Consider the following 72,089-nt stretch of genomic DNA (forward strand, 5'->3'; position numbering starts at 1 on the left):
TCCTCTCCACATGAACATTTATCTGGATGCTTTGTGAAAAATGCAAAGGAGTGAACTGAGGTCTATCGTGATTATCCATTTAAAGCCATCCATGTAGCTCCCAACAAAGCACACTTGACTAATTATCCTCTGATTTTGCCAAAATTTCAGCAGCATGATAACATAAATGGCTCAAAAGACCAAAAAACCAGCCATCGCAACTTGGAATTTTTTTGGCAGAGTTTCCCCTGAAGTAGAGTAGTAAGAACCCAAAATATAGACTATATATGTATGCATAACCTATCAACAATGAAACCCAAGCATCAAGTAGGGATCACTAGTACATAGCCTATGACGAGGTCACAAAAAGGGTGCTCGAGCCACATGTATCACCGAAAGGATATCAGATTTGAGAATCCCTCAACTCAATAAAACCTCACCATGACCCTCTCATGAAGGTTTATGCAAATATCATATAGTCAAGTCTCAAAAATAACTATTTTCCAGTCCAAGTCTCAGAAATGGCTAGGACTTCCAAATAAAACCAAGTATGGTTCCACAAAGGCATACAATGGCAGTATCCACAAGTAACATACAATACTAGACAATGCGCTCAAACAGGCGCCAAATGATGCATACCCACGGCAACTGCAAGTGACTTCCACTCTACTCCAGCTACTTGTATCTGTGTGAATCACCTATAACCTGTGAATCACCTATTCCTCCTCTTCTCTCCAAACTTTGATGGTTTTTTTCTCGGGTTCTTCAGTGTCGACACTTCACTTTATCCCTTGGGCACCTTTGGAATTTTGATTGACCTTAAACAAACCCCAAACATGCCAAAAAATGGCCACGCAGTGTGTTTTTGTTACCCTTTTACATCCATTCAATGTACGATGCATGCGTATGTACATATGCGCAATCACTTCTTCCAAAAAACTCGTAACACCATGAGGCATCTTGCTAACCGCCAGGCATCCTGTCAATCGCACATCATCTTACTAACCGCCAGGCATCTCGCTAACCGCATGAAACAAAAGAGAGCCAATAACCTCTAGGTAAACTCTGCTAACCGTAGAATCATGTCGCTAACCTCAAGGCATCTCGCTACCTGCGAGGAACAAATATATTCTTTCAACAATTCTTCTCTTTAAATGATTTTTCAAACATGATCAACCAGCTCTTCATATCAACCAGTAACAACTTATCAAATAATAACAAGTTATCAAGCAACAAACAATGATAATTTATCAAATAGTTCTTTCACTAATATATGAAAACATATGCTTGTTTCTTGTGATAGAATCATGTTTCTTAGACGGTTTAAGAGATTCCCTATGCTTGACTTCCCAAGTCAACATGAATAACAATGAAGAATTATAAATTTGTCTTGCAAGATTAATGACATGTTTGATTACCTCCCGTGTTGGAGGTTGGACGACTTCAACTTCTTCTGGAGTCAATACCTCCGCTAGAATTATGATTGGAGTAGATGATACCTTCTTTTGCACCTTGCTTGGAGGTGGAACAACATGAGCGTCTTTCGAGATTTAAGTCACTCTCTTCAGGTCCATCGTATTGCAAAAGAGGAGGGGGAGAGACAGAAAGAGAGCTCAAGAATTTGAGGGACAGCACGCCGACACTAGAGAACCAGTTTGAGATGGAGATGGGTCGAGGGTGAGAGGTTGAGGGAGAGAATGTAACTCCGGTGTTATGGCAAGAGAGCTTCCACTTCTGATAACTTTTGTGTGTGTGATTGTGTGTGTGTGTGTGTGTCTGAAAGTTAGGGAAGAGGGGCCTTTATATAGGTTCTCAAGAGCCAAAAGCACAAGCTAAGAATAGCAAAAAGCAGAAGATAAAATCACATACATTTGTGACTACCAATCTTATTTTATTTTTTTGGTGGACATGCATTTCGATGCACAATTTTGAGTCTCTAATTTTAGAAGAACTATCGCTTCCAAGAAAAGAAGCTCCAAACTTGACTCACTCCTCTTTCTTTTCTAAAAATAGTCTTTCTTTCCTCAAAGTACTCCTACTCCTTCTCTTCTAAAAATACTCCTCCTTCTTATAATTACTCTCTCTTTCCTAAAATTACTCCTTCTTTATTAAGGGTCAAATCTTATCTTTAGATACAGTCTTGAGTCTTAAGTTTTCAATATCAACCTATTGTTTTCAAGTGAATAAGGGTCATAATTAATAGTTCCAAAGTCCAATTTTTTATCCGATCAATCTATTGAAATGCTCTATGGTTTAACAAGATGCAAACCTTAAACATTTTTTCAAAGTAAATGAAATAGTTTTTATTGAAAAATATTGGGTACATTACAATCTCCCCAACTTAGGATTCAAGATGTCCTCATCTCGAGAGAAAGTGAGGTAGTCCTTCTTTAGGGTGGCTTCATCTTCCCATGTTGCATCTTCTTCAGGACAGTCCTTCCACTGAACAAGGTATTCTCTGAGAACTCTATTTCAAAGAATTTTCTCTCAAGACTCCAAAATTCTAGAAGGTTGGAGCTCCAAGATATTTTGAGTAGGCATGACAATTTGTTCATCATTGAGGAGTTGAACATCACTAGGAATATAGGGTTTTAATAAGCTTACATGAAATACATCCTGGACTTTGATGTGAGTTGGCAACTTCAACTTGTAAGCTTGGGTTCCCATATCTTCCTCCAGATCAACAGACTGATCATGAGATAGAGATTCTTCTAGGAAGTGAGCTAGTGTCAAAGAGACCTTATAAAATGGTGCTACTAGAGGCCATTGAATTGAAGGAATAACTTTGTCAACTTATAGAGCAGGGATTTATTAGATCGAGTAAATCAAGTTGAGGAGCTCCAGTACTCATTCAAAAGAAGAAATATGGAAGTCTACGACTCTGCATTGATTACAGAGGACTAAATTAGGTAACAGTTAACAACAACTATCCTATCCCACGGATCAATGAATTGATAGATAGACTACATAGTTCCTAGGTCTTCCCAAAGATAGATCTAAGATCTACTTATTATCAAATCAAAATAAAGGAGTCAAATATTCCAAAGACAGCTTTCAACACTCGATATGGACATTTTGAGTTTATAATAATGTCATTTGGTTTGACTAATGCTCCAGCTACATTGAGTAGATTGATGCAAGATATTTAAGCCTTGGAAAAGACAGACCTATTTAACTATTTTCATTTTACCCCATGTGGAGTCAATATCAAGGGAGCCCATGAGCTCTACACTAGCATCACAAAGGAGGGGACAAAATAATTTTCCACTCTCAACAATGACAAAGTCCACGCTAAGATCACATCTGAAACTATTTTGGAAGCCCTGAAGCTATCAAACAAAGGATCCATTACGAGATGAAAGAACGAAATGGGGATGAAAGTGTTTGCAAAAAAGGGAGTTTTTGCCACCTGTGCAGACATGGCATGCCGGGAAACGGAGCTACCCACCCACATGTTCATGTAATTCTGTCATATCCGACGGCGACAGTCATGAAGGTATACCACACCTAACCTTACAATAGCAACAACCTACACTTGGGCCTACTAACAACCAACTCTAGTGGCCATCAACCACTCTCAGTACCTACTTGAGTATTTCACAAAGAAAAAGAAACATTTCAAGCTCACATACCTATCAGCCCCATAAATTTTGACAAGACTTGCATATCAAGCTATTAAAGCAGCTATGGACCTCCCAGAAGCTCCCACACAGAAAAAATGGATTCGGCTTCAAGACGAAGAGAGTGAGAGGAAATGACCAAATTCGGGTTAACTGAGACCACTACCCAAACAGGCTCCAAACAAAAAGAACGAGATTCCGAATCCTTTGAAGAAGAGCAAGATGACAGAAAGGGAAAAAACCAATGCCAATTGCAAAACAACGAAAAGAAGAGAAAGCTTAGAAGTAGGCCCAAGAGGAAAGTCTAGCAGAAAAGTCTCTCTCTCTCTCTCTCTCTCTCTCTCTTTCTTTTATAGAGTCCTGAATGTAGACATGCCATGAAAATGAGAGAAACTCCTTGTAGCTCGATGGCACTTTTGAGAAAAGGTAAATTTCTTACCAAAAGAAGTGTCTTTGTTGCTGGTAGACATGAGTATTACAATAATCCTCACTCATGAAGGCCTAGGCTAGATTGCATCGATCAGTCAAGAACCCATATCCTCTGCGAGTAGTGTTATGCCTATGATGGGATTAACATCCATGGGACGTGCAAGGTGCTAGCTTGAAGATCTCTAGATTAACCTTGTGGTAGATTCACTAGTTCTTGCAGAGTTGTGCTTAGCTATTGGCTTGAAGATATAATCTCACATACCTATCAATCGCTTTGCAAACAACAGGTTGAGAGAAGGTTTTGCAAGCAAAGATTGCTGCAAAGATCACACACTAGGTAGCAAACAAGCAGAAATTAACTCGTGATCTGTAAACTCTTCTACAACTGGTTTTTATAGTTCATTGTTTCCAAAATTATATTGGTTATGTTTTTGTATAAGCCAATGTCCTTCAAAAGTGCACTTAATCATTAAATAAGAAAATTGTGCAAATAATCCACACCAGTACATTAACATAGGAGGTGATGCACTCATATGCACAATCATGTAAGTCACACTGTATGGAAGAAAGGTCGTTTCTCTTCAATTTCTATATATCATAATGTCATCTTAGATCTTTGATAGCTTCCTAATTTGTGGATGTGGGAGATTCTTCCTCATATATTCCAATGGAGGAGGAAGAATTGGAGTCCTTTGACTTTCAAGCTCCCATGGATTAGTATGTTGTCAATAAGCTATGATGGTTGTCTTTTCAACTAAAAATTTGTGACATTTCCAATCTATAGTCTTAAAAATAGGTCATTTCCATGCTATGCTGCAAAAATGGCAAGTTTAATGTGTAGTAGAGATGGTTGCTTTGGTGGAAAAGCGAAGGTCACGATTGGTTTTTGTAGATGCATCACCTTGTTGGGCGTAGCGATGATACTAAAAGTAAGTCTTGATACTATTAATATTTTGGTATTGGACATTATGGGTTGACAATGACATTCTATTGGCAACATTTTTTGTGCCAAATTTGGATGTAGTACCTTTGCTTGATTGCATGTTTATATTTTGGTATTGGACATAAAGTTTCTTTTGGCTATATAATTAGTGAAATATTTTCTTATTAGATTTTGATATTTAAATACTCATGTTTGGGTAAATGATTGTGTGGTTTCATTAGGATTTGGTTCTTGTGTTTTGCATTATGATTGGAATGTTTAAGTTTGGTATAAATATTCTCAATTTTTGGTATTGGACAATGTAGCTTTGTTTTGTTTGCACATGGTTGAAGCGTTATTTGCACATATTATCTTAAATTACCTAGAGGGTCATGTTTTTATCATGAACATTGTAGGGGCATTTGGAATTTAGTATTTCTACTTAGCATAATGACAAGTATATGATTGGTGCAATGTCTTCATATATTGGCTTTTAAAATACACATATTCAGGTTTTGGTAATTTACATTTTTATTTTCTTTGGCCTTTCTACACATATTTCACTTTATTGTTAGTGTGTATTAATTTCACATGTTAAATTTGATTGCAAAAATGGTATTGTTTTTGTATTGAGCATTGTAGTTTATCAGGCATCATGGCTAATTTGATACTTTATTAGTTTGATTAGATGGCCATAATTTGTGCTGGATATTATAATTAGTGTGTGAAATTTGGACATTGCATGGAATATCATGATTTTTGACATGCATCATTGTATACTTTCTTATGTTAGTTGCTGAAGTTATGCAGTTATGCAACAAATCCATGTACACAATCTTGCAAACAATTTCCAACATGTATATTTCTAATGGAAATATATAAATAGATAACATCATTATATGGAAGCTCCTCATTAGTAGCTTGGGTGTTTTGGCTCGTTGAACTATCATACCTGTGATGCATGTATGGCTAGTGGAAGTAACCAGAAAAACCATCAATGGCAAAGAGTTTTTGGTTGTAATTGCAATTTTTCTCAGTATCAAAAGAATTCAGGTAGCAAGAACCGTGGATGTGATACAAAAACATTGAATGCTACCATTGTCACAAGGAAAGACACATAAAGAGAGATTGTCATTTATTTCAAAGAGAAAAGGGTAAATCCATTGTTGTAAGTCATGCACCTCTTAGAATCAATGTGAAGATAGAGGAGCTCAATGTCATTCATTAACCTCCACATGATGATATTGTTCATGATATGCCATAGCCACCAAATGTACTAGTATTCATTGTTGGTTTGAATCCAAAGGAGTTATTAGCTATTGATGAATTATATGCACAGAATTGGATCATTGACTTAAGTGCTAGTTTTCATGCTACTTCTCACAAAAAGTGGGTTTCCAGGTATGCTTCTATGTATGGTTCAATAAAGTTGGATGGTCCTCGTTAGCTTGAGATATGTGTCATTCGAGATGTGAAGTTATGTATGTGTAATGGTATTGAGTTCATGATTTGAGTTGTTAATTTTCCAAAGCTAGCTAAGAGATTGGTTTTAGTCAGACTTCATCTTTCCCTATTGCCCATCCAATTCATGTAGGGCTAGTGTCTACTATCACAACTACTAGCCTATTACACTCACAATCTACCTTTCTCAAAGTTGGTGCTGATTGGAGAACTCCTTTAGCTTTTTCATGGCTTTTACATGTGAATTTGTCCATTTAAACCTTTGATTCTTTCTAAGAAATTGATAGAGAGGATTAGCTACATGTGCATAATGTGGAATCCAAATAACATAAAAGAAACATGCTCCCAAAAACCTTCTAACCTTAGTGGAATTGGAGCTGATCTCTTGAGATATCTAATTCCAGTGTTAGAAGCTTACAGCCACTGGTATGTATTAGTTCAGACAGTAGACCGGACAAAGGAACAGAAACTGAGTTGGAATACATCTACTGGAATAAGAACCAGACTAAGTACTGAGAATGATATTCAGATTCAGATTCAGAGTATTGAGTACAGAGTAGGTATAACTGGAATATATTGCTGTAATTGGAATTACAGATGAAGGATTACAATGGAGATGATGTGGCTTATGAACAAAAGGATGAACAGAATATAGCCGACAACAACTGCCAACGATTGACAACCCGAGTACAATTGCCAACAAATGCCAACCAAAACACTAACCCGATTACAATGTTATGGGCCCTATTTATATGCCTTTGGTTTACCATGGTAATTACCGTAGTAATTATTGACTGATTCACTGCCCGTCTCATAGGAAACGGTTCACACCTAGTGAGACTGTCTCAACTGTCTACATCCTTCCCTCCTTTCTTGAATTTTGGCAAGATTCCAAAATTTCTAAAAAAAATTTCCCCCGTCTGATTCTGGTTTGAAGATAAAAAATCCACCGTCTGATTCTGATTCTAGAGACCGTACTTGACCATTGATAGAGAGCCAGCTAAAAAGGTCAATGTAGAGCTCTCGTCATCTACACAGACTAATATCAACCTTCCAGCTGAGAAACAAAAAGCCTCCGACTGAATTCTGAGATGGAACTACCCATTATCCTTCCACTGAACCAGCTTCCGTTTACCCTTTGGCCTAGATGGCGTCTGAGAAGTCCCAATGCCAGCATTCTCCTTCTGAATGAGTCAGTAAATGGCCTCCTGCTCAAGCTGATCCCGCCTTTCCGTGGTCATCTCCACTTCATAAGGCGTAAGAGAATGACAAGTTTTGGTGTCAGGATCATAGAGCGTGCGTCTGCCTTTGGTGATCTTAGTTCTGGCCAGTTTGTGACAATGCGAAGCTGTATGGATCCATCCTTCTGGGACAGGATGATTGGTTTTGATCCGAGATTCAAAAAGAATCTCCGCCATCTCTCTATACTATGGTCCTAGGCCTAGCTTAGCTGCAATATCCTTTTCAGGCAGTTTAGAGGACTCAACAATAAGTTACAGCAATTGATTGGTGATCTTGGTGAGGCATCTGATCCAAATCTTCCATTGACCAATACACAGCCTAATCCTCTGCACCTCCTCTTTTAGCTCTTGAATATCATTGCGTGTGTTTGCCAAGTTTTCCATTCCATAGTTGGTCGCTCATACCAATCCTCGAGCTCATCAATAATCTTGAAATATGTAAGGCGATCGACTAGTCCTGGACGTTGAGGGTAAAGTGTTGGAAAAAATCTTGGCAATTCTGTCTCTCTTGCTAGTAAATCATACAAGAGAACTGGGGAATCAAGCACAAATTCTAAGAAATTGAGAACAATCTGGTTCTCTTGCTGCATCATTTTTCTAGTTACTCTCACCAGCTGAAACAGTTTTCGGAGAGTAGTTGCCTCTTCTCCAACTGACATTTTAGTCTGAGGTCCTTTATTGGTGGCTGTTTGATCTTCAAGAATGGCCCGCACCCTTTGATCCAAGACTCCTCTAGCAATTTGCATCTGTACCAAAACCTCTTTCAACTGAATTCTGACATCCTTCATACATTTGTAGGTTGGCTTGTTTCCCAGCAAAAGTTCTAATTCTATGGCAGAGATTGATAATCTACATTAGACTGTCGTTGCTAGTGTAGATTGCCAGTTGCAAGTCTCTTGATCATGGAAAGAAAATGATTTCCAATGCTCCACCATTTCCTTGGCTCCGACATACAATCTCGTTGAAAGCGTTCTAGATCAGATATGAGATCATCATCCGCCAAATATTGTCTGGTTATGGGAGCCTGCTAATGTCTCAATCTCCTGTTAAGTGTGATAAGCTATAATGAGTTCAGCTCATCAGCTCTGCTGGTCCTTCAGCCATAACTTTACTTTTCCCTTTATCCTCCCTACTGTGCTGGGACTGGTTTGCTGGCTGATTCCCAGTGTGACTGGGTTGTTATTCTTCTGGCTGCTGCTGATTTCCTGACTTCTGCCCTTCATTCTGATCTCGCTGGTCTGGCTCTGACTGACTTCCTTCAGTTGGCCTTGTGCCACTAGTACCAAGTCCTGGAGATGGAGGAGAGGTATCATCATCATCATCATTAGTATGCCCTTCGTCTTGGTCATCCTCTTCCTTATCAGCTTCTTATTCCTTATCTTCTTCTTCTTCGTTATCTTCTTCTTCTTCCTTATCTTCTTTTGATTCTTCGAGGGAATTCTGCTGTTCAATATAATCCAGAATTGCTTGATTTTCCAGAGCATTATTGTATTCAGCAACTTTGTCCTGCAAGTCACTTTGCATGGTCTCCATGAGAGACTTGAAATTCTCCAGATCAAAGACAGCATTGCCTGCTGAATTTAAAATCTCAGCCAAATTATTATAAATATATCTTTCAGTGAGGGTAGTCTTCATAGCTTTATGACGAAGTAGCAAGGAGTTGAAGTCATCTCTCTTCATTCTCAGCATTGTTTCAGCCCGATCTTCATATCTCTATGCTTCATCCTTTTCTTCCTTCATAATCTGCATAGCAGACTCCGCCCTAGCTAGCTTTCTTTCCAGTAGCTTAATAGACCTCTCTGAATGATCTTCAAGTAGCTTGTGGTGCAGATTTTGGTTTTCTCTTGCTTCCTTCATCTTCTCAATCTGGTCTTCAGTCCCCTTCAATTCAGCTTTAACCTTATTTAGTTTATCTTCTGACCCTGCAGCCTCCAGCATCTATCCCATATAGTTGACAATAGTGTTCCATGAGGATTGAACATCCATCATTGACTGTTGCTAGGTCAGAATCAGTCGGCTCATACACTGTAATAACAGGAGCCATATAGGGTAAGGCAGCATAATCAGATTTTTGTAGGAAGAGACGCCCTTTAAGTGGATGGGTCTGCAGCTGCTGCAACCTGTCCCTCTTCATCAGATGCAGAGCTTCTTGATTTTTTGGGATGGAGATGTCACCCAGTAGGGTTGGAGATGTTGGACCTTTGCCCTTATTTAACTGTTTTTCTCCCTTTTTAGAGGTAGTTGCTTTTGCCTGGTCTTTGCCAGTACTAGTAGTGACTGTAATCTGTCTTAATGACTGGTTGACTTTAGTGGTCTGAGTAGGTTGTTTTTCAGCTGACTAGAGTTTTTTCAGTAGTCACTGTCTTGACTTGACTCTCTTTCTGCTTCAAAAAAGCATTGCTCTTTGTCATTGTCGTCCTCGGTTTCTTCGAGCTGCCAGATTCATCCTGGGTAGCCTTCCTTTTTAGACCAGTCCGAGTGGTCTGACTGTCCGTAGCTTCTTCATCCAAAGACAATTCAATATTTTTTGACACTGGAAATGGCTTCTCACTCCAAGCCATTCTTACCTTGTCATGAGCATCCGGAGCAGTTGCCCAATATAAAAACTTCCAAAAATACCAAGCTTTAAATACACTCTGGGATTTCAACTTGGCAGTTTGTTGAAGCACATTGTGTGACAAGATCTGACAAAGGTTGATAGAAACCTTTGAATCCAATGTCTTTGCTAGCAGCATAGCGTAAACCTTTTCTAACACATATGTTGGATTATTCTTAAGGCTGACAACTTCAACTACAAACCTATAAGCAGTAGAAGCTTCCAGTCTGGCCACTAGAATCCCTTGGCCACTGGATTTTCTTTTTCGCTTGGAAGCATCATCCTCCTTCAAGACTGTGTTGATCTGCTGTGGAGTTGCCACAGACGACTTGGGCTCATTTGGCATACGAAATGCAAAAGCTATGTCATCTAGTGTGGCAGACACCTTTTTGCCATATACCATAGCACTGCCATCTTTAGCATTGAAAGAGTCAAGAACCTTCTTGATGATGGTGGCTGTGTCAAAAGAAATTCTTGTGGCTTGCAGAACCACCCGTAAATCCCACAGTTACAGCAAAGCCATAGCTTGGTCAGTGAACACGTAACCGTGAATCTGTAAGGGATGAGGGGAAGGCTTGTTATTGCAACAATGACAATAGCTTGGTTTTCACTGAGAGATTCATTCATTTTGTTTGAATGCTTCCTCCTAACCCATACACTGTGAAGATGATGAAACAGGTGAGGAAGTGGAAGACTTACTTGATGCTTCAAAGCCGTACCCAGGTGTTGCTGGAAAAGCTAGACAACAGTTGACTGTCTCCTCAGAAGACAAAGTCTGTGGCTGTAGCGAAGATACTTGAGAGCTTAGCGATGGCGAATGGACAACAGGAGGGAATCGTTGCGCAGGATATTCGTGAGAAAAAATGCTGACTCTCCTTATTGTTATACGCGTTCGTGCCATAAAAGCTCCACCACTCGCCGTTCCTAGACTTTTGTGCATCGCTGGTGTCGTGACAGACATGCATTGGACAAGACTTCTACCCATCCTTGAAATGATTACTACTGGAGTGCCATCTGACTGTTGGGTGCTTAAAAATTGAAAACTATGTTCCCACTAATACTAGGCTGGTGGCTTGATCACACTAGTACTGGTCTTGGTACCCATCTGGCTTGGTCCTACTGGTACTGGTTCTGAAACTGGAACTGGCTGCACATGAAAAAGCCCAAAAATATCTGATTCGGGTATCTCTTGATCTTTAGTTCCTAGCTCCCTAGTACCCTGTTCCTGGACAGGCCCTCTAGCTTCGGAATAGTAGATCTTGATCTTTGCACCCCGCACCCCTGGCAACAGTAATCCAGATAAATCTTTAAATCTTACCGTGCCATTGGAGAAAACCCTGTCTACCTCAAATGGTCCTGCCCAGGTAATCTTCAGGTTTGGCTTCTTAAGACCTAGTCTAGACTGATAGAGAAGCACCAGATCCCCTTTCTGAAATTCCCGGACCTTAATTCTGCAATCATGCCAGTGCTTCCTTCGTTGCTGAACAATCTCTTGTTCTAGCATAGCCCGTTTCCTGAGTTCATCTAACTGCATAAGCTCATCCAGGCGCTTTTTCAGATTGTGGTTGAAGTCTAGCCCATATTTCACAGCCATTCTCAGACTTGGGATAACAAAATCTATAGAAACAACAGCTTCAGTTCCATACACCATTCTGAATGGTGTCAACCCAGTAGTGACCTTGTAAGCTGTCCTATACGCCCATAAAGCAGTCTGGAGCTTCAAATCCCACTAGTCTGGCTTCTTTTGAACAACCTTAGTGAGAATAGTCTTAATTGTCTTGTTACTACTTTCAGCCGGTCCATTGCATCTGGGATAATAAGGGTCAGATTTTCGATGCTTGATTGAAAGCATATCCAATAGAATGTCCATGATATCATTAATAAAACCTGTCCCTTGGTTTGACACAATCTCTATAGGACATCCATAGCGATAGACAATATTCTCAAATAGAAACCTTGCAGTTGACTTGGCTGTGTTGTCAGGAAGAGCCTTAGCTTCAACCCACTTAGTGACATAACAAGTAGCCATCACTATGTACTTGTTCTTCTTGGGGTTAATCTTCTTAAAAGGTCCATAATATCTAAGCCCCATTTCATGAAAACACCCAATGGTTGTATAGGCGTTAAAGGAGTCATATCTACAGCTGTAGGTCTACCCATTCTTTGGCATATGTCACAAGTTTTACAAAAACTTCTAACATCATCTATCAATGTTTGCCAACATAAACCAGCTTGCAGAATCTTCTTGTAGGTAACTTCATTGGAAAAATGTCCACCCGATTCACCATTATGTGCCTCTGAGATAACTTGGATTCTACCTTCCATAGGCACACAACGCCAAAGAATACCATCAACACCTAATCGATAGAGTGAACCCCCGATGATGGTAAACTTCAAGCTCTTGATGACCAAATCCTTCTTCTGGTTCTGCTTCCAGTCATCTGGGAAAGCACCCTGAGAAAGAAATTGATAAGCGTCATACCATTCAGGGTCAACTGATTCCCTTGCTTCCAGGTGAAATAAGTCAGCATCCACTGGTTCGTCCCTCAAGGATGCTTCTGAATAACCCTCTGTACTTTTGGATAGAAAATCAGCTCCATAGTGATTTTGGCCAGGCTTATGAAAAATTCAAAATTAAAACTCCATGAGGAACATCATCCACCGTATTAGCCTGCCTTGAATAATGACTTTATTAATCAAGAACAAAAGAGATTGATGATCCACATAGAAAACAAATAGTTGGCCTAGCACGTAATGTCTGAACTTTGTGAAAACCATTCCTAGGGCTTCTCGTTCAGTGGTCGTATAACCTTGTTCAGCCTGACTGAATCTGCGACTCGCAAAATAAACAGGATAATCAGTTCTTCCATCTGGCTGAGCCAATATCACCCCCATTGCCAGTCCCGAAGCGCCCACATGTACATAGAAAATAACATCCGAGTTTGGTTACTTGAGGACTTGTTTACTGATAATGGCCTTTTTCAGATTCTGAAAGCTTTCCTCACACTCATCAGTCCAATTGAACTTACTGGTCTTCTTTGTGAGTGTAAGGTCCCTGACCCCGATCAAAAAGAGCACCCTTGTACCATGAACTGAATATAATGGAACAAGTTACTATTTTTAGCAGTTTTCCAGATTCTGTCAATGCCATGATGTTTAGAATGTTTTAAAGCTCCGAAATGTGAATTAAAATAATTTTTGTAAAAAATTTCCAAAAATAGTAAGTTTTTGGTCACCCGACCCATCCAGTCTTGATCGTCTCGAAAAACTACACGCGTACCCCGAATTTCAAAAAACTTCTTCCATGAAACTCGGGATAAGAGAAAGCCATGGCTACCCAAATTATGATGCTTTCAGAACCCCTTCGAACACACGTGCAAGAACCCAAAACTTTTCACTTCCCAATCCCTAGAAACTTCAATGGAGCTCAACTTTAGATAAGGACAAACACATGCACATCAAATGAGTTTTCATAGTTGATCATCGGAATGACAACAGGCAAAGGACATTCCAGGATCTCTCTCAATCTTCTTGGCCCAAACATAAAGACTATGCGCTGCTGGAAAAAGATCTTCCTGGACACATGAACATTAATCTGAATTCTTTGCGTTAAATGAAAAGGAGTGAACTGAGGGCCATTTTGATCATCCATTAAAGCCAACCATGAAGCTCCCAAGAAGGCACACCTGACTCAACCTCTGATTTTGCCAAAATTTCAGCAGCATAACAGCATAAATGGCTCAAAATACCAAAAAACCAGCCATCATAACTTGGGAAAATTTCGACAGAGTTTCCCCAGAAGTAGAGCAGTAGGAACCCAAAATATAGACTGTCTATGTATGCATAAACTGTCAACAATAGAACCCGAGCATCAAGTAGGACTCACTAGTACATAGCCTATGGCGAGGTCACGAAAAGGGTGCTCCAGCTACCTGTATCACCGAAAGGATCTCCACATTTGAGAATCCCCCAGCTCAATAAAAACCTCACGCTATCGACCCTCACACGAAAGCTAATGCAAATCGCGTATAGTCAAGTCTCAGAAATGACTATCTTCCAGACCAAGTCTCAGAAATGGCTGGGACTGCCAAATAAAACCATATATGGCTCCACAAAGGCGTACAATGGCAGTTTCCACAAGTAACGTACAATCCAACAGACAATGCGCTCAAATAGGCGCCAAGTGATGCATTCCCACAACAACTGCAAGTGACATCACTGCTAGTATATCACTGTACTCCAGCTACCTGTACCTGTGTGAATCACCTGTACTTGTACCTGTACCTGTACCTGTACCTATAACCGTAACCTGTAACCTGTAACCTGTAACCCCGAATCTCGAAGCTTGAAGCTCGAAGCAGAAGGTACTCGAAGAAGATCCTCCGTGAGGGCGCCAAAAGAATGTGGGCGGGATGAAAACACACACAGCGCCTCTATAACGACCCGACACACACTCTTGGGAAGATACACACACACACTATGGGGCACCACTCGGCTTAGACAACACACCTGGCCGAGACAGGGAACACACCTCTGGAGTGAGAGGAGAGAGACTATCCACCACACAGACACACACACACACACACACACACCCAAAAAACTCAGCTCAAAAGAGGAGAATTTCTGATGTTTAGATACAATTGAGCTTGGGCCAACACCAATGGGGCAAATAGCTCACACACTATGGGTGAAAGAAGCCAGATACAATCACAAACTGGAGCAGAAACTTCGCTCATAGGAGGAACTTACACAGAAAAACAGCAGGAAAAGAGTGAGGAATTTGGCAAAATGGACAGCGCCATCGCGTCCGGAACGGCCCAAAACCCCAGTCTACAATGTCAAAGTGCTCAAATCCGACCTCGGATGAGCAGTTTACGGCCAAAACATGCTCCAAAATGGGCAAAAAACACACCTGCGGCTGTTCCTCCTCTCTTCTCCACGTTTTTTCTGGTCTTCTCTCAGTTTTTTCAGTTCCCACACTTAGATTTTTTAGTTGGGCACCCTTGGCCTTTCAGATGACCTCAAACGGACCCCGAACAGGCCAAAAACTGACCTCGCAGTGCATAGTTGTCACCTTTTTGCGTCATCCGCACACCTGGCACTCAGCTTTTTTCCAATAATGCATCTCGCCACCACGTGAAGTGGCCCCAAAAAAAGGTCCTCATGATGACCTTCCTGCATAATTCTCACAAGCAAACACCCACGTTGTGTCCGTCCTCATCTGTGTGCAAGTATTGACCCCGTTCGCCCTCCTGACGCCACTAGATGCCATCTGACGCACCTGCTGACCTCACGTCGTCGGCCCGCGGATAGCTTCCTCGAGAAGTTTTACGCGCTACCAACTCCTCCTTATTGTAGAAAAACACAATGGTACTAGTAACGATGAAAATCGATGCACTATGTACATGGTGTCCTACCTGTACACATGTGGGCCCCACGTAACCACTTGGCTCTGGAAAATGGGAAATCCTTTATTTGATGCACCATGCATAGGTATGTACATATGCGCAATCCCTTGCTCCAAAAAACTCCTGACATAATTTGCCCACCCCCTAGCCTGCTAGATCATTTATGATCAGCAGCAGCAAAGAGAGATATGAGACTCGCCGCATCACAGGTCTCCTCATCCCTCACAGACATCACTCGCTCTTCAGACAGTTCATCTTGCTCCACCATCATCAATCTAGCATGATACAATTTAAGACGCAATCCATTTACCCTTGACTTATGTAGAACACCATTCAGGTTAGCCAGCTGATATGTGCCATTTGGAAAACACTCTACTACCTTGAAAGGGCCTTCCCACTTAATTTGAAACTTCTTTTGGAAGGTGCTGTCCAGCTTACTGTTGTAGCGCAAAACCAAGTCATGTTTCTTAATACCCTTACTTTTGACCTTTTCATTTATCTTTGCCAAAGCCTTATCCTGCATCTGCCCATAATGTTCCAATGCGCTCATCCTATCCAACTGGACCTCTTGTAGCTGCAAGAGCCTTTCTTTGAATGCATCACTAGGCGGCCCAAGCAACTTCTCTAACATCTTGACCGCAGGCAACTCTACCTCCACAGGCAATAGTGCTTCCTTTCCATACACCAAATGAAATGGAGTAAACCCTGTACCTGTCTTCACCGAAGTACGGTAAGCCCATAATGCACTAGGCAATTCCAAATCCCAATTCTTTCCTTGGTGCTCTGTCACTTTCGAAAGAATCTGTACCAACTCACCATTGAATCTTTCATTCAAGCCATTACACTGCGGGTAATAAGGAGTGGTATGCTGGTGCCTAATCTTCATCTTTGTGCATAAGAAGTCTAGCAGTTTAGCTCTAAATCCTGGCCCCTTATCTGAAAGTAGCTCTAATGGCACCCCAAACTTGCAACATATTTCATCATACACAAATTTTTCCACATCCTTTGCAGTGATCTGTTTTACTGTTGTAGCCTCTGCCCATCTAGAAAGATAGTCCACTGCCGTCAAAATATAGCTTTTGCCCCTGCTTGTGATAGGTAACGGGCCTATTGCATCAATCCCCCACTTTTCAAACACATCAAACGCCATAATGGTTTTTCGTAGCTCTGGCTTCAACACTCTCTTCCCAAATGCTTGACACCTATTGCAAGACCTACACCAATGGTGAACATCCTTGTGCAAACTAGGCCATACATACCCCTCTTGCAAAATCTTATGCAAGGTGATCTTTAGAGCAAAATGGCCACCACATGCGCCTTCGTGATTCTCTTCCAACACTCTGTAAAGCTCCTCCCGCCAAGGTACACGTCTCAACACGAGATCAGCCCCTTTCATGTATAAGACATCACCAATCAATTTGTACCTGTATGCTCTACGCACAAAGCCATACTTTTTAGACTTCTGAATCTCCTTTGGAATGATTCCTGTTAGCAAAAACTCCTCTTCTTGAGCCAAACTTTCCCGGCCATGATAAAGAGGTAAAGTGGTCCTCAACACAAATAGCTCCCCAATCATGCCTTGAGCTGCTTCATGTGCCTCTCCATTTAGAGCACGTTCAATGTGTCTGATACTCCATGCTTCAAACTTTTTTAACAGGCCTTTAATTCTGAAGCACATTTCCTTCAATGAGGTGTTCTTGCTCTTCCACACACCCAACACTTGCTTCACCACTAACAAGGTATCACCTTTTATGCTCAACCTTCGAACCCCATGCTTCAAACAAATGTGTAATCCGGCTTCCAATGTAGCATATTCAGCCTCATTGTTACTATGAGCATCCAATTTGAACCCTCTCTTGCATACTAGCTTCCCCTCTGGATCATAAAGTGCTATACCCCCTGAAGCTGCATCATGGCTCTTTCTGTATGAACCATCAAAGAACAACACATGTGCATTGCTGATCTGTGGCACTTCTTCAACTACCTTTCTCACCACCTCTTCTTTAACAATAAGGGGATTCTCCTTGTAGGTCAACAAATCAGCTAGGGTAGCCCTTGTACTATCTTCCACTAGAAAAGAGAACTCAAACTCTTGCAGCTCAATTACCCATTTCTTCACCACATTTGACATGTTAATACCATTAATTAACTGTGGCAAAAAGGCATAACTCGTCAAGAAAACAAAAGGCCGTGGTAGCAAGTAATGACGAAATCGTCGACAAGCAAATATTACACTAGCCATCACTAGCTCTACTTCCGATAACTTTCTCTCCGCTACCAACTTCACTCGGCTTGCACAATACACTGGCCTCATATAATGGCTGCCCTTCCCCTTTTGCAATAGCATGGCTCCAATGGCATCATCCCCTACTGATGGATTTACATAAAAAACTTTCTCCCAATCAGGAGCCTGCATGGCTGACAACCCCCCTAACACCTCTTTCACCTCTTGAAACACTTCTTCACACTTGTCATCCCATTGCAATGGATCATGCTTTGCCACTTGTTGTAATGGATAAAGAAGCTGCGAAGACAATGGAATAAACCGTGCCATGTACTTCACTTTGTGTATAAAGGTTGCCAATTGCTTCGTACTCATAGGTGATGGAAGAAGAATAATAGACTTCACCTTATCTGGATCAGCCTCAATGCCATTTTCTGACACCATATGGCCCAATAACTTCACCCTTGGCTGTGCTAGATGACATTTCTTTGGATTTAGTTGTCCTCCACATTCATCATATCGAGCCAATACCATCTGCAACTTCTCATGATGCTCAGCCCTACTGCTATAGACACAGAAGTCGTCCATAAAAGCCTTAACACAACTACCAATGAATGGTTCCAACACCCAATTTGCTCTTTCTTGATAGAAAGATGGTCCATTTGACAACCCAAATGGCAACACTGTGTAGCAATAGCAGCCCCATGGCGTAATAAATGTTGTCTTTGTGCGGTCTTTAAGAGCAATCTTCAATTGAAAATAGCCTGAAAAACCATCACACACACTGTACCTCTCATAACCTGCCACTGAATCCAAGATCTGATCGATGAATGGAAGAGGATATGGGTTCTTCTTAGTGGCTGCGTTTAAGGGTTTAAAATCTACACAAATTCTCCACTTCCCATCCTTCTTTGGACTGACTACAATTGGACTCACCCATTCTGTGGTCTCCACTGGAACTATGAACCCTGCCTTCAATAACTTGTCCACCTCTACCCGCAAGGCTTCCATTTGCTCTTGACCCATCCTTCTTAGCCTTTGCCGCACTGGCTTAGCACCTTCTTTCAGCTCTATATGCATCTCTTCACCCTTGAACCCTCTGATCTCTTCATATGAAGTAATGAACAAATCAGGAAAACTAGCCAGCATATGCAAATATATATCCTTCTCCATAGCTGAGAGGTCTCCACTGATCATTTGTGTCATCAATTCCTGCTTCTTTGACAACTCAACTTTGGTTTGCATCAGCCCTTCAATCACTTCATAAGGCCCTTCACTTTCATCTTCAACTTCCTTCGCAAATGCGACTAAACCAATCTCCTGGATTTCTTTGTCCATCAAAAGAAATGCAACATCAACATCCTCATCACTGCTGGTAGTGCTATCACTATCCTCATCTGTCACTGTGGAAGAGTCTTCATCACTAGACTCATCCTCATCTTCATAAAGCTCCTCTAATCGTTTCCTTGTGTCCATATTATAAAGCTTCTTGGTACCTGTCTTTCCATAGAGGCTAATCGTACCATGTCGCCAATCTTGAACAGCTCCCACTGCACGTAACCATGGTCTGCCCAGTATAATAGGATATGCTCCCAACCCTGCTGGCATCACATGAAAATCAACCACTGCCTTTGCATCATATGCCTCCACTTCTAAGCTCTTTACAACACCCAAGCATTTTACTTTTTGATGGTTTGCCAATCTGATCCGAAAACCTGACACCCCAGCCACTGTGAGACCCATCTTCTCAACGCATGAGTGTGTTATGACGCATATTTGGGCTCCGCCATCCACATAACCTTGTCCCAAATTTTTCCTTTTATGCCACACATCTACTATTGGACAAATGTCTGGTAGCTCGTCCATTGCCAACACCTTCACTGAACCTCTCTCTGGCTCTTTCTCTATTGGGTTAACCATCCTCTTCCACTGTCGCTTTAGTTTAGGAACCATTTCTATGAGCTGCCCAAAAGTAACATCTGCCTTCCTGCTCGTCAGATCCTCCTTCAAGTCATAGTTTAATTGCCCATCCCCTAGTGGAAAATCTGAAACATGAAACTTTCGACGAGCTCTCCTTTTCCTCTTGGCCTTGACATCCTCGCCTTCATGGCTCTTTCCTTTCTTCTTACTAGGACCTGGGGCACTTCTCCCTTCCTTTTCCTCTGTGGTCCTCTTCCCAATAGGCATCACTAATGTATCCTCTAGCTTTGATGCCTTCTCCAAGGTGACTACACTTAGCACTTTTGTCTTCCCTTTTTCCTCCTGGGTCAGTCCACTGGTTCCTTCGTCTCCCTTAATTTCGATGCCATAATCATTTGACCTAGTTAGCACTTGTCTTGGCAATGGATACATGTCTCCCCCCATCCTTGGTGGCTTATCACATTGCGGGCTGATGTGACCCAACTCTCCACAATTATAACATGTGGGCGTCTGCCTCCAAAACCTACTATTACTTTGTCCAGCACCATTCCTAGGTCTTTCTTCACCTCCTGGCTGATTTGCAAACCGCCCTCGACCTCGATTATTTCCCACTTGACCTAGCATGTTTAGGCTGAGATTCTTCATCAGATCAACCACTTGCCTCATGTCTTGCCTTAGGCCATCATCTTGCACTGCTGTAGTGACCACTGCTGGCATAACCTGAGTAGTAACAGGAACCACTGGTTCATGATGAACCCCTGACATGCGCCCTTGTAAAGACTCTATAGGCTGAAATTCAGACCTCATTGGCAAAGACTCCACCCCTAACTGGCTCATTTTCCTCAGCTTCCACTCTTTGTTCCTTGCTACCTCTAGTGCATCTTCATATGTCCTAGGCTTCTTTAGCTCCACTCTCCAACGTATATTCTCCCAAAGACCAGCCAAGAACCTGTCCTTCTTCATCATGTCAGGCGGGGGTACCTGTGGTGCTAAAGCCTTGCACATTCGCTCCCATGCCAATGAAAACTTACGTATGTACGCATCTACTGGCTCACCTTCCTTTTGCACCAAAGCCTGTACTTCTTGCCACACTTTGTCAGGGTCTTCTATCTTCACAAACTCCACTTCCAATCCATGCCTTAGATTGTCCCAACTCAATCTTATAGGTGGATCAGCCATACGCAACTCCTCTTCAAATGCTTTGGACCAAGCTCGTGCATCACTCTTCAAACAAATTTGGAGAAGGCGTAACATTTGCGTAGGGTCATGAATCTGGTTGCTAATGCAGGCAACCTCCATCTTTTCCAAAAATTCTTCCACATCTTCATCACTTCTTCCATGAAACTCGGGATAAGAGAAAGCCATGGCTACCCAAATTATGATGCTTTCAGAACCCCTTCGAACACACGTGCAAGAACCCAAAACTTTTCACTTCCCAATCCCTAGAAACTTCAATGGAGCTCAACTTTAGATAAGGACAAACACATGCACATCAAATGAGTTTTCATAGTTGATCATCGGAATGACAACAGGCAAAGGACATTCCAGGATCTCTCTCAATCTTCTTGGCCCAAACATAAAGACTATGCGCTGCTGGAAAAAGATCTTCCTGGACACATGAACATTAATCTGAATTCTTTGCGTTAAATGAAAAGGAGTGAACTGAGGGCCATTTTGATCATCCATTAAAGCCAACCATGAAGCTCCCAAGAAGGCACACCTGACTCAACCTCTGATTTTGCCAAAATTTCAGCAGCATAACAGCATAAATGGCTCAAAATACCAAAAAACCAGCCATCATAACTTGGGAAAATTTCGACAGAGTTTCCCCAGAAGTAGAGCAGTAGGAACCCAAAATATAGACTGTCTATGTATGCATAAACTGTCAACAATAGAACCCGAGCATCAAGTAGGACTCACTAGTACATAGCCTATGGCGAGGTCACGAAAAGGGTGCTCCAGCTACCTGTATCACCGAAAGGATCTCCACATTTGAGAATCCCCCAGCTCAATAAAAACCTCACGCTATCGACCCTCACACGAAAGCTAATGCAAATCGCGTATAGTCAAGTCTCAGAAATGACTATCTTCCAGACCAAGTCTCAGAAATGGCTGGGACTGCCAAATAAAACCATATATGGCTCCACAAAGGCGTACAATGGCAGTTTCCACAAGTAACGTACAATCCAACAGACAATGCACTCAAATAGGCGCCAAGTGATGCATTCCCACAACAACTGCAAGTGACATCACTGCTAGTATATCACTGTACTCCAGCTACCTGTACCTGTGTGAATCACCTGTACTTGTACCTGTACCTGTACCTGTACCTATAACCGTAACCTGTAACCTGTAACCTGTAACCACGAATCTCGAAGCTTGAAGCTCGAAGCAGAAGGTACTCGAAGAAGATCCTCCGTGGGGGCGCCAAAAGAATGTGGGCGGGATGAAAACACACACAGCGCCTCTATAATGACCCGACACACACTCTTGGGAAGATACACACACACACACTATGGGGCACCACTCGGCTTAGACAACACACCTGGCCGAGACAGGGAACACACCTCTGGAGTGAGAGGAGAGAGACTATCCACCACACAGACACACACACACACACACACACACACCCAAAAAACTCAGCTCAAAAGAGGAGAATTTCTGATGTTTAGATACAATTGAGCTTGGGCCAACACCAATGGGGCAAATAGCTCACACACTATGGGTGAAAGAAGCCAGATACAATCACAAACTGGAGCAGAAACTTCGCTCATAGGAGGAACTTACACAGAAAAACAGCAGGAAAAGAGTGAGGAATTTGGCAAAATGGACAGCGCCATCGCGTCCGGAACGGCCCAAAACCCCAGTCTACAATGTCAAAGTGCTCAAATCCGACCTCGGATGAGCAGTTTACGGCCAAAACAGGCTCCAAAATGGGCAAAAAACACACCTGCGGCTGTTCCTCCTCTCTTCTCCACGTTTTTTCTGGTCTTCTCTCAGTTTTTTCAGTTCCCACACTTAGATTTTTTAGTTGGGCACCCTTGGCCTTTTAGATGACCTCAAACGGACCCCGAACAGGCCAAAAACTGACCTCGCAGTGCATAGTTGTCACCTTTTTGCGTCATCCGCACACCTGGCACTCAGCTTTTTTCCAATAATGCATCTCGCCACCACGTGAAGTGGCCCCAAAAAAAGGTCCTCATGATGACCTTCCTGCATAATTCTCACAAGCAAACACCCACGTTGTGTCCGTCCTCATCTGTGTGCAAGTATTGACCCCGTTCGCCCTCCTGACGCCACTAGATGCCATCTGACGCACCTGCTGACCTCACGTCGTCGGCCCGCGGATAGCTTCCTCGAGAAGTTTTACGCGCTACCAACTCCTCCTTATTGTAGAAAAACACAATGGTACTAGTAACGATGAAAATCGATGCACTATGTACATGGTATCCTACCTGTACACATGTGGGCCCCACGTAACCACCTGGCTCTGGAAAATGGGAAATCCTTTATTTGATGCACCATGCATGGGTATGTACATATGCGCAATCCCTTGCTCCAAAAAACTCCTGACAACGAGTTGGAAGAAAACTCACACCGAAGCTCGTAGGAACTTACCACACATAGAAGCCGAGAGCGCACTCTTGGTATCTGTGCATAGCTCTCGCCGTTGCTAACACAATGGCGGTGTCGCTTCTCCAATGGCGGCTCCGTAGCTCGCGTAGCAAGTAGATAAGACTCTCTCTCTCCCTCTCTCTCTCTTTCAGACACAGTCACGGCGCTCAAAAACTTACTTTGATTAATCATCTCAATTCCTAGGTTACAAAAACTTTGGCTTATATACCTCAGCCTTGGAGGTGAGAACATCTCTAACTAATTACATCAGCAAGTGAAATTACTTCGGGATTACAAGCTGGAAACTCAATTGAGTCCCGTTACTTAATAAATGGCTCAAATCAAAATTAATGTCGGAAAGACATTTATTACAATCAATGGTTACAAAATGATGAGTGTGAGCAAAAATGTGGGTGTGATCCTCTATTGGCTCAACACTCCCCCGCTTCCGCGTTCATGTCGTCCCTGACATGACTTTTATGCTTGGTCAATAAAGTCCTGTCGTCTTGAGCATCTGCAAATGTGATTCGTATCGTAGGTTGCCGATGGTCAAGGTTGGGCCGAATATTTTGCTTTCGTGGGTGAAAAAGACGGTGTAGAAAGCTTCTTCAAATGTTTGCATGTGGAAGCTAGGCAAAAACATAATCCTTTGGTATAGGAGGTGTAACACTTTTGGAGAAGGCTGCAATGAAAGATCGTACATCATATCAGACACCGTGTCGGTCGTCGATAGTAGACTCGAGGTCGTGGCTTTATCTGGCGCGAACACTTCAATGCAAGCTAAGAGAGTCCTCTAGATTTTCTTGAGCATCTGACATGAAAGGTCAGGAGAGCCAGTTAAGAGCTTGATGGTGCCCGTTAGGGTTTTCACCATGTAGGCTTTACCTATTCTCTCTCCTGCCTTTGGTCCTGGTATCCTGGGATAATTAAGCCAATTTGGCTTCTTTTCTGCAATCCTGCCATGCTCTTTCCAGTTTCCGACTCTTGGCACCGGACAGAAGGTTGCATCCTCCCGGATCTCCTTTGGTGCCTCCACCAAGTAGATGAGGTAGGCTGGGTATTTGTTCAGCCAACCTTTCCTCCATCTAGGTTGTGAATCTACTATCTTCTTTGATTGTTCCTCCTTTGTGATGTTGCCTTCGTAAAGAGCGACATACTTCTCCCCTTCTAGTCTCTTTTTCGTCTTTAGCACTTCAAATTTCATCAAAGGGAAAGGCAGGCTGGGTTGCATCCACTGTTCATGGAGCACTTTTGTGTCTAGTCTCTGAAGTCTAATGGAGATTAGGAGTCTCCTCTCCCATTCCATTTCCGCCTTGGCACTCTCCTCTGCTGACTTTTCCATTTGGTCATGGAGCCTTTGTTCTTCTTCTTCAGAGATTCTTGAAGTCGAGGCCACCTCTTGAGCTGGGGCTGGATCTTCAATTGTGGTTGCCTCTCCAGTTTTTGGTAGCTCTATGGCTGCTCCACTTGATTCTTCTTGTGGTGTCTCTGTCTCTCTCCTTTGTTGCTCTTGTAGATCTTGGAGCTGTTTGCGGAGGGCCTCATTCTCTGTCCGTAGTGTTTGATTTTCTAATGTGAGCCTCTCCTCTGCGGCCAATGATCCCTCCGCAATGTGCAACCTTTGCACTTGCTCTAATCTTAGCTCTCTTTGTAAGCTTCGGACCTGGTCTTCCAAAACTGGTACGATAGCTCCCTCTTGTTCGGTTCCTGCTCTGCTAGCTCTAGGGGTAGACCTGAGTCTAGTGATTGTTCTTTCTTGGAGCTCGACTCTTTCCCTTAGCTCAATGAGCTCATCCTTAGCCGCCTCCCACTCATCCTCTATCCGCTCCCTTGCTTCCTGTGCACTTGTTACTTCTCTTGAAGCCTCGACTAGTTGGAGTATCAAGCCGTCTCTCTCGTTTTCCGCGTCATAGAGTGATGCTTTATGACTTTCAGATTCAGTCATAGCATTCTCTAAATTTCTCTGCAGCTCCGCTTCCCTTTGTTTGGCTGTCTCAATCTCTACTTCCTTTGCCTTGGACCTTTCTTTTATCTTGCTGAGCAGTTCATGCACCATGTGCATGTCTTTTCCATCATCATCTGTCAACTCTAAAGCTCTTTCCGCCACCACCTCCACTGGCTTTGGCTCTTCTAGTATTTTCGGTTCGTCCAGTTTCTCTTCACTTTCTTTTTTACTCTTTGTCTTTTTCTCCGTCCCTCTCCGTTCATCTTGTTTTTGTAGGGTGATCCCATAAACTGCCTCAAGGGCCTCTTCTTCGGTGTATCCTATCTCTACCAGATCCTCATAATCATTTCTCTTTTGCTGAACTGGATCTATCTTCTGGCTTTTCCAAAACATCTGTGTCCACCTCTACTATGGTCTGTTCCATAATTTTTTCCGTCTTCTTTGGGCTTGGTACATCAGTCATAGAGGGATGTTTGTCCTTAGCTTCCTTGGCTTTCCCTTTGTTGGCTTGCCCATATTTCTCTTGAGGCTTAGTAGACCCATCTACTTTCCTTTTCCCCTTGTCGTCTTTTTTCAGCTCAGCTTTTAATTGTTGTACCTCCTCTTCAGTGTATGGCTCGACAGGTTTCTGCTCCAAAATAACCTCTGACTCCTCATAAGCTTTAATATATTGATCGTATTGATCAATATGTGGCTTGGCCGAGCTAGTTCCGACTTTAGTGGGGTCGGGCACCCACTTTTCTTCAAAGTCACCCTTTAGAGCTCTTTCCCCTCTCAACTGCTCCACTAATCTTTCCATTCTTGCCGCTTTCTGACTTTTGGTTTGCTTGGGAGCAACCTTCTTCTTTACTTTCTTCTTAAGTGGCTCGTCCACATCCTCTTCAGGTTCTGAAACTACTTCTAGTATCTGGCGTGCTCTTGTGGATGCCCTCTTGGGTACTTCGGGCTGTTCTTCCTCCTCGTCGGCTTCTCTAAGCCACTCATTCTGGGAGGGAGCCTTTGGCCACTGATCTCTAGCTCCAATAGCTTCATAAGCTATTCTTGTCAGAACTTCCGCTCCTCCTATGTATTTTGGCTTCTCGTTGTGCATGGCAATTACTTGCTCGTGGATGTGTTGAGCGTAATTCACCTGTTTTGGCATATTGCTCTTTAATGCCCATGTGATGGTGGTCGCAATGGCATGGGGTGGTATCGTATACTTTTGCGGTCTTTTACTGCAAACATGAAGAAATTGGTTGTATAGTCAGCAAAGAGTTGCCGCTCTTGGGTCCTTCATATCTCCATAGGTCGCATTCTGTTTCTTGGGCCCATCGACCTCTATGGCCTCCCTTGTTTCCCTGACCGAGCTCCCTTTGTTGTGCAGCTTCAATGCGTCTGCAATTAGCTGTGGAGTGATCTGTACTTCTACCTTCTCTCCATCCATGGCTGTCAATGTGGCTTTTCCATCCTTCTGAATGGATGTTGCCAACTCGTACACTCTTCTTGTACCCACACCTGATGGTCTTGAGGTGAAGAAACTGTGCAAGTCTGCCTTTTCCAGGTACCTGCTGATGTCTTCTGACCTGCTATAATCTACCAATTCCGGTGGGATCATCGGTACATCCACCGCTTGCCCTTGAGGATCTCTGAAAGTCCCCTGGTAGATCTTTATTCCCTCTTTCTCCAATACTGCTTCCTCCACCCAAGTTTTGGTTGGCTTGAGGGTTTCTGCTGGAATGTCAAATGGTTCCGCTTCTGCAATAGCATCTTTGATTGTCGGTCTTTTTCTCTTCGTTGCCGATGACTTGGTGGAATCCATGGATCCTGTAACTCCAATTTCAGAAGTTAGCGTCTTTTTAGTACTGAAAGACGAAATGAAGCTTTTAACTATCCAAATGACTTGAAAATTGAAACATGAGCTATTCAGGGCCTAAGGATGCAAGGTAGGTGAAAAAATATGCAAAGTAGGCTCAAAATCATGTTGGAGACATCATACGCGTATGACGTCTTTTGTTTCAAAATGACTTCATATTGGTTGTGCTTGTAGCTGATAGTGTATACATGATTATCATATGCTTGGATTTGAGTTTGGATCCCATTTGGTCAAGTTTTGGCCAATTTAGTCCAGTTCCGGCTCTTGGCAAAATTTTGAAAGGGAATTGGATTTTATGATCCAAATTGGATAAAACTTGGTGGTTCACTTTCAAATGGCATGTAGATCACTTCTGTTTGGTGGTTGAAGCCCTGAGGTGCCAAAATCACATAGTGAGACATCATACGTGTATGATGTCTTTTAGTGTATTTTTGGACCAAATTTCTCTATAAGCTTGGATTTGGCTTTAGATAGGCTTATTCAGTGGATTTATGAAGTTTGGATAGATTTTGGGCTAAAAATGGCTCTGGAGACATCATACGCGTATGATGTCTTTTTCATCAATTTTGCATGGGATTGGTTCTGTGGACTCCCCATGTACTAGTGAAGGACTGTTCCTACTCAAATCTTGGTTTGGACTTGAGTATGTTGGATTTGGGCCAAAAATAGGCTTTAGGTGAAGGATTTTCCCTCAATTGGGCTAATGGGGTGATCCTCTTGACCAAATGGTTCCAATTTTCATATGTAGCATCTATTAGATATATATAATGGATGTATGATGATAAATGAGCAGTTTTGGCTCTGTAAGTGCAAATAGACATCATATGCGTATGATGTCTTTTGTGTCAAAATGGTGCTTTTTGGTTCCAGATAGCTTGTAGATGTGTTTAACAACAATCCTACAAAGTTTCAATGAGTTTGGAGTTATTTTGACAAAATTAGGACCAAAAATCAATTTTATGGCCTACTTTACGTTTTTTTTTTGTTTTCCTTGGGTTTTCTAACTCCAATTCTCATGATACTTGGTTCATAGGATGTGATTAACATGTGGAATGACGCTATGCACTCAAATGTTGAAATGGATGTGAAATTCATGTTGTGAGACATCATACGCATATGATGTATTTTCTTGAAATGTTGGTCTTTTTGTGCAAAGAATGCTTTGTGCTAGTGCCCTAAGCCCTACTAACTAGTTTTCAACTTAAAAAGTCATCAGTTTATCTAAAAAGCCCCCTTATAGGCATTTCAGTCTCCGAAGTCGTCTTTTTGCCTTGGAGTTGAATTTCTTCAACTTTTCTTCTCGAGAGTTGCATTTCCAGCTCATTGGATATGTTGTGAAGCCATCTATTTGGTTGAACTTGACTTTGGCTCCCCGTTCTCCATCTTTCTCCCTTTGGTTGCCCGAAAGCGTCTTTTTCACCATCGGTAAGTGAATCAGCTTTCTTTTGGGTTTTGCTTGCAAACATAAGTCATCGATAGTTACTTGAAGCTGCTTGTGAAGTTTCATTTCATTCGGTCGTCAATTTCAGCCGTTATGCCAAAATGACGCTTTGTGTGTTCGCAGCCAAATCGGTTGTTCCGACCTACTTTTTGTGATTCAAACTTGGAGATATTCTATGGTTGCATTGTCCTTGATGTGGTTGAACTTCCTGTGAAGTTTCGTGTTGTTTCGACAACTTTTTCCTGTTTGCCTCTTGCAGGCTCTGTTGACCTAGGGTTTTTCCAATCGTTCTTTCTCGAGCTTTGAGTGTTAGAAACCCATCTCCTATACTAGGGTAACCCACCTATAAGTTCTTGCAAGGTTTGGTTAGGCAGTTGTGCCACTACCTAGCATTCTACCCCATTCCCCGTCTGCTCTTGTTTCTTGGTTTTGGTCAGTTTTCACGACAAAAGTTAATGATAAGCATCAAAAGCTTATGGCAACGAGTCTACCTCTCATGTCTAGTGTCCTCTGAGCTCTCGTGGAAGTCATAGAAGGTCGTAGAAGATCTGTGCTCCTGTGGCTCTCTGCTCTTCTCCAAGAAGGTAATAGTGTGAATGAGCTTGAAAGTGATGTGAAAACTACTTGACTTCGGACTTCCCGGTTCACTTGCCACCAAATTTGTCATGTGCTACTATCTTTAGGATCTGAAATTTCCCAAATCCGACTCCGTTTGACCTGTTTTCTTAGAATTTCGTCCACTTGCCAAAATTCTGCCGTTTCGGACTTTCCGCAACTTTTTCAGAATGGTACCCAATTTTTACCATGGATTGCCCTTGTCATTAGGACCATCACCGTCTATTCTTTTCTTTTTTCCGATCTCATTTCACCTGCTTTTTTTTATTTTATTTTTCTTTTACTTTTATTAAGAAAATCATAAAAAATAAAGGAAAATAGCAAATTGAAGCCAAAAAATTCCAAACATACACAATAAATAGCTGGTAACCCTGTGTATATGAATATACACTTATTTGTGATTTTTGGACTTGGATTACCACTTTTTTCCACTTTTTAGCTCCAAAAACACTCTTATTTAGTGATATTTACACGTCTAGAGACCCAAATTCATCATTTGATCTCTTCTTGTTGCAAAACAAGGTATATAAGGGCCCAAATATTATCAACATCCTCAATCAAACATAAAAATTGCAAAATCATGTAAGACACTGTCCTTGTAATATAATTTTTGTTTTTCTTTGTTTTTGTCACTTGTAGCTGCTTTGTAGCTCGTGTATACCTGTATACCTCCCCCCCTCCTAGTCTGAGTCCTCCCGGACGACTATGAAGTGTCTGTGGGAGAAGCATTGTAGTTGTTTTGGTCATAAGTTCCCAATGCAATTGTAGAGCGATGATACAACAGTCTTTCCAATAAAGCTGCTCTTTGTTTGATTGAAGGATTGGTGGTCAGGTTTTGGGTTGGTTTTGGCACTTCGGTAGTAGAATCAGTAGATGGATTCTTCTTTACCTTGTTGTTCTTTTTCACAATCCAAATTTGCTTCCGCTTCGCTTGTGCTTACCACAAACTCTTTGCGACCCAAACCTGCTTTGTTCTTTGTGTTGATTTCCTCGCCTTGAAATACCTAGGAGTTTCCGTGGATTGTACTGAAGGGAGTTCCTGTTTACAAATCCTTGGGATCCAAATTTGCTTGCTATAGCTTTGTGCCCTCATGAACTTTTTTGGAATCCAGATCTGTTTCACTGTCCTTGATTGTCTAGAATCACTCTGTTGTCTGGTATTGAAGACTCTGTTTTCCACCTTTGTGTTCTCTGGCACAACCTTTTTTGGTCTCCATACCAACTTTGACTCCTTCTTTTCCCAAGGTTGAGTTGTTATATTATTGCTTGTCTTCCTTATCCAATGTTGAGAATTCCTCGTCGAAGAGTAATCTGGTTGTATAGAAACTTTTGGTTGCCATTGCTTCTTCTTTTTCTCTGGTTGTTGTTTACCTTTGTTCTTGGATTCTTCCTTTGGAGTTGGCTCTGCTCCTTTGGTGAACTTAACTGATTGACTTTCACCTTCGTATTCGATAAGCACTGATTTAGAACTCCAGTCAATCATTGCATTGTATTGCTTCTACCATGGTTGTCCTAGCAATAATGGATGTTGTGTAGCTTGGTCTTAAACCACGTAAAACATATGAGGATACACATATTGGTTAATCTGTATATGTAAAACTGTGCATCCGACAGTTTTGATTGAATTCTCAGAGTAACTCTTTAACTCTTGCTTGGCAGTTTGTAATTTAGTGTCATTTGGCAATTGTCTATACAAACTGAGTGAAAGTAGGTTAGTTTGAGCTCCTGAATCCAATAGTGCTCTGGCTTTGATTTGGTTGGTTCCTACTTTGCATTCAATGATGGGTTCTTCTATGTCATTATCCATTTCTATTATACTGACTGCGTTTATTAGTATTGCTCCTTCATTGCGCTGTTTCTGACGTAGTAGTCTTCTTTTCTCCATTCTTTCCTTCGCCTCGGCTTGCGCTTCCTCCACAATCTTTTTCTTTTTGTGGACACACAGCTTTTCTTGATGTATTTTGAGAAGCATGTCTTGGGTTAACGGCAAAAGATACTTTTTCACTTTGCATCCACTAATCCAATTGGGAATTTCTTCTCCGTCTAATGTAGCAAGCTTGACGGCTTCACTTGGTGACAGATCTTTAATCACCAGAGGTCCCATCCCTCGCTTTTTAAACTTCTTAGCATGCTGTTTCAGAGTGTAAACTAGGAAATAGTCCCCAACCTTAAACTCTTTAGTCCGCACATGCTTATCAAAAATTCCTTTTGTCGCCTTTTTTGAGCGTAGATAGAAGCTACTGCTTTTAGGCGAAGCTCGTCTAGCTTTTCCAGGTCATCTATTCTATCAGAAAGCTCGTGCCCTATCCACTCTAGATCCTTAGCCACCCTTAAGGTTGAAATCAAGAATTCTACTGGTAAGATAGCATTTAGCCCAAAAACCATGTTATATGGGGTCGTTCCTATTGATGTTTTATATGCTACCCTATATGCCCATAATGTTGAATGCAACTTCTGGTCCCAGTCAGTTCTCGACTCAGATACAATCTTCGTAAGGACAGTGCATATGGTTTTGTTTGTTGCTTCAGCTTGTCCCTTTGCTTGTGGATGATACGGGGCTGATTTCCTATGGATTACCATGAATTCATCTAGAAGGATCTCTATCACTTCATTTATAAAATGTGTGCCTCGATCACTCACAATTTCTATTGGCAATCCATATCGTACAAAGACGTATTCATATAGAAATTGTGCCATGGTCCTAGCATCTGCTTTTTGAGTTGCCTTTGCTTCGACCCACTTTGTTAGATAGTCTGTAGCCACAACGATGTATTGTGCATGAGTCTTATATGCAGGAGGTGAAATGGGTCCGACATAATCAATCCCCCATTTTTCAAAATCTCTTGCCCCCATCATTGGTCTAAGCGGCATATCATCTCTTTTAAGTGGTACTTTGGTCCGCTGACAGTCATCACACCATTTAACGTATTCCTCAGCGTCCATATGTAATGTTGGCCACCATATTCCTGCGGCTAAGACAAGTTTTGTTGTCTTATCACCTGAGAAATGGCCTCCACCTACTCCTCCATGAACTTGCTCCAGGATTATCACATACTCAGACTCTGATGCGCAAATCCTAAGCTGGTTGTCTTTACCTCTCTTATAGAGTTGATCTCCTATTAAAGCGTAATCTCTAGCTTCTGTCTCTACAGATTTCTGACGAGCTTTTGACGTTCCTTCTGGGAAAGTTCTATTTGTGAGATATTCAACAATATACTGACTCCATTCTGGAGCGATCATTATCTGATATAATGTCTAATACTCTGCTGGCGGTTTTGATGAACATACAATACATACAGTGACATATTCATGTACGCTTTCTTTCATTCCTGGCCAATAGACTCCCAATTGTAACAAATTCCTATATGTGTTCCTTCTTGAACAATAAAATGCACATTCCTGAACATGTGCTTCGCGCAGATATATATTATATTCCTCAGGATTGATGCATAGTCGTAAAACATGATCATTTCCCAATTGGTACAACCTTCCTGCAACCAATTGAAGATTCTTGGATTGCTGAATAGCAATATGTTTCTGGTTGTATTCTCTTCTATCAAACTCTTCTCCATAGGTTAATAGGCTAACGACATTTTGAGACCACTTCGGTATCATTTCTATGTTGAACAAGTACGCGTCTGGCATGTCGTCATCCACTCCTATAGGATCTTCTCCATTCGTCAATCGCGAAAGATGATCAGCTCTAAGATGTGGTTTTTCCTTTCTTTACTACTACCGTGAAGTCGAATTCCAGTAAGATAATGAACCATCTCACTATTCTCCCGGTATTGCATGGTTTATTCACTAGGTAGAGCAAGGCTTGGTGATCCGTAAAAAACACAAACTTGTTGGCTAGAAGGTAATGCCAAAATTTCTTCACAGCATATATAATTCCTAATCCCTCTCGCTCTGTTGTGGTGTAATTCTTCTCTGCATTGTTGAGCTGTCGACTGGCGTCACAGATAGGAAAATCCATGTTTCCTTCTTCTGGCTGAGCCAGAATGCATTCTATTGCACATGGAATATCTTCTCCCAATCTGGTGATTTCAAGACTGGAGCAGTAATGAGTGCCTCTTTCAATTTCTTGAATGATTCCTCACACTCCTCTGTCCATTCAAAGTTCATTATTAGCCTGTAAAGTGGTTGGCCTATTATAGCGTAAATGTAAATGAATCGTCTATAATATCCGCAATGTCCCATAAAGCTTTGTACTTGTTTTGCATTGGTTGGTCTAGGCATATCCACTATAACTTTTATCTTCTCTAAATCCGTGGATATTCCGTTTTGTGAGACAATATGTCCCAGAATTCTGCCCTGTCGGACCATAAACACACATTTCTTAGGATTGAGACAAATGCGATATGTCCTACATTTCTCAAATACTTTTCTTAGGTGTTCTAGATGCTCATCTCTCAGAAGAGAATGTACACATAAGTCATCCATGTATATTTCTAGAAACAACCTTAAGTATTCTTTGAAAGCATGCGTCATCAGCCTCTGGAAGGTTGCGGGAGCATTGGTTAGACCAAAAGGCATCACCCGATAAGCATAAATTTCCCACTCTGTTGCAAAAGCTGTTTTATGTTGATCTTCCGGTGCTATGGCTAGCTGGTTATATCCTGAAAAACCATCAAGAAAGGAGTATGCTGTTTTCCCTGATACACTCTCTAGAACATGATCAGTTATCGGCAGGGGATAATTGTCCCTGATTGTTGCAGCATTCACTTTCTTTAAGTTGACACACACTCAGAGTTTTCCGTTCTTCTTGGGTGCCACCACCATCGGAGATACCCAATCGGTGTGTTCAATCTCGTATATGAATTCAGCTTCCATTAGCTTATCTATCTCTTCTTTGATTTTCTTAGAAAACGTATCATTATATGTGTATGGTCTCTGTCTGCTAGGCTTTGCGTCTTGTTTTAGTGGGATTGTGTGTTGGCATATTGATGGGTCAACTCCCTTTAAGTCCTTATAAGACCATGCAAACACATCCCTGTACTCTCTGAGAAGACTCAAAAGTCTCTCTTCCTCGCCTGGAGACAAATCTGTGGCTATGTACACCGGTCTAGGTGTCTCACCTGGAGCTGCTAAATCAACTTTTTTTGCATCCTCCGGTCCGTCATAAGATTCGTTCTCCCTTCTCTCTCGAATAGGTTGGGTTAATACCACCTTCCTATCCTCTATTGTGAATTTCCTGTAGTGAGAGGGAACATCCATGTTTTCCTTGATTTTGGCGTTTTCGTCCTCTCCACTCTCAATTTCTGTCGTCCAAACTTCTTTCATAGTTTTCTTGAGCTCTCTGTACTTGTTTCTACATTCTAACTTGGACTCCGTGTGTTCTCTGTTGCGCTTGCTCTTTCTTGATTTTTATGTTTCAATTTTCGTTTCATTCCTTTGAACTTGATTTCTTGAGCTTCTTTTGTCTTTTCGTAAGCTCTTTTGCTCATTGCCTCTCATTCTTCCAGAAATCTTGTCCTTAACACAATCTTCCGCCTTTACTAGCATTAGGAATTGATTTTTTCCTCTTATTCTAGGCATCGGATTGGTTCTAACCCCCTTTGTTTTTCTCTTTGCTCTATAGCGTTTCTGGCGTTGTTTAGTTTGGTTCGGAAAATCATAAAATCGGACATCCGTTATAGTTTCTTCGTTTCTGCTTGAATTGTCCGTTGACTCGTTGTCTGCTTCATTTCCTCACTCTGGATGATCGGGAATATAGTGAAACACCTCTTCTTCATCTTCCTTTTCCAGTGTATCATTCTTTTCAGTTTCTTTTTCGAGTATAGTTCTCAGCATGAAGTATGAAACCACGTCGTACCCATCCTTGTCGCAAAATTTCGTTGTGGCACCATCCGGAATTGCACAAACATCTAGGGTTGCTAGAATGTGTGTCCATTCTAATGGTTCAAGCGTGTCCTCTAGAAAGGGTTCTCCTATATAAGTTTCGTTTTCGATAGCCCTTTCTAAAACATATTCTTCTCACCTCAGACTTCCACATTTCGAGGCTCCACACATCCATAACTCCTTGGGCTTACCTAACCAAGCTGGAAATTCAGATCCCACCAAAGTAGCTGAATCAAACTCCTCTACCGGTGTTTGGTTCACCTCTTTATAGCTATGGTCTCTCAGGTTCACACGTGTAGTGGTTTCCATATTTCTCAGGTATATGTGATCGTAGCCCCAATCCTGGACCATTTTCAACTGTCTCATGAATGGTCTTCCCAGTATGATATCATAGTTATTCTCCTTGCCAAAATGGACAATAGCAAAAGTATGTTCGTATTCAATGCCGCAAGAAGTTACTACGACTTTCTCTAATAACCCCATAGGTTTCTCCATGTGTCCATCTGCTAATTGGAGTTTCAACCTAGTCTTCCTTATTGCTGGTTTCCCCCATTTTTTCCAGATTTCTTTGTAGCAATGGCTATCCCAGCTCCGCTGTCTAGTATTGCCATCGTGTTCACTCCTTGGAATTCAACTGGTAAGGTTGTATTCCCCTCTTCACCTTCGCAATACTCTCCGACCTTGTTTATGGGTACAGGCTTAGCGTTCTTTTGTGGTTTGCTCAGCTCTTGTATACCCTCTTGCAGTCTCGATGTTGGGTCTTTTATCCCAAATTTCTCCAAGCATTTTCCTACAGTGGTCCACATATGTGGTCTTAGCCTCAAAAGCTCAGCTAGAGTGATAGTGCATGTCATTGGTGTTGACAAGATCTCTATCAATCCTTGCGAGTCCATGACTTTTTCTGATGAGATTCTTCGTGAGGGAAGTGCTCTAATCTCGGATTTTGCTTCATACTCTCCTAAGTATGAAGGTAAGGTATTCAGTGAATGAGGTTTGCTCTCCATTGTTCTAACAGAGCCCCCATCTCCCCCGTAAGATTGCAGATCCAAGTCCACTTGAGATCCTGCCTCAAATTCCACTATGGGAGGATTCCTGATGTCCTTTTCCCAATTTGTCTGATTAGCTTGGCAACTTAGCTCATTTGCAAAGTTTGCCTCTCTCACTTGTTTCCAAAATTCATTGTAATCCTCATCTCTTCCGTAAATCCTCTGTATGACTGGATGAAAAATCTCTATCTCCTGATCGGTTGTGTTCAATACTATGCGGTCATCCTTGTGTGTATTTTCAGGCTTTTGTGCACTGGGAGTCTTTTCAGCTACCCGTGAAATGATAGTCTCTTGCTGAATTGGGTTTTCCGTTCCACAATTCATTGTTTCTCTTGGTGGTTCTAATAAGGCTTGTGCAGTTTCGATCATTCTCTGGCACATTTCAAGTCTCTATTTTTCCAATTCCGCGTTTGGGTATGTCATCCACCTCTGTTCTTGTGTTTGGTTGTTCTTTAACCTAGCTTCGTAAGCTCTCATCAGTGCGTCCAATGGTTCGTGTACTTTGTCAACTAGCACTGATCCCCCTGAGCTTAAGCTCGTTGTTTCTTTGATACTCTTTTGTTTTGTTCTTTCCGGGTTCATCTCTCGTTTCCTGTTTTGACTCTCAAGTTTTTCAAATCTATCTTTAGTTCGCTTTAGTTTCTCAGCTAGAATAGCGTCTTCACGTTCTTTTCTCAACTTCATGCGTGCTTTTCTAGCTTTCCATGTGTTTCTCTGACTCCGCGGTCTTTGACTAACCACTTCAGTCGCTAACTTTTCATTCTCAGGTTCTCTAGTGGTTTTCTTAGCTTGAGCTCTAGTAACAACTCGCGTTGGTATCAGAGTTTCATTTTCGGACCCACTGCTGGTAGGAATAGTTTCTAGCATATTCAATGTCGTCTTTTGCACTTTGTTTGGATTCTTTGAACAATCCTCAATGAAGTGAGTAACCCCACACTCAGTGCAATAAGCGTTAATTCTAATGATTTCCGTATGTGGACAAACATTCATCAGATGGTCACCTCCACACTTGTAACAGGGTCCTAGTGCTGGTCTTGGTCCCACTTGATTCGTCCTTTGTGGATAGGATGGTCTTTGTCCTGTTAACCCTCCATGAGCTATGAACATCAATGTTCTTGCGTCCAAATTGTATCTCTCTTCATCAGAAGCACTTGTAAATGTTGGTGTTCCAACATTTTCAATCATGCCCCATGGTTCTGGTTGTTTGGGTTCTTCTGGTGGGTAATACACTGTTGGAGACATGTGTGCACCAGATTCTTCATAATAGTCTTGAACAGGCACTAAGGCTTGTTCTTACTGATTCTCTAAGGTTGGTGCATATCTAATGCCCACTGGTCTTGCTCCTGGTAAAGGTGGTTGTTGTCCCAATACCGGTTGCGGTCTTTCTATCCCCATAGGTCCTGGTACATTTCCCGTTGGGTATCGAGGTACTGGATGTACCTGAGGTGGTGCTAATTGAGCAGGAGGTGCATACTGACGCTCCCTTACATACCCTTTGTTGTAATAGCACTCCTCTGTTGGATGGTTTGTCCATTTTTGTTCAATAGCACACCATTTCAATGGTTTTGGCAATGGTTTTTGGTATGGTGCCATCCTTTTTAGAGCATCTTCTATCATTTGCTCTACATTTGGCATGGTTGTTGTTTGAACATTCTTTTTAGTGGTAGTCTCACTCGCTACGGAGGAAGAGCTACTGGATGCAAAATCTGTATCCGCTGACACCTCTCCATAAACCGTACAGTTATCCACTAAGTACAATGCTTCTCTCGTTACTTGCTCGAAACTTGTACAAGCTTTCAAGTGCAAGTCCTTCTTGAGAGTGTTGTTTCTCAATCCTTCAATAAAGAGAACAGATAGTCTGTCATCTTTTGGTCGTTCACGTACTGGACATCTCTCAATGTATTGTTTGAAGCGAAGTGAAGCTTCCTTCACTTTTTCGTGTTCTCTCTGTTTAAAAGCATATATTTGTGAGGCCGTATTGTGCTTAATACCTCGTTTTGAGAATTCCTCAGCAAACTCTCTTAGCAAATGATCAATGTCATGGAATCCCCCTCTGTTCAGTGGTTGAAACCATGTCAATGCCGTACCTTCTAGAGTAAGACCAAATCCCTCGTATTGTGTATGGAAATCTGTTATCTGCTGAGCTCTTAAGACTTGCTTAAAGAGTGACACATGTGCATACGGATCTCCTGAACCACCATACTTCTTTGTCATACACTTGGCTACTTGAGATGGTCTCATACGTCTATGGTCTGCTACCAATCTCATTGCTCCTGTGTCCCGGCTAAAGCTTTCTTTAGCATCATGGACTTCATGGGTTACCCTTCTCGGTTCCCCTACCCTGAGTCTACTACTAGGAGGTAAATGTGATGGTTCCGCTTCGAACCTTGGACCTGGAGTGGTATATGTGGGGATTGGAACTGCACTACCTCGATTTGTATCCATTGACTCTCTGGAATGTAATGATCCCATTGGTCCGGGCTTCGAGTACTGAGGTTGACTGAAAGAGTCAGCAGCCTGAATTCTTTGTCCTCCTGTTGTCATTGGGTTTTGCACTCCATTTTTTGGTGCTGGTCTTTGTGAGCTAGAAGTAACATAATACTGATGTAGTGGTCCCCCAAAGTATGTATATCCTTCTAATTCTTTCTTGCCCATTGTTGAGTATTGCCTCCCATACATGTCGTAAGCGGCAATTTTCACTTCCGATCCCTCTGTGTAGGTAAAGACATAAAGTCTTTTTTGGTCTGTCAACTCTCCAGTGTAGGGTTCTTCACATCTATAATAGAGATCTTGCTCCCCATTATTATATTTTTATAGCCCCACATAGATGTTATCAGTGCTGATCCTTGTAGTTTCATTCTCTCTTCTTAACCTCGCATCAGGGAAGTTCATTATTGGTGCTTTCTCCTCAAGTTCTTCATCTACTTTGTCTTTGGTGCCCATCAATCCCCACTTGTCCACAATGTTAGGGTTTAGGACTACAAAATACATGGTACCCTCATCATCTAGATATCTATCTCCACTATAGCTCACAGGCACTAAGTCCTTGAACTCACTAGGTATATCTTCTATCTTTACACAATAGCGGTCCATTCCATCTTTGTAGATCTTGGCACCTTGCTCATTGTCGTACTGGTATTTTATGAACAATAGCTTCATTGTGGCGGAAGGGTTTGATGGTCTTGCTGCCATATTTTCTCTGTTGTTCAGGTTCAAGTGTTCCAAGTGTTCGGTGAAAATCTCGTAAGATCTCTCCGAAGAAGTATCAGAAACACTTCCTTCAAAGATCGGCTCTAATGGTTGCACCCAACTTTGGTTTACACTTCCCTCGGTTGATATGACACTTGCTTGTTCCCCTTGTTTTGGTTGGTTATTCTGGAGATTCCTGCCCGATCTCAAATTCATCACTTCCCCTAAAGGACTTTAACTTTTCCGTCTCGGCAATTTGTTTTCCCAAGTTTTTGTGGTCAGAATTGATCCAAACTGATTGATACTTGGTCAATTGTTTAATCTTGTCAGTTGGACAACTTCTGTTTCATCAAGTGAGAATTTTGTTGCAGTTATGCTGAAAAAGACATTATACGCGTATGATGTCTTTTTTTACAGATTTGGACTATTTTGGTTATGCTCACTCTCAGTAGCCCCCTTATGCTCTGTCCACTCACAAAATTCAGTTTGAACTCTGTTTGAGCAAGTTATGGCTAATTTAGGCTTTTCTTGGCAATTTTCTGCTTTTGACTTGTTTTGGGTCAATTGTGATCCAAATGGGATGAAACTTGAAATATAACCTCTAGACATCTATTACAATGGATCTGTGTTGGCAAAGTATCAAAATATGTCCAAAGTTAGGTAAAAGACATCATATGCGTATGATGTCTTTTTCATCAATTTGGGTCAAGACTTGATATTTATGCTTTCTACAGTGTTTGTAACAATCTTGTCAGGTCAGATATAAAAAATAAGCAGTGGATGTGCTAAAAGACATTATACGCGTATGATGTCTTTTGTCCCAGATTTTGACTATTCTTGGTTTTAAGCCTTCTTCAATGTTTATAATTGAGTTTCAAGTGTTTTTGTCAGGTTTGAATGTAAAAACAAGATCTGAATCCAAAATTTCCTATTCTTTGCGTTTCTTGGACTCCGACTTGTCTTTTTGGGTTTCTTTGAGTGTTAATGCTCTTGTTTTAAGTTGAAATTAGGGTATAACCCCCCTTCTGAACACTCTGGTAAAGTCAAAATTTCTGTTTTGGTCTCTGTTTGGTCATTTAGACATCATACGCGTATGATGTCTAAAGTTGTAGATTTCTAGTTTTTTGGCCTAGAACCAAGTCTATTATGCTTATTCCTAGTCGTAATTCTCTATAATCACTCTCTAAATTCTCCTTAACCATATTCTATTATGTAATCATCATCCCATACCTGAATTATCAGCCATTCATCACTCTTAATTAATGATTAGTGCACGATTATTAGAATTTCTCTCTCTAGGTAGCATAGAAATTAATCGGTAAGCTGGTAATTGTGTAGATTGATGAGAATCACTCTTTCTATCACGCATTAATATTGTAGATGATTTAGATCCATCTCTGTTGTGCATTAAGATATAATTAAGGTAAGATTAATCTGTCATTAAGTCTCTAAGAGGTGGTTTTCTCACACCTATGCATGCGGTGATTCTGCACCCTCTAATTGCTAGGAAAGAGATTAATCGTGCTTAATTCATCTCTCTAGTAATTCCATTAGTGAAATCCTATTATTCTTAACTATGTAAGCCGAGTAATTATCTTTAGAGCCGGTTCCCATAGGATTATGTGTCATCCATAATGATTGCTATATGGAAAAATCTAAACCTCTCATGTAGCAGGCATTGTTTGATGTTGCAAATCTATCATTTGGCTTGTTATGACGCTTACGGACATTAGCTCTTTTCCCAAGTTAATTACTTAAAGTAGTGAGTTTAAAATGGCCCTGGTTAAGAGGACTCGCTTTGGTGGAGCCCACGACCACGAGGCAGGAACGAGCAAGGTGAACGGAAAGGGAAAAGCTCCCATGGAGGAACAAATACCGGCCATCTCACGGGCCATCGACGAAGAAATGGAAGAGGTAGATCATAATTTCATTCAAGTTGTTTAATTTAACATTGCACACGTTTAGTTAGGAATGAAAATATCCCCAAACATGTTGGAGAAATCTGACGAAACCCTCGGCATTGAATTCAGTGTACATTAAGTTCTAAAGTAGGAAGGAAATGATTGATGTGTATGCTGGTTGCAATTAGGAAAGAATGTCTGTTAGGGAAAATTTAGCTCAATATGTTCATTTTATTTCCAATGTTGAGTCACTCCTGACTCCCCTAATGATCACAGGGGGCAGAGTTCCTCGTTAAGGACTCTTGAATCCACGACTTGCTTTCTATGCGATGGATACCCACGACTTGCTTTCTATGCGGTGGGAACCCACGTCTTGCTTTCTATGCGATGGGAGTGTCCATGACGTGCTTTCTATGCGGTGGACATACCTAGTTGTATGGGCAGCTAGGCGACAACGGGAGGAGTGAACTCTCGCTGGAGGGGGGATGTTGTACCTCCAGAACATTGGAACTTTTATGAATAAGTTTGAGTAGAATTTTTACTAGAATTCTGTCTTGGTATTGTTTGCAATACTGGTTGAAGGGTTGTATTAACGAACAATGTGATTCGGAATTAGACAAGGAATCTTTATGTTGAACAACCTTTTTGGTAGTAATTAGGCCACACAAGGAAGTGTGAGTGTGGGGGTGGAAAGTGGGGGCTTGGCTCAGGTTGCCAATGCCTACGAGATGGGTGGTCGCGATTGGTCGGGAACTCTTTGTGCCCATTGTGCTTACTTCGATATTAGTAATACTTATTGCCCCTAGAGCGGTGAAATCTCGAGAGTACGTGCCTCTCAAACATGGGAAAAAAGGCACTCGAGGTTTCTCTCCTCTTGGAAGATGGGTCTTAGGATCGCTACATAGGTTAAATCACGCTTCCCCTACGAGGTGGAGCTAGATCTCCTTGCTAGTAGGCTCGAACTCAATTCACTTTGTGATGAGAGATCGTCCGCTAGATGAACCCATACCACTTTGTTTGCTTCCGCTATAGATCTAGTGGCCACCAGGTTTACCATCAGATCCGTTGTTGAGACGACGGGGTGGGGACCTCACACCTGGTATCAGATCCTAGTTTAGGTTGGGAAATAAAGTCGTATTGTTTGAACATTTAAAAGGAATTGTTAAGGCTGTTCCGCCGCTAGAGGAAGCTAAATAGCGAGAACTCAACCAACAACAGAATTTGTCAGACGAGGACGGAGCTTGACCCGCAAGCGCATGGAAACAACTAGGTGGGTGTCAAATCACCTACTCGACCTTCTAATGACAATCACTACTAAGGAAATCAAATCTAAGTTCTAAAATATGCAAGTGACTGAAATCCGTACTACGAACGAATGTTATACGAAACAGGATCTAGGATCATTGAATCGATCTCAAACTCAAGAGGAAGTCTATACACTAGGTAAGAACAACACCCTAAAGACTTGAACTGCAAAATCAACCTATAACCACTCCGTGCGGTAAACGCGTATGAAGACATGCCGAAATATACAGGTGACCGAAACTTGACCCCGATGGTACTAATGTGTAGCTCTACTCGTTGTGGTTCTATAGATATGCTGCACGCTCAATTCCAACACACGAGTTGGAAGAAAACTCACACCAAAGCTCGTAGGAACTTACCACACATAGAAGCCGATAGCGCGCACTCTTGGTATCTGTGCGTAGCTCTCGCCGTTGCTAACACAATGGCGGTGTCGCTTCTCCAATGGCGGCTCCGTAGCTCGCGTAGCAAGTAGATAGACTCTCTCTCTCTCTCTCTCTCTCTCTCTCTCTCTCTCTCTCTCTCAGACACAGTCACGGCGCTCAAAAACTCACTTTGATTAATCATCTCAATTCCTAGGTTACAAAAACTTTGGCTTATATACCTCAGCCTTGGAGGTGAGAACATCTCTAACTAATTACATCAGCAAGTGAAATTACTTCGGGATTACAAGCTGGAAACTCAATTGAGTCCCGTTATTTAATGAATGGCTCAAATCAAAATTAATGTCGGAAAGACATTGTTAACCCTCACGGCACACGGACACCCATCACCTACGATGGACGTGTATTATGTATTTGGTAGAGTCAGGTACCGGGCTTGTCGGACCAATAGGGAAAGGTAGAGTGATCGTCGATGAGAGGCGCACTTTAACTTGGACATTCAAGGGGTTAGTTGGCTAAGCATGGGCGCCCAAGTGTGAATGGGGTGAGCTCCTATAAAAGCCAACTAAACCTAATTTTTACTCATTCTCTCATTTGTGCAATTGAAGAGTGCTCTTGCTCCATCTCCATCTTCTTCTTCTTCTTCACCTCCTTGTGTGTGTGTGTGTGTGAGAGAGAGAGAGAGGGAGAGTGTGTGTGCGATCGAGCATTACGAAGGCACGACGGCGGCGAAGCGGTTGAGCGCGGCACGACTGCAGCTTCTTCTTCATCGCGGCGAGGAATCCACCACGAAGGCGAGCGTAGAGCGGTGAGTGACACACCCTTTGTTTCCTTGAGCTTGCTAGTTTAGGCTTGTTGTGTGCTTAGAGCCGTTTGTGGCTCGCATACGGTGTATTGGCAAGTCCCTTGCTTCGACAGTGCGGCAAGGAGCACACATTTTTGGCGCCGCTACCGGGGATATGCCTTACACTAAGCTCGGTTAGCACTTTACGCTTCCTTGTGGTGCAATTTCTATCATAGGAAAGGCAGGGAAGGAGTGTGTGGAGATTTCTGTTTTTTGCGTTTTCTGCAATTGCTGTCAAGTTCCAATTTCTGCTATTGTCTGCGTTTTTCAATTTCCGCAATTTCTGCATTTTCAAGTTCGGCGTTTTTAAATTCTGCAATTTTCTGCATTTCTGTCAATTTGCTGCAATTTTTGCGTTTTTTTTTGCATTTTCTGTCAATATCTGCAGTTTTCTGCATTTCTGTCAATTTGCTGCAATTTCTGCGTTTTTTTCAATTTCTGCGTTTTTCTGCATCAAAAAAAAAAAAAATCAAAAAAAAAAATTTGAAAAAAAAAGTTTTTTGAGAAAGAAAAAAAAAATATTTTGAAAAAAAAAGTTTTTCGAGAAAAAAAAAAAAATTTTAAAAAGGAAAAAAATTCGGAAATTAAAAACGCGAGCGAGCGGGCGGCGAAATTTTTTCGAAAATAAAAAACGTGTCTCTTAAAACGGACGGGTTGGTTTGTATAAAAGATAGATCGGGATCATTTTCCCAAGCCCAAGCCCAAGCCCAGGCCTCAGTCCTCAGTCTTATGATATATACCAGACTCACTCTTATATATATACCCTACTCCCTCAAGAGAGAATGAGGGCATGTGGGACAAGTCTTCCACTCTCCTCCTTTCTCTTCCCACTTGCACCCTTAGACTTTCTAGTTTGGGCTTAGTTCCCTACTGGAAATTGACAGTTTTAGGGATTCCGAGGGCATAGAGTGACCAAACGGAGGGCTGTAAAGCACGACACGACCCTCTGACCGATACGCTCGTTTCGAGCCATCACACGGCCCATTCCACGACACGCTCTAAAAATTCTAGCAAAAAACACGCTAAAAACTAGTCACAAGGCCTCCTAGAGCAGCTTTTTGACACCTTAGGGTATCAAAAGCACATGCACTTACGCTCTGCGCGGGTGCTAGAACACGAGCATATTGAGGGTGCCTCTGTTTATACGGACACCCATTACCCATCCACGATAAGCTCTAGACCCTCAGCGGGGACACAAGGTAGCACCACCCAAGACCCTAAAATAGCCGCTAGTGATTCCTCCTTCGACTCAGAAATCATGGAAGCATACCCTAACCAAAACACTGAGAGAGAAGGCCATGCACCTCCCGAAGCTCCACAGCCTAGTACTAGTATGTTTAGCCGTTTCATGGAAACATTAGGTAGAGCTACTCGCTCGGAACCTGATGCAGATGAAGCACGCGAAGGGGGTGGGGAAGTGGACTCTCCTTTCACATCGCACGTGGACCCCACACCCCCAAAGAGTGTCCATGTGGATATCCTACCAACTTCTTACCAAGAAGGCCCTGTTGAGCTGCCTCCTTCAGAAGTTCCCTCTAGAGTACCGTTGGTGGCAAGTAAAACCACGGGGAGCAACATTGCTTCTACCTCACAAGAAACCGTTAACACGTCGACTCTAGAAGGATTGTTCATTAATGATCATTGGACATACGACCTCCACACTGAGGTGTTGACGGATCTACACTCTGACCACACCTACCATGTAGGATGGATAGAGATTGTACAATCCACCTCTAGTGCCACGAGCATCGAAGATCAACAGAAAATGATCTGTAATGTTATCCATGGCATTATTCAATCAGAAAGGCAAAACCGAGGGGTAAATATACTCTCAACTGGCCCCATGAGATTCTTGGATACGAGCAAGGCTCAACAGCCTACTCTATCACAAATGGAGACTCCTCTAATGAGCCCCATGGACCCATCTTACGTCATTTCACCTGGGGTCTCTATGCAATCTGAGCCTCCGAGCGAAAACTTTAGCTTCCCTAACTTGGCTCAACCCTCTATCAAGGAAAACACAGTGCTCACTCCAGGGATAAGCCTGACAGAGAATGTACCGATGACATCTACGGTTAGCGCAGTGCCACTACCTAGTGTCGTAGTACCTAATATGGGGCCTCGACCATATGTGCCTCTAGCCCCTTATGCACACATGGCCCCCACAGCTCCAATTGTACCACTTGCTTATGCTCCTCGAGTGCCGCTCCCTAGCTCTTATCCGAGTGGACCTATGCCCGGTTATGTTCCATATCCTGCATCATCCACACATATGCCAAGACCGGTACCCGTTCCTCTCCCACATATGATTCCAAGAGTACCTCCACCGGCCCTACCTCCTCACATAGGTGACTTGGCAGCGTTTGCTCAAACCATAGGTCGATCTATCGCGGAAAATATGCGTCATGCATCTGATAGAGAGCCTAGAAGTAAGGCAGTACAAATTGCCAAACTCACGCAAAAATTCAATGGGGACGAAGATGCTAGAAAACACATTGAAGTGTTTGAACAAGTATGTGATTCCTTAGGGGAACGCAACGAACTACATAAGTGCAATGCCTTAAGCTTGACATTAAGTGGGAAGGCTGGAGATTGGTATAGGACCCTAAGGGTCGACGAGAAAACAATCTACCCTACCCTTCGAAGGTTGTTTCTAAAGGAGTACATACAAGAAGGTGTGCTTTGGGGTGTAGCATCTCAGCTACAGAAGGCCGAACGTAAGGAAGGAGAGTCAGTAAGGGACTTCATTAGTCGTCTAAAGCACTTAAACTCTCGCTGCCCTGTAAATGAGCGCTTCAACAATAACCAACTGCTTGATCGATTCATTCGAGGGTTGAGGAATGAAGGAATCTATAATGGACTAGTGATTAGAGGTATCACAACCTGGGAAGATGTCACTGCCAATGCAATCCAACTAGAGGACAACTTGATGATAGCAGGCATGAGGGTGTCTACTGACACGAGATCCACTAGCTCACAAGCCATTGCGTATGAACCCATGACTGCAAAGCCCATTGCCAATGAGCCAAAGGTATTTGAGACATTCTTGACAGACCTCACCAAGGCAATCCAAGAGTCTCTTAAGGATAATCGACCCCCTCAAAATAGTCACATGTATCCAAGAAGGGAGCAACAATGGTGTTCCATTTGCTTAGGTCCACATAGCACTAGTGAGTGCCCTACGTTTAGAGTAAAATTTAATGGAACTTGCAACGCATGTGGTAGGTATGGTCACCAAGCTAAGGATTGTTTAATGATCAAACGTATGATGGCAAATAGACCACCTGTAGCCTGGACGGATGCACCTCGAGCTCCTGTATTGATGCCTACTCCACCTGTTGAGCAACTACCGCAACACATGGTCCCTAGATCTCAAAATGTTGTACAAGCTACACCGTTACCACCTCCTGTGCTAGGACCGCAGCCCCCGCATCCAAGAGTCGCCCCTATGAACCAAGTGGGTTGCGAGCCATCAAATGCTTATGCAGATGGTTGTGAGGAGGAAATAGACACTAGTATTGCCTACGGACTTGATACATTGGAAGAATGTCCTATATACTACATGGAAGATTGTTGGGGACAAGTCAAGCCGGTTTATCAAGCTGCTGCTCTCGCATCCAGAGGTCAAAATATCAACACCCAGGCTAGGAGGCCACCTCTTCAATGCTACGAGTGTGGTGGACCACATCGAGTAGCGGAGTGCCCTATTAGGCTGCAAAAGAATGCTGCACAGATGCAAATGAATCAAGGGAGCACGTCTGCAATGCCAATACTCACATGTAATCGTTGTGGCATAGATCACTTGATTGCCCAATGCCCCTATAACCCAAATGCGCCTAAAATCACACCCCTGAATTTGGTCGAAATTGCTAGTGTGACATCGCCAATACCACCCGTTGCACCCGCTTATGCGATTACACGGTCCATGCTTCAAGGGCCAGGACATATCCTCGAAGAGAGAGATACCGCGTCAATTATCCAAGCAAAGAAAAAGAAGACACGAAGGAAGAAGTCGCAGAATACGGAAAATTCAAAGCCAAGTTCCAAAACAAACATAGGAACAGGAGATGACCCCGTGTATATGAATGACCTCGAGGATGATTCAGATTCAGTCGAGACAATGGAGACTAGAACCAATACCACAAAGGGAAAGACCGACAAAGAAAACCGTAACATGGAACCAAATGAAAACCGAATGAGAGAAAACCATAAAGAGCCTCTGAAAACACCACAAGTGTTTCCAAATCCAATCCAAGACCCCCAAGATAAACCGCAGGGGCAAAAAGGGAAGAATCGTAAAAAGAAGATTGGGACGTACCCAAACCCTGTAGACGAGATTAAGCAGGTGAAACATCTAAGAGGTTTAGTGGAGGAGACTCAAAGGAAACTAGAACCAGAACCCATGCAGGTCAAAATTCATGACACAGTGTTTCCCACGCAAGTTCATCCACCCCACATGAACCATAGACCGTTAGCCATATCTAGTATCATCCAAGAAGGGAGTGAGGACAGGACATCAGAAAGTGAGCATACACCCTTCTTGTTGGAAAGGATGTTTAACGAAGGAATACCTGATCCCATTGAGGAATATGAGATTCCATCCTCACCAGTTCCTAGTCAAGGACCTACACCCTGCAAAACGCCAATGAATGTTGCCAAACTAGTGGACTTCATGTCTTCTGCGGTCCGAACCACGATCATAGCAAAGCTGTATGGAGATCCTGAGTTATTCCTTGCACTTCGAGCATTCCTTAACAGAGAGCTACGAACGGGATTACCGCAGTTTGCGCAACCAAATAGGCCTGACTCGATTATGATTGATGAGGAAAATCATGTGCAATCACTTGACTTAGATGGACACGAGTCTGTGATCGAGGTACCCATTAACGAATTAGGGCAGTATTTTGAAGGCGACGAGTCTAATGCGACCCTACCCATCACTACCAAGGGATTAACTATAAAGGGAATTCTTGATGGTGGTGCGGGAGTTAGCATCGTTACAAAAGATTGTTGGGAATCCATGGGAAAACCCCGCCTCAGTGTTACTAACATTGTGGTAAAGATGGCAAATGGTACCATAGCCAAACCTATGGGGATGCTCAAGGATCTTAAGATCAAAGTTCTAGGACACAAGGTACGACATACGTTCATTGTAATGGATTTCTCTAAACACCTTATGTCATATGAAATGATTTTAGGACGACCATTCATGAGGGAAGCACAAATGGTTCACGATTGGTCTAAAAATCATGTCTATTTGCAATTCCAAGACTCTGTCCTTAGAGTGGATTTGGTAACTGGTAAGGTACACCCCTTAGGGAGTAAAACCATTATTGATCATCGCTCTGACACCACAGTTCACTCGGCCCCACTACAATATTGTTACACTTGTAAGAAGGATACAGACATTGGCCAAGATTCTCCTTACATGGATGTGTTACCGGGTATGACGGAATCAGACAATGTGGATTGGGTCCACCTAGCATCAACCATAAACACTTGGGGAAATAGGGGGACGACCTGGGTAACACCTGAGGGGGATGAAATGCGTATACCCTTAAATATGCTACAAGCAATGCATATCGCTTCCGACAAGACTCATCCTAAGGTAACGAAGAAAACATACAAGTGGGTCCCTAAAGCTTCTTTAGTGACCATAGCTAGTGCTAAAAAATAGAAGCCTTGTAAGAAATGTACCACTCGCTCCAAGAAAAGTAAGAAAATGTTGCGATGGATCCCTAAACGACTATTGGAAGCCCAAGGCTACTATCAAGGAAATGATCAAATCTGGGTGCCCAAACGTAGATTGTGCTCTTATCTATCACCTGACCCAAGTGAGCCCAATCCCGTAGCTCCAAAACGAATCAATGATCATGGAAAGAAAAAAATCACAGAATGCTACACACCTGCTCCCGAGCTAGTTTGGGTACCAAAGAAAGAACGATTTGTTCCACCTAGCTCAGGAAGGGGAGAGTCCCATGAAGATTCTAGCTCCTCATGTAATACATCCATAGAGGTAAAAGCTTCTACACAGCCTCCATCTATAGTAGTGGACCTCTATGAAGCTACAAAAGAATCCACACCTCCCAGTGTTCAAGAATCACCTAATGAACCACTTCAAGTTCGATCCTGGGAGAGTACCTTACCACCCTTGCAACTTGACGAGGCACCTAGGGTAATAGAAAACTACTGGCAAAAATCCTCACCTATTACCAACTGGAACAATTGGTTTCAAAGGGTGACAAGCTCATTTCAAACGGTATGATCTACCCAAGGAAGGGGGGAGTGTTTGTGGACATCCATCATTCACTTGCTTCCCTCTCAAACTTTTTCCCTGACCTCTTAATCTCCGATCTTAGGGAATGTATATATATAGCCTTATACTCGCAAAAAAACAAAAATAGTAAAGAGCAAGAGCGCCTAGCAATGAGAGAGCACCCTATCAGATCTTACATATAAGTCCAAATTCACCGTGTCAAGTCAAGCAACACACAAAAACAACTCTTATGTTTTAAAGGCCTAACCAAATCTATCTGTCTTGTCAGAAATGGCTACTTCACCAGAGGCATGCACTTCTATTTTTGATGAAAGGTACCCCTTGTCTTTTCAACAAGTGTTCTACGTATGCTACCCTATACTTTCTTGCGAATGGGATTTGATAGAGAGCCTTGCATGTGAGAGAAATTTTGAGGAGTTAGAATGGCTGATACGTCTATGGCTAACTAGTGATCCCTACCCAGTGGCGAATGTGTCTCCAATGGCACATGCTTATTCTTTTTCACAAGATGAGTATCCACGCATCACGAGGTTCTTGATTAGCATGCTTGCACAAGAGGATGATGAAGAGGAACTAATAGAGACCGAGGAAGACTATGGCCTCACGGACAACGATTTTATTTATCTAGATGATGAGGATAGAGGCCTAGCCTTAGGGTGGCCACCCGGTTTATATAATATCCTCTTTCCTTGATTCTAAAAGGGGTGACAGATAGGTAGGTTAGGGGTCTAGATTGTGTTTTGAGTTTGTTTTTTAGGAGTTTTAATTTTTCCCACTGATGTGCCTCCTGGAGGTATTCCTTTTGTTTCCTAGTGTGTACAGGAGCGTATTGCTATTGATAGGATTTGGATCTTCATGGAACCTTCAAATCAAGCGCGACCATCAACACAAACAGGTGTTTCTTGTCCATTAGCATTGCCCTTATCTTTTTGCATCTATGATTGTCTGCTTTGATTGTGATTGGTAGCATACTATTCAGCGCATTGGCTTAGTATCCAACATTTAATTCAATGTAGTGTTTTGTCATAATCACTTGTTTAGGTGTAAAAATCAAGCAGTCCGACTAAGCTAGTTTGACCAAGCTAGGTATTAGAAATCTTCTCTTAATACCATGGGGAATGCCTTCCTAATAATCAATGGTTACTTAGGTTCTTAATCCGATTTAGGCAGCATTGTATGAAATGTACTAGGGCTTTCTAGTGGGCTTAACCCTATTGACCTTTAGCTTAAGTATTATAAAGGGAGTTTACTAATGTGATGAGCCTGGGGAATGTAACAGTGTTATATGACCTCCCAAAGTTACAAAATTTAAATGTTGAAAATGAACAAACAAAAAATCAAAGTGCCACAATGTAAAATTTTAAGCTGGAAGAGAAATCTCAGCTTGATTTGGTACTTCACTCACATGTATCGCCTATGGTACTAGAGCCCTAGAGGTTCCCGGTGTGGGCGCTTTTCCTTGAAAAGCAAAAAACCCAAGGCATACAAAATAAGCACACACATCATAATTGAATCAATGTGAAAAGACCTTGGGGGGTCAAAGAAAAAGTAATCAGTCAGGCGATGATTTCATGAGAAATTCCTTTTATGGTAGCTTAACTACAAGGTTTTCTAGATATAGCCTCTAGTCAGCCCTTGAACATGAATACTTGGCTCTCGCGATTAAACAACTTAATTGACCACTGAAAATTAAGAAGCTTACCCATGGTATTAATATTCGATCTCTAGTGCTTTTCGACCGTCAAATTAGCGACCCCGGACTTGTTTAATTTTTTGCCTTTACATCTGTTTATGCATTTGATTACATTGCAATTTAATGTTCATTGCTAACAAATTGTTTGAAATTCTTTTACCAATCAATTTTTCTATCTAAAACTGCATATGCTTTTTAAGAGAATGCAATTACTGTCCAATGTTGTTTGATTTTGCAGTGACTGAAGAAGGCTAAGGACATTCATCTCAAATGCTCTTCCACCTCGACGATCCAGCTTCAACTCAATAGCTTCCGAGGACGGAATCTACATCAGGAAGGGGGGCATGTTAACCCTCACGGCACACGGACACCCATCACCTACGATGGACGCGTATTATGTATTTGGTAGAGTCAGGTACCGGGCTTGTCGGACCAATAGGGAAAGGTAGAGTGATCGTCGATGAGAGGCGCACTTTAACTTGGACATTCAAGGGGTTAGTTGGCTAAGCATGGGCGCCCAAGTGTGAATGGGGTGAGCTCCTATAAAAGCCAACTAAACCTGATTTTTACTCATTCTCTCATTTGTGCAATTGAAGAGTGCTCTTGCTCCATCTCCATCTTCTTCTTCTTCTTCACCTCCTTGTGTGTGTGTGTGTGAGAGAGAGAGAGAGAGGGAGAGTGTGTGTGCGATCGAGCATTACGAAGGCACGACGGCGGCGAAGCGGTTGAGCGCGGCACGACTGCAGCTTCTTCTTCATCGCGGCGAGGAATCCACCACGAAGGCGAGCGTAGAGCGGTGAGTGACACACCCTTTGTTTCCTTGAGCTTGCTAGTTTAGGCTTGTTGTGTGCTTAGAGCCGTTTGTGGCTCGCATACGGTGTATTGGCAAGTCCCTTGCTTCGACAGTGCGGCAAGGAGCGCACAGACATTTATTACAATCAATGGTTACAGAATGATGAGTGTGAGCAAAAATGTGGGTGTGATCCTCTGCTGGCTCAACAAGAACTGAAAGTATATAGGTAGTTGATCCGAATTCCTTGCATTGGTGTTGCAAGAAGACCCCGTGCTCGAATATCAGAAGTTCCAAGTGTTTGAGCTTATTTATGAGAAAGCTCGAAGATCCCCAGTTTACCAGTTCAGGCGAGATGTCATGGAGATACTGTTGAAGGCTTATACGCCACACTCCACTTGCATTGATAGAGGATGGAAACTTGATTGGACATTTCCAGGAGGGGTTCACTACATCAACGCTCGGAAGCTAGGATGCCTGGCTACTGACTTGAAGAAGATACGTTGGGGAGAAGAGTTGAGAGTAATAGAGATATTCTACTTGGTGCCTACACGATTGGACCAGACTGTTTCAGACAACTCCAATCAAACCATCAACGACTGGCTCTTGGAGAAGGTCACCAACGTGATCCCAACGAACCGAGTCAAAACCTTTGGATTATTGAAAGTGGAACTCCGGCTTGATATCCTAGTTTATTATCCACTCAAGAATGAGTATAGGAACTATTACACGAATGAAGTAGTGCATCATGTGAATACCATCTCCTAAGCGTATTTTATACGCAATCCATAAAGCCATGTAATAAGCTGATCATCAGTTATCCTAAAACTTGAGGGGTTTCAATTGTAATAAATTTTCATCAATAAAGTTCTTTTTGTCTCTGAATCTCTGTCTCTTGATAAAGTAGAATCTTGAATTTTATTTAAAGTCTCGTGTCTATTTTGAAATCCAAGTAATGTATCAAGAATTCGTATAACCCATGTAGGCACCGCCTGTTGCTCTGTACTCGGCAGCGCAAGAGAAGAAGCTCCTCCTTAAGCAAGCCCAACCTCCGATATTTAAGGGCGAGGGGGCAAATGTGGAAAGAGATGCAGAATTATGGATGGAAGCCATGGACGACTACTTTGAAGCTGCAAGGACCCAACCCGTAAATCAGACCATGCTTGCGATGTTCCGCTTGACTGGTGATGCCAAGATATGGTGGAAGCAACATTGCAGGGACATGGATATTAAGGGATCTTCCCAGTCCTGGGAAGACATCAAAGCTGCAATAATGTGACGTTATTTACCGCCTGCCTATAGAACCTTGAGGATGAATGAATTCTTTTCACTTCGGTAGTTGAATTCATCTGTCGAAGAATACTATGCAAAGTTTGTCACTCTTCGGAGATATGCTCCTAAGATGACCTTGGAACAACAGGTGGCAAGGTTCTCTCAAGGACTAATCGATCCCCTAAATACTCGGCTAGAAGCTCTCAGACTGACGACGCTACAGGATGCCTTGTTAAGGGCCAAACCTCTAGCTCTTGAAGTACAAAAGGCTAATCAGAACAGAAGGAATCATTGGGCAAAGAGGGCAAGGACCACTGCTTGGGATAACAGACCAGCCAACCAAGCGTATAACCAGCGCCCTATTGTGGCTACCACCACAACCATGGAGTTCCCCGATGTTCGATGTTATGGTTGCGGCGAGCATGGACATTACAGATCCAATTGCCCCAGGAACATTCAGGCAACCAACGCCAATGCCATACCCTTGAATACCCGTGGGCGTGGCCAAGCTAATGGGAGAGGAGGACGAGGAAGGATGTACAGAGGGCGAGGGTGTGGAGCTACCACCAGAGTGAATGCCGCAGTAGTACAACCAACTGTGGGTGACGAAGCAGTGGAGAGAGAAACCCTACATGCTGCAATTGACAATCCCAATGGTTGTGAGCAATACGTAGCCATTCATACGTCAAGATCTCTCATAGGTGAACAAGTTAACTTCCTTATAGATTGTGGTAGTACTCTTTCATTTCTTTCACCCCGATGCATGCGAAAGCTAAAGCTAGATAAGTATCCAACAAGCAAGCTAGTTGTAGAGTTAGCAAACGGAAAGGAGGTAGTATCTCAACACTCTACAGGAAAAATTGACTTTGATTTAGGGGGACACCCAACTTCTGCCCAATTTCGAACCCTACCGTTAGGATTCTTTGATGGGATACTAGGGATGGACTAGCTAAAGCAAAATGGGGCCCACATACATTGTGCACAAGGGAACTTTACTTTTACAGATAACTTGGGTAATGAAGCCTTAATCCAGGGGGGAAATGGGAGACCTAAGGCTACTCTAGTTAAGGCCAACAGAATTTTGAAGGGACTAAGGAAGGCTCAGCAAATATATGCGGTTAAACTCAACAAGGTGGACCAATCAGATACCTCACTTTGACCAAACTGGTTGAGGGATTTTGATGATGTGTTCCCAGAAGACCTTACGAATCTTCCGCCACACAGAGAGGTAGATCATGAGATTGAGACTATTCCTGGATGTGAACCTATCTCAAAAAGACCCTATAAAATGTCACTTCCAGAGGCCATCGAACTCAAAGAACATCTTAGGCAACTCATTGAGCAAGGATTCATTCGACCCAGTACTTCTCCTTGGGGTGCTCTAGTTCTTTTTCAGAAAAAGAAGGACGGGACCTTAAGGCTATGCATAGACTATCGGGGACTGAACCAGGTAACTGTCAAAAACAAGTATCCAATTCCAAGGATTGATGAACTCTTGGACAGGCTCCACGGCGCCAAAATATTTACAAAGATTGATCTAAGGTCAGGATATTACCAAATTAGGATCAAGGAATCAGATATTCCGAAGACAGCTTTCAATACTAGGTATGGGCACTACGAGTTCACAGTAATGTCTTGTGGTCTAACAAACGCTCCTGCAAGCTTCCATCGACTTATGCAGGATATTTTCAGACCTTACCTGGATGATTTTGTCTTGGTTTTCTTTGATGACATTCTGATCTACTCTAAGAACGAGGAAGATCACGAAGCACATGTTCGCAAAGTACTTGATCTTCTCCGAAAACACCAACTTTACGCTAAAGAGAGCAAGTGCACTTTTTGCTCGCCTAAAGTCCACTATCTTGGATTTTTCATATCAGCTGAGGGGATTTCACTGGACCCAGACAAGGTCAAGGACATCGTTGATTGGCCTCAACCATCCACCGTTAGCGAAGTAAGGGGATTTCTTGGAATAACGGGATGGTACAGGATTTTTGTCAAGGACTATGCACATATTGCTGCACCTTTGACGGAACTCCTGAAGAAAGGAATGAGGATTGAATGGAAGACCGAGCACGAGTCTAGCTTTGCTAAGCTAAAAGAGTTCTTGGTCTCGGCTCCTATTTTAAAGCTTCCAGATTTCAGCAAGGAATTTGAAGTAGCGACCGACGCTAGCAAATTTGCTCTAGGCGGGGTTCTTACTCAAGAAGGAAGACCAGTGGCATATACTTCGCGAAATTTGAGAGATCATGAGAAGAATTATCCTACTCATGATTTGGAACTTTTAGCAGTTATTCATGCGTTGAACTTATGGAGACATTATCTTCTTGGGTGCAAGTTTCAACTGGTTACAAACCACAAGAGCTTAAAATGGATTTTTACTCAACCTATTCTCAATATGTGACAACGACGATGGATAGAGATGTTATAGGAATATGATCTTGACATAAAGTATAGACCAGGAAAGGAAAATGCAGTTGCAGATGGTCTTAGCCGAAAATCCTTTCTCGGAGCTATCTCTATTCTAAATAACCCTATCTGGGATAGAATCAAAGAAGCATCTTTGGTAGATCCAGAGTACCAACGTATAGTATCTCTAGTCCAGCAGAATAAGATGCCTGAAGCTAAATATTATTCTCTTATGGGAGGATGTCTTTACTACAGACATAGACTCTATGTACCCAGAGACCCAGCTCTAAAGAAGACTATTCTGTATGAAGCACATGATAGCCCTACATCTGGACATCCAGGCTATGCTAAGACTCTTCATGCTGTCAGGAGGAGTTATTTTTGGTCTGGGATGAAAGGAGACATACTTCGCTATGTGAGGCAATGTCTTTCTTGTCAACGGATAAAGCCCAAAAGAATCAAGTTACCAGGGCAACTTCAACCTCTTGACATACCCAAGATGAAATGGGAATGCATCAATATGGATTTTGTTACAGGATTACCTTCTACAGGAGGTTATGACTTTGTTTTCGTGGTTGTTGATATGCTCACAAAAGTGGCTCATCTAATACCCGTAAAGACAACCTTTACTGATTCAGATGTTAGTCGGGTATTCATCAAGGAGATTTTTAGGTTACATGGTCTACCCAAGCGTATCGTCAGCGATAGAGATGCCAAGTTTACATCAAAATTTTGGACTTCTCTTTTCCAATCTATTGGGTCACAATTAGCCTTTAGTACAGCGTATCATCCATAGACAGATGGGCAAACTGAGAGAGTTAATCAAGTCATCGAGGACATTCTCAGAGCCTATTTTTCGCAAGAGCCAAAGAAGTGGTTACAATATCTACCTTTGGTGGAGTATGCTTACAACTCTTCCGAACACAGAAGCATTGGAATGTCACCTTTCAAAGCTCTTTATGGACAAGACTGTTTAGCACCACTGAACTTCTCAGATCCAACCATCAGGGTAGAAGCCTCTAGAAAGATGTTAGAGGATATGGAAGCACAGACTAGGTCTATTCGCCAGGACATTCAGGCCGCTCAGAATAGATAGAAGCACTATGCAGATAAGAACCGTTCGGAAAGAACTTTCAAAGAAGGAGATAAGGTTTTTCTGCGAGTCCGACCAAAGAAAAGCAACTTATCTCTAGGTAGATATCAGAAGCTAAGCCCAAGGTATTGTGGACCATTCGAGATCGTTAAGGTTGTGAGTGACCAAGCCTACAAGCTAAAGTTACCTGCAAACTTGAAGGTTCATGATGTATTCCACGTCAGCTTACTCAAACCCTATATTCCTTACCCTGATCAATTCTTGGACTCAGATCAGATAGTCATGCCAGCACAAGGAGTTATCGAGCTCCAACCTGACTACGTACTGGAAACAAGGGAAAGGAAGTTACGCAACAGAATTATCACGGAGCATCTGGTAAAGTGGAAGGATTACCTTGAAGAAGATGCAACTTGGGAGGACGAACCAACGCTTATAAAGGATTACCCAAGCACATTCTTGAGATGAGGACATCTCAATTTTTCACATTGGGGAGGTTGTAAGGTCTCTGACCCCGATCAAAAAGAGCACCCTTGTACCATGAACTGAATATAATGGAATAAGTTACTATTTTTAGCAGTTTTCCAGATTTTGTCAGTGCCATGATGTTTAGAATGTTTTAAAGCTCCGAGATGTGAATTAAAATAATTTTTGTAAAAAAATTCCAAAAATAGTAAGTTTTTGGTCACCCGACCCATCCAGTTTTGATCGTCTCGAAAAATCGCACCCGTATCCCGAATTTCAAAAAAATGCATTTCAGACCCCAGGGGCTGCTAAATATGGCAGGTACTCGGGCTAGTACGCCTTAGTTAGAGCTTGCTATAGCAATTTTCGGCATCAAAATCCGACTCGTATGACCCGTTTTAGCCTAGAACCAATTTTCCTAAAAATTGTCAGGGGAGATACCGAGGGCCCGGGACTATGTGGGAACAGGTTCTTGCCCACTCCAGATCAGCTTTAGCAGCTAGGGGGCGTCCTCTTGCTTTGTGGGAGTCCCGGGAGAGTTTCCAAGCCAGTAACTAAGTCTTAGAGTCAGTTAAACTAGCCAACCTGACACTTGGTGAGTAGGCAACTAGACTTGCCAATGCAGTGAACTGAGTGCTCCTCCAGATGCTAAAAGTAGGGCTGGTCGATTTCCAGCCTGTAGGAGCCTATTTAAAGGCCTGCACACACACACACACACACACACACATATGCTCACACACACAGTGCACACACACACCTACACACACTCTGAAAGGTGCTGCCGGAACACACACCTTTGAAGGAGAAGCAAGGAGGGAGGTGCTGTCAAATTCTCGCCTCAAGAAGTTCGATTAGATCAGAGAATTGAGAGGATTATCAGTCCTTAATCACGGTAACCACGGTCTAATTAATGCTTCTGCAAATCCTTTTCATTACCATCTAAATTTCTCATCTATTATGCTTATTCCTAGTCGTAATTCTCTATAACCACTCTCTAAATTCTCCTTAACCATATTCTATTATGTAATCATCATCCCATAGCTGAATTATCAGCCATTCATCACTCTTAATTAATGATTAGTGCATGATTATTAGAATTTCTCTCTCTAGGTAGCATAGAAATTAATCGATAAGCTGGTAATTGTGTAGATTGATGAGAATCACTCTTTTTATCATGCATTAATATTGTAGCTGATTTAGATCCATCTCTGTTATGCATTAAGATATAATTAAGGTAAGATTAATCTGTCATTAAGTCTCTAAGAGGTGGTTTTTCTCACACCTATGCATGCGGTGATTCTGCACCCTCTAATTGCTAGGAAATAGATTAATCGTGCTTAATTCATCTCTCTGGTAATTCCATTAGTGAAATCCTATTATTCTTAATCATGTAAGCCAAGTAATTATCTTTAGAGCCGGTTCCCATAGGATTATGTGTCATCCATAATGATTGCTATATGGAAAAATCTAAACCTCTCATGTAGTAGGCATTGTTTGATGTTGCTAATCTATCATTTGGCTTGTTATGACGCTTACGGACATTAGCTCTTTTCCCCAAGTTAATTACTTAAAGTAGTGAGTTTAAAATGGCCCTGGTTAAGAGGACTCGCTTTGGTGGAGTCCACGACCACGAGGCAGGAACGAGCAAGGTGAACGGAAAGGGAAAAGCTCCCATGGAGGAACAAATACCGGCCATCTCACGGGCCATCGACGAAGAAATGGAAGAGGTAGATCATAATTTCATTCAAGTTGTTTAATTTAACATTGCACACGTTTAGTTAGGAATGAAAATATCCCCAAACATGTTGGAGAAATCTGACGGAAACCTCGGCATTGAATTCATTGTACATTAAGTTCTAAAGTAGGAAGGAAATGATTGATGGGTATGTTGGTTGCAATTAGGAAAGAATGTCTGCTAGGGAAAATTTAGCTCCACATGTTCATTTTATTTCCAATGTTGAATCACTCCTGACCCCCCTACTAATCACAGGGGGCAGAGTTCCTCGTTAAGGACTCTTGAATCCACCACTTGCTTTCTATGCGGTGGATACCCATGACTTGATTTCTATGCGGTGGGAACCCACGTCTTTCTTTCTATGCGATGGGAGTGTCCATGACGTGCTTTCTATGCGGTGGACATACCTAGTTGTATGGGCAGCTAGGCGACAATGAGAGGAGTGAACTCTCGCTGGAGGGGGGATGTTGTACCTCTAGAACATTGGAACTTTTATGAATAAGTTTGAGTAGAATTTTTACTAGAATTCTGTCTTGTTATTGTTTGCAATACTGGTTGAAGGGCTGTATTAACGAACAATGTGATTCGGAATTAGACAAGGAATCTTTATGTTGAACAACCTTTGTGGTAGTAATTAGGTCACACAAGGAAATGTGAGTGTGGGGGTGGAAAGTGGGGGCTTGGCTCAGGTTGCCAATTCTAACGAGATGGGTGGTCCTGATGTGTCGGGAACTCTCTGTCCCCATTGTGGTTACTTCGATATTAGTAATACTCATTGCCCCTAGAGCGGTGAAATCTCGAGAGTACGTGCCTCTGAAACATGGGGAAAAAGGCACTCGAGGTTTCTCTCCTCTTGGAAGGTGGGTCTTAGGATCGCTACATAGGTTAAATCACGCTTCCCCTATGAGGTGGAGCTAGATCTCCTTGCTAGTAGGCTCGAACTCATTTCACTTTGTGATGAGAGATCGTCCGCTAGATGAACCCAGACCACTTTGTTTGCTTCCGCTATAGATCTAGTGGCCACCAGGTTTACCATCAGATCCGTTGTTGAGACGACGGGGTGGGGACCTCACAGTGAGCTCATATAATGGTACTGCTTGAGAGGCAAACTTATGCACAAACCTTCTATAGAAGTTAATATAACCCAAGAAAGAGCTTAACTCAGATTCATTTCTAAGTGCTTTGGCTTGCTGAGCACACTGGATTTTATCGTTGGGCATTTCTATTCCATTAGGTGATACTACATGTCCTAGGAGCTGTCCCTTCTAGACTAGGAAAACGGATTTAAATGGATTCAGACAAATTCGCTTCTCCCGACAGTGTTTGAAAATCATTTCTAAGAATAGTAAGTGTTGTTCCTCAACTGAATATATAGTAAAATCATCCATGAAGATGGTGAGGAACCAATAAAGGAACTCATTAAAAATTTCTATCATACACCGCTGAAAAGTAGATGGTGCATTGCACAGGACAAAAGGCATCACCAGATACATGAAAGCTTCCCACTTGGTGATGAAAGTGGTCTTCGCTCTATCCTCAGGAGAAATCTGTAACTGGTTATAGCCACTATAACCGTCCATAAAACTATACATTTCGTATCGTGCAATTTCATCAAGAAACATGTCAGTAAAAGGCAATGGGAATGGATCTTTGATAGTTTGGGCATTGAGTTTCCTATAGTCAACACAAACTCTCAATTTCCCATTCTTCTTGGGAACTATTACTATGGGAAACAACCAATCGCTACTAGCCACTTATGTGATGAACCCAGCCTTGAGAAGTTTGTCAATCTCCTCCTTGACCTTCTTAGCATAGTTATGGTTCATTCGGTATCTTTGCAGTTGTAATGGCCGCGCATCTGGCTTCAACGGTATCCTGTGCTGGCATAATTCGGGATCCACCCCTTTCAGGTCTGTGTGTTCCCAGGAAAATACATCTTTGTAGTTCTGGAACATCCTGCGTGCCTTTTCCTTCATTATAGGATTGAGATGCTTATTAACCTTGATCATCCTAGGACTATCCTCAAAGCCTAGGTTCCATTCTTCAACTTCTTGGTTGTCTGGAAGCAACCAATTAGGTCCACCTCCTTTTGTCTTGGTCAATTCCTCAGCATAATCCCAAGATGGCCCGTTAAGTTTTGAATCAACATTTTGATTCACTGTGTGCTCTACAGAATGCACTCTCTCCTCTGCCATGTCAGTTTCAGCTGATTCCTCCAGCCTCCTAGTTAACTAAACTGATCTCTCTCCTGTATTCATTTCAGTAAACTGATCTAGGAATTGCTTTTTTTGCTTGTCCGCATGCTCTTTGTTCAGTAAAACCGCATTCAAGTCAATTGATTTTTCTGCTTGTCAGCCTGCTCTTTGTTCAGTAAAACCGCATTCAAGTCTATTTCTACCAGAGGAAATATGTTCAGAGCTGCTAACATTCGTTCAATCTTCTTTGCCTTGTACTTCTGGCATAATTCCTTAGGCCTCAGCTCTTTTCTCCAGCTCCTAGTATAGTTTATCTGGATCTGAATTCTGCCGTTGGCCCCTTCTATGGTTAGGGTTTGATTTGCATAGTCGTGAACAACATGTGCTGTTCTCAACCATGGGCGCCCTAGCAGCATCCCATATGCCCCTTGCACATCAAGAACTAAGAAGATGGCTTTAAATTTTTCCCTGCCTACTCTTATCTGCATATTTTCAATCATGCCAGTAGCTTGTACTAATCTGTGATCTGCCATTCTCACTTTAAATGTGATGGCTTTAGATTCATGATGCCCATCCTCTATTGGATATGGACTCCCATTATATTGACTCCTACTCCTCCATCCAAGATATCCCTTGAAAGTGGTTCCCATTGCTTCCAAACCTTGTAATCTACCTGAATGAGTGGTACTTCATCATCTCCGACAGCCGTCAAATCAACTGTTCTAGCCTCTGCTTCAGCTTTCCTGTGTTGTTTGATGAAGTTTGCCACTTCAGGCAAGTTTCTTCTGATATCTTCCAACTCCACAGTAAGCTGCTAAATTCTATCACAGATCTTAACATGGATTTATTCTTTCTCCTGATCAGACTGGTTGTAGGAGCTCAAAGAACTGGTCATATCTTCACACTACCACTCCTCCATTACAGTGCTTCTAGTTCTTCTATCCACTCCCAGTTCTCCAATTATTCCTTGTACCACAGCCAACATGGTTAGGTATGCCAGGCATTAACTGATCTTTCTCAGTAGATTGGGATGGTATCTTTTGAATGAATTGGGCTTTAGAACTCTCTGACTGCTCTGGCAGCTTCTTGGCTAAATCCTTCGTGATTTTTACCGCTAGTTCTCTCTACTCCTGCCATTCATCTACCACCTTCTCTTCACCCTTGGCCTTCCATACCTCTCTCTCTGTTGAGCCCATTTGTTGCTTTCAGTAGTGACTAGTTTTTCTGGAGTATTTGGAATTTCTTCAATTACTACTCCTTTGCTCCTTGTTACTACCCGTACTGGAACTGGCTCTAGTGCCTTTGCCTCAGTAGCAGCAGGTGCACCTGCGTCTGGGCATTGCACCGCAAAATTCCCATACTTTCCACAAGTGTAGCAATTCAAACTTTGGCTCTGAAAGTTACCACGCCCTCTGTCTCGGCCAGTACATGCTTGGTATCTGCCGCGCCCTTGACTAGTACCACTGGTACCTAGTTTCTCCTCCTGAGAGGCTTTGGCAGGTTCCACTCTTACTAGTTCCGTATTGGCTACCACTGACAGGTCTTTGCCCTTCTTAAAGTGATGAATCCTAATACCACAATTATTCCATAAATGGCCAAAGGACTTACAGTAAGTACATTGTGGGCACTCATTGGAAACATGGTCCTTGGATTTTCATTTTGAACACCAAGTCTCCATTTTCCTTACTGGATGTTTGGTATGGCTAATCTCAGCAATCTGCCTAGCCATCTCTTTAATCTTCTTAGTCCAAGATCCCTTTTTTGACTTATCCTTGGACCTCTCATTGGAGCTGCTTTGAGAGATGCTGGAAACTTCGTTGGAATCAGAGTTCTCAGTAGAAGAACTACTGCTATTAGATCTTCTCTTATTATGGCTCTTTTCATTCTTGGCCTGTTGTTCTAGCTTCAATGCTCGCTGTACCAGATCATTGAATTTATTCGTTGGTGCTGGTACCTCCTGCTCTCTAAGCTTCTTGCTTCAAAAGCCATTCAAGAACCATGCACGCAGTCGCTTTTTTGACAGCGGTTCCTGCAAAAATTGCCTTGTCAGCTCCTTGATTTTCTCCAATAGCTTCGGACTAACAGATTCCATTGCTTGATCTTATCCAGTTCACAAAGAATATCTTCATCACCTCTGTTATCGGAATACTCTAGTCTAAATGCTTTAAGTAGTTTGTTATAGGATCGAAGGTGACAAGCGGGGTAATGGGAGTACCACTTCCTCGCTGCCTCTTTCAAGGTTTGTGGAAAGTATTCCCTCCAATCATCCTCATCAATACTCTTCAGCTCTGCATACTTCTCAAAAGCCTGGATGTGAACATCTAGATCATCCTTCTTGCCCCCTTTGAATACTGGAAAAGATATTTTCAGTGAGGATGTGTAATCATTCCATTTACCGTTGGGCCTGCCGCTTCTCTTCTTAGAGACTGAACGACGCTTTGGAGTCTTCTTACAGTTGTCAGTATCTGCATCCCAATCAATATCTGTTTTTGTCTCTGTGTCATTGTCCTCTCTGGCTTGTCTACTAGAAGTGTGGCGACTGCCTTTACTATCTTTGGTACCCTCATCCCTCTGTTTGGACCAAGAACTTTTGGCCTTTTGTGCTTCCCTTTCTGCCTGTCTGCGTCGGGAGTGACTGGAATGCTCCTCATGAGCCTCAGTGTCAGTCACCCTCTCTTGCTTAGGGTCAGATTCTCTTCCCGACTCCTCAGGAATAGGATCAACACGGATGGTTGATTTCCGGCCACGACTGGTTTTGGGTGCCATTCCTTAGCTGAGAACTTCCAACTGGGAGAAGAGTGTTTTAGTGAACGAGCTTCAGCTCTAGCCACCGTGATCGCCGAAATGGAGTTGGAGCTGATCTCTTGAGATAGCTAATTCCAGTGTTAGAAGCTTACAGTTACTGGTAATGTATTAGTTCAGACAGTAGTGGTGACTGAGACAAAACTTTGCAAGCTTGGCATTGGTGCATAGCCCTTTCTATTGCTAACTCATTGATGGTGTCAGCTTCACAATGGTTGCTCCGTAGAGCATGTAGCAAAGAGATAAGACCTCTCTCTCTCTCTCTCCCTCTCTCTCTCTCTCTCTCTCTCTCTCTCTCTCTCTCTTTCTCTCTCTCTCTCTCTCTCTCTCTCACACACACACACACACACACACACACATGCACACAAAAAAATAAATCACGGCACACTAAAGGCAATAGTTTGATTAAATTTAAAAAAGTCTCCTTAGGGTTACAAAACTTTGGCTTGTATACATTTCTCTTGAGAGGCACATTTCCATAAAAAATAAGGTCTTCAATCTTCCAAAAATGAGATATTACAAAAAATGGGTGAGTGGGTGATCTTTCTCAGTGCACTACCAGTTAACAACACTTTTCTATGAAGGTTTTGGGAGATGCAAATCACTTTCTTGGTATGCGTATCAAGAGGGATAGAAAAGATGGATATGGGAGTAGTATCAAGGTATGTATATCCATAAAGTATTGCAATGTTTTAATATGCAGAGGGGGAAGGCCACATTAAGTACCCCAACGCAAGCATATGAAAAACTTTTTAAGAATGATGCTCCATGTCTGATGTTGAGAAATAAAAAAATGGCCAAGGTGTCATTTTCTTTAGCAATTGGAAGTGTTATGTATGCCATGGTAGCCACAAAACCTACCATTGGTTTTGTAGTGGGAGTGGTTAGAAAATTTATGGAAAATGCTAGCAGGAAGCACGAGGAAGTGATGAAGCATGCATCCATTGTGGGGTACATTAATACTGATTATGCAGGTTGTGTGGATAGTCAAAGATCTACATCTGGATATATTAAGCGATTTGTTGAAGCAGTAGTGTCATGGAGATCATGTCTCCAAGATTGTATGTCATCTTCCACCACAAAAGGTAGAGTATGTGGTTGTTTCTAAATGCTAGCACAAAACTTGTATGGTTATCTCTCCTAGTGGGCGATTTTTTCATTACTTAGACTCTAGTGTTTCATTGTGATAGTAACAGTGCAATTGCACTAGAAAAGAATCTTGTGTTTCACACCAAGTCAAAACACATTGAAGTCCCTTATCATGCGATATGCAACATATCGGCTAGCAAGAACATTGAGTGGCTCAAAGTTCATATGAATGACAACCTTGTTGATTCTCTCACAACAAGCCTATTGTCTAAGCGGTTTGCACATTGCATGGAGATTATGGGTGTAGGGTGAAACCACTTCAATTTCTTCGCCGTGGAGAGGAGGAAAGGGGAACACACCCAACACACAAAACAATGCCTCACTATAGTGCAGGGTATACAAAACACCCCAATCCATTAGAGTTCACCTTCAAAACTTGACACTACCAGCAAGCAGACCACTACCCGCAAGTAGACCACTGCTTGCACACAACCATAGCACACACTCCTTGCAATGACACTACCCACAAGCAGACCACTGCTTGCACACAACCATACGCACACATGCCTTGCAATGCACCAGACAGACCCAATCACTTTGCTCTGCTCAATTCACAGCCTTCCACACTCACACAGCCTCTCTCTATCTCTCTTGCATGACAAATCTCGAGGGGGCACACACACCAACACACACCCGAAAACACACACAGACAAACAGAGAAGAGAAGGGGGAAGGGGGAATGAAGCCCAGGGACAACAATGAATAGCTTTCTTGCATATACAACCATGTACATTCGACCTGTACCCATGCTGGCACAAACCTCGACAAAAAAGCAATGGCTCAAAAGGCTACACATGAAAAAGAGCATAATGGAAAAAAGGCCCAAAAGACCCCAATGGCAAAAAAGACCCAAAAATATCATGTTTACATTCTTTTATAGGGGTGTGTTTAGGAGACCTAAAAAAGAAAAAATGGGTGAGTTCTCATCTCATGTAGTTCTCTTTGAGCTCCTTTTGGAATTACCCTTGCATTGTTAGCACTTGTCATAGTCCACTTTTGGCAACTCTGCATGATGCACAGCTTTGTCCGCCCAACTCGGTCGGCCGGTTGGCTTTGCACTTACCCTTTGGTATATCTTTGGACTCACCTCTCTCTTTCTCTCCACCGGCCTTTGTGGCAGGCGGGACTACCCCTTTGGCTCATCTTTGACCAGCCTTGGACTCGCCTTCTAGCTCTCGGGCTCACTACTCATGGGACCCCTCCCCTAGGCAATAGCGACATCGCGATTTGGGGGGGGGGGGGGGGAGGCATTTTGCCTTCAAAAAAAGGTTGGCCCCAATGAAGAGTGGGAACTCCTGTTAGCGCTGTACACGCCACCACAACGCCGCTAGGCTCCCGGCCACTGCTGCCGCCAAGGCACGCCGTGTCAACCACCCCGGAAAGGTCGTGTGCTGTCAACACCGAGCCACGAGGGCTGGCCATCGATGTGCTCAATGGGGGAGTTCCCCTTACCTCATCTACCTCAATTGATTTCATAGTGTAGGCTATACTCTACCGGTCCAGCTCTACTCTACGTATGTTGGATTACTACCTGCCACGTGGCGGCTCCTCATGCTTTTAATCTTCCAAAGGCCTCAAGGCCTCTAAAAGAATATCATTTTATTTTTGTTTTTTCCCCTCAGTTTGAAGCTTTGCCAGTGGCTGCTCACAAGGCCAATTGTCGGACCTTAAAACCCACCCGAAAGCCTTCAAATTGGACCTTGATCAGTGCAAACCCAAATTCCCTCGGACTTTGTCTGACCCTCCAATGGAACTGATCAAAAACTTGAAAATCATCTGCAAGCTTCCCTTGAGTAACTGCCCAAACTTTGACAAGCCATAACTAGGCGCTCCAGGCTCTAATTCACATGGCATTTATTCCTACTAGCTTCATACACTATCAACTACCCTTGCAGACTACACCAAGTTCCAAAAACCTCTGTAGGCAGACTTTCCAAAGCAGGCAAACTAACACAAACTCTGGCCCCTGACAAAACTTTGACTTTCCATAAACTACAATCCGTAGCTCCAATATGCCATTTGAAAAGATGGGTAGGCTCCCTAAATTGAGCACTACGCACTTGTACACTGACATCCACTTGGGCCACTTGTCCCCAGCTGCCCTGTCTAGCAAGAATCTGCAACGCATTGAACCTTCAACCTTTGATAACTTGGGCTCCGTAGCTCTGTTTGATGAGCCATCTAGACCTGATCCTCTAGCACTTCAAGCTCTATATTCCTGGACCCAAAGAATGCACCTCGTATATCCTTCACCTGCTCTCAAATCTAGCCCCTTATGGAGCCTTCCTTGGCCTATAAACCGCATCAATCATACATCTCCACTGCTACCTGTCAGCCCATAATCTTCCTAGCTGCTCCATCCTTTTTCCATGCTTCTGCTAGCCTACACATATCTGTCCATTCCATCTTCTATGGTCGACACACTTTGGATGTGGATGTACCATCATTTCCCACCCCCTAGTTGAGCATTTGTGCTCAGCCACAAAAGATCTCTATTCACCTTCTAACTGCAAAACCTGGCACACACTATGAGAAAATCAAAACCATAATTACACAGTTTTATTTCATCCTACTGCCAAACCTTCAAGTGGGTTGCCCCACCCCCTACATCACATAGCTTCCACCTAGATCAAACACCTGCCTTTGGTATCTCCCACCAATCCAAAACAGTTCACCATAGTGCCGTACCCCAGCACATATACTATCATATGTGTAGGCTACCCATATCCTACCTTCAACACTCCATGAATCCCTTAGCAAACTGCTTACTCCACACCAAGAAGCACCAAACATACCATCAAAAAAATATGTACCTGACACCAAGCTCCAACACATGTCTGACCCTCCCTCCCAGCCAAATAAAGTGGAGGCCTCAACCATAGACCCTTGCATCTGCTTAACCAACCACCACATAGCTGCATCTACATGCATAATCATCAACCATAGCTTACATACCTTCAGTGAAAGAAAACCCACTGCTTGGGATTCTCCTTTATCCACCACTGGACATGTCTGGCGCATTGGACTCTCCACCGCCTTTGGCATCACAGCCTCGTCTTTGGCCACACACTCAATTCCAGCATTATTGAGCCCTTCCTCGTCAACCAGCCCTTCAAGGTCGCTCAGCACCACCTGCTCTTCACTCACTTCTTCTACCGCTGCATCATGCTCCTCCAAGGAAGAGAGAAACTCGTTCTCTATTGCATCCACCTTGACTTCCTCCATAGGCACGACTGCTCTATCTCTCCTAGAAAGATTCTGTACCTGTTGCACCACTATGGCACATTCCACCACCACCAGTCATTGTGGATTATCATTCCATTGGTAAGGAAAGGGCAGTAATACTTACCATGCCCTACTTTCCCACAATTGTAGCATACATATTCCTTGGCTTGCTCTTGACCACCTTCGCCGATTAGCTCCATTGACTGGTGGTGAGGTTCTCACATCTTGAACCAAGTTTGAAGAGAGGCTTTCCAGCTAGTTGGTAGTTTGCTACAAAACTTCTTCTATGAGGTTTCGGTGTTGGCTGGGACCATCCCTCCCCAATGGCCCTGGTTGATGTGCCATGGATGGAGGCTCGATTCCTCCTCGTAGTTGAGCTTGGAATTTTAGCTTGCGGTCTTTTTATCTTGCATGAAGAATAGCCTCATCATAAGAAGCCAAAAAATTTACCTTTACCTTTTCCCACAGGATCGGGTAGAGCCCTACTAGGAGGAGCTCTTAAAGTTGTCTCTAGATTTCATATGGGGACTCTTGATGTTGATAGTTGCTAATAAAATCCATCTTCAATCCCTTCCAATCCTCACTCATATCTGGAGGGAGCGTCTGGTACCAAGCCTTGGCCCCCTCTCGTAAAACCAGTGGGAAGGCTCTGACCTTAGTAGCTTCCTCAACTCGTTTAGATACCAAGAAGGACATTTCTAGATTGTCTAGAAAATCAGGGGCAACATCGCGCGACTCCCGTAGAATTTTGGGAAAGCCATCTGCTCAAGATCTAAAAATTGAAATATCTTATATATATATTGATTTGAAAATCACAACGGTTTGTACAAAGGGTTGGAACTGAGTTTAACGAGCATGGAGCTAGAACAAATGAAAATAGATACATCAAATGAGTGATGATAATCTAGTAGAGGTATGGCAATAGGATGTCGGGATTTAAGGATTTCATCTGATACTTGGGGTCCAAACAAGAAGATTATTTATGTTGGTAAAAACCTTTCCTATCACCATATATGTTCACATGCATATGCTATAGGAAGCTAAGAGGAAAACATTGCGGTCCATTATCCATGATTACATAGGGTAAAACCTTAAGTACTGCAGTGGCACCTTCTTCGCAATGACAAGGCTATATATCCATGGTAGATCACTACCCTCATGATGTCCATCTCACCAAACTCTTTAGCTACCATCACATAGGGAGTGATGAGGCCCTTCTTGATGACCTTGAGTTTTTATTGCTAATAGCAACTGCAAGTAGTTGTGGAAATCAAGACCCTGCAAGTAGTTGTGGTAATCAAGACCCTACATGAACTGCACGCCATTTAGGTGTAAATTTCCCCCAATCCACTCGGTTGCATCTGTAGTAAAGAGCTTCTTTAGGAGAGCATGGCACCACACACCATCTTTACCTGCATATCCTCGTCTGTAGGTCTAGACCGCTCCAGTTGGTCTCCATCATGCACATCCACTTGCTTTGTTCCCTGCTCTTCTTGCACATGGGCTACTACCATATCATCAAACACATAAGAAGGAATCTTTACCTGTACCAGCTTAGGTTCGTTAGACTCTGTCTCCTCGTCATAGGATGTGGACTCATTCTCTCTATTCTCCTTGCTTGTCTCCCAGCAACATGAACTTGTATCTTCATTATCATCGACATCATATACCGACTCTGTATCAGCATCTTCATCCACTATTTGCGGGTCGCCGCGATGAACGTCCATAGCATAGCTCTCACGCATCAACATAAAATATCAATACAAGGGAAGCGACCAGGATGAGGCATGGAAACTCACTAGGGTGTCATTCCTAATGAAGTGAACTCGATGAGATGAAAATACTAACTCTGCAAGCAAATCATACGCACTAAAGCCAAGTAATTTGCCTATGTCCTTCTACACAGCTCTACAGTCATCACGCCCATTTACCATGCAAATCATATCATATTCGCTCGAAACTTGAAGGGGAGCTACAAGGGACTATTTAGAATCTATCCTATCACTGTTACAACATTCTCGAGAGGTACATGGATCGCGATCGTTCGTCCCAAAGTCAACAAAAACAATGAACAGATGATCCCAAAGGCTCGTTTTAGGGTCCCTGAAGTCTCTCCTAGGGTCAAAACAACATAAAATACGCATTTAAACACTCAAAACAGCGATTTAAGGTCTCAAACGCATAGTTGAACACCTACACCGAATCTTGAATGCTTACACTTGAATGGAAGAGCAAAGTAAGAGGAACACAATGCAATAAACAAATCTGAATTCGGATTACCGTAGCCATAGTAGTAGTGAAGATTACAAATTGGAGCAACAGGGAGCTCTCAAACATACACTGCCTTCTTCAAAACTTGTGATAAAAGAGGATGATTTTCAAACTTACAAAACTTATCTTTATAGTTTAGGTCTTTACAAATGGCTTGTCCGGCCAAAAAGTCCTAAAATTCTAACTGGATCTCCACTATACAAATGCTCTCGGAAAAATAATCAAAAATTTCTTTACAAGTTCTCGGCTTAGAGAAGCTCTTTTACAAAAAAATGTAGATTCCGTGAAAAATGTGACTCTATCTCTGGAGACCATTGCTTTGTCGGCCAAACACTCCCCCTTCCTTATCGTTGCACATCCTCGTGCATGTTCAGAGCTTGGGTCGTTGATGGGGCTCCAAGGAGGCAAGTTTTGCTGAAAAGCTTCGTGTGCGGAGTACAGCCTCCGAGTCTTCTTGTTTCTATCTAAAAGGGTTTTCACTTACTGTGTGCTGGTATGCTATGTACCGTGCCTTGAGGTCCTTCTCCATAGGATGAAAGATTCTTGAATCGATTTCGAAAAAACCTGTGACGAAGGCCTCTTCGAATGTCTGCAAGTAATGTGAAGGCAGGTACATAAGTCTGGAGTACATTGCCATCAGGATATATCATGGTGGTGAATCTTGCAAATTCCATCAAATTCCTTTATGCCCTTCTAAGAGCAGATTCAATGGATGATCGTCGCCTTCAGTGTCTTGAACACCTGGATGTAGGTGACGATCATCCAGGCTATCTTTACCAGCATCTGAAAGGATACGTCGGGGACATCCCGTAGCAAAGTGATTTTCAAATTGAGAGTGTTTACTACGTAGGCTATCGTAGAAGGGTTTTGCGCCGTCAAGACTGGGTAGTTCAGTCTCTGTCTCTTTGAGCCTCTCCATGCTGCAAAGTCCTTCCATGG

This window comes from Adiantum capillus-veneris, chromosome 10 (assembly GCF_014529385.1).
Source record: "Adiantum capillus-veneris isolate H3 chromosome 10, ASM1452938v2, whole genome shotgun sequence".
Classification (NCBI taxonomy): domain Eukaryota; kingdom Viridiplantae; phylum Streptophyta; class Polypodiopsida; order Polypodiales; family Pteridaceae; genus Adiantum; species Adiantum capillus-veneris.